At 42.2% G+C, this 55021-nt stretch overlaps 2 protein-coding genes across 3 annotated transcripts; both read right to left on the bottom strand.

Moving 5' to 3' along the window:
* Positions 1-1989: 1989 nt before the first annotated feature.
* Positions 1990-45087, bottom strand: LOC137294423 (dnaJ homolog subfamily C member 4-like). 2 transcript variants are annotated; one of them, XM_067825431.1, is made up of 8 exons: positions 44937-45087; positions 42289-42414; positions 34529-34622; positions 31076-31260; positions 23019-23207; positions 15263-15349; positions 13384-13500; positions 1990-2716 (listed from the first exon to the last, which is right to left on the bottom strand). In XM_067825431.1, the coding sequence occupies exons 2-7, from the start codon at positions 42372-42374 to the stop codon at positions 13392-13394; spliced, it is 750 nt and encodes a 249-aa protein (XP_067681532.1). In that variant the 5' UTR covers positions 42375-42414; positions 44937-45087; the 3' UTR covers positions 1990-2716; positions 13384-13391. The 2 variants fall into 2 exon arrangements, with proteins under 2 accessions (XP_067681532.1, XP_067681533.1); XM_067825432.1 differs by having other exon boundaries at positions 44920-45066.
* A 5794-nt stretch (positions 45088-50881) lies between these two features.
* Positions 50882-51952, bottom strand: LOC137295358 (uncharacterized). Its single transcript, XM_067826672.1, has one exon. It carries the CDS (start codon positions 51950-51952, stop codon positions 50882-50884), a length of 1071 nt encoding a protein of 356 aa, XP_067682773.1.
* Between the last annotated feature and the right edge of the window lie 3069 nt (positions 51953-55021).

The following is a 55021-nucleotide window of genomic DNA, read 5'->3' as shown; positions in this document are numbered from 1 at the left end:
AGTATGATAATCTCTCCATGTTACTACATGAGTAGTATGATAATCTCTCCATGTTACTACATGAGTAGTATGATAATCTCTCCATGTTACTACATGAGTAGTATGATAATCTCTCCATGTTACTACATGAGTAGTATGATAATCTCTCCATGTTACTACATGAGTAGTATGATAATCTCTCCATGTTACTACATGAGTAGTATGATAATCTCTCCATGTTACTACATGAGTAGTATGATAATCTCTCCATGTTACTACATGAGTAGTATGATAATCTCTCCATGTTACTACATGAGTAGTATGATAATCTCTCCATGTTACTACATGAGTAGTATGATAATCTCTCCATGTTACTACATGAGTAGTATGATAATCTCTCCATGTTACTACATGAGTAGTATGATAATCTCTCCATGTTACTACATGAGTAGTATGATAATCTCTCCATGTTACTACATGAGTAGTATGATAATCTCTCCATGTTACTACATGAGTAGTATGATAATCTCTCCATGTTACTACATGAGAGGTGATGTGGTGAGGGATTGGTAAAACAATTGTTCACCAATTTCCAAGGTGCTGAAGTAATCTAACCTGTCTCATAGGGTATGAGAGTACTGGGCTAGTATGATAACCACTGGTGGTTTTGGTGGTGGCCTAGTATGATAACCACTGGTGGTTTTGGTGGTGGCCCAGTATGATAACCACTGGTGGTTTTGGTGGTGGCCTAGTATGATAACCACTGGTGGTTTTGGTGGTGGCCCAGTATGATAACCACTGGTGGTTTTGGTGGTGGCCCAGTATGATAACCACTGGTGGTTTTGGTGGTGGCCCAGTATGATAACCACTGGTGGTTTTGGTGGTGGCCCAGTATGATAACCACTGGTGGTTTTGGTGGTGGCCTAGTATGATAACCACTGGTGGTTTTGGTGGTGGCCCAGTATGATAACCACTGGTGGTTTTGGTGGTGGCCCAGTATGATAACCACTGGTGGTTTTGGTGGTGGCCTAGTATGATAACCACTGGTGGTTTTGGTGGTGGCCCAGTATGATAACCACTGGTGGTTTTGGTGGTGGCCCAGTATGATAACCACTGGTGGTTTTGGTGGTGGCCCAGTATGATAACCACTGGTGGTTTTGGTGGTGGCCCAGTATGATAACCACTGGTGGTTTTGGTGGTGGCCCAGTATGATAACCACTGGTGGTTTTGGTGGTGGCCCAGTATGATAACCACTGGTGGTTTTGGTGGTGGCCTAGTATGATAACCACTGGTGGTTTTGGTGGTGGCCCAGTATGATAACCACTGGTGGTTTTGGTGGTGGCCCAGTATGATAACCACTGGTGGTTTTGGTGGTGGCCCAGTATGATAACCACTGGTGGTTTTGGTGGTGGCCCAGTATGATAACCACTGGTGGTTTTGGTGGTGGCCCAGTATGATAACCACTGGTGGTTTTGGTGGTGGCCCAGTATGATAACCACTGGTGGTTTTGGTGGTGGCCTAGTATGATAACCACTGGTGGTTTTGGTATTTTGGGGTGTCTTAGACTCCTCCAGTGTGGGGCTTCATAAGCACATTTGGTCTTGGTATTTGTCTGGTGTGAAAAGCACTGTTGGTCATAGTTCTGGCCTTGTTGCTGTTACAAAACATCCTTAGTGCTAAGAGTGTCCACAGTCTGCATTATGTTCTGATCACCAGAGTGTTAAGATTGCTTTGTACAACCACACCTGTGTATGACAAGCAATGGTTATGGAATGAGTTATTACTTCTGGCTGATGGATAACAGACTTATACCACGTGGCTTTCACCCAGTATTATAATACCAAGAGGATCACCAAGGCAGAAGAGTAAGTCAGTGAGTTAAGGTTTATGCTGCACTCAGCAATATTACACCAAGGCAGAAGAAGTGTGATAATGAATTCACACTGGTCTCTTCCAAATTTCACACAAAATCATTCATGTACAAAATAAAAATTCTAAAAGACAAAGATATAAATACTATATTTTTATTGCCTACCCTTTACAAAGCAGGATTTTGTTTTGGCTGTACAGCAAGGTTCCTAATTTGGGTTTTGGTGGTTGAAGTATTTTCCACAATAACGATATTTCTGCACAATTTGTCTGGACAGATCTGTTTACAACTGGTTTCCACATCTCCAGATGTGTTTGTATCTGGTTTCAACATCTACAGATGTGTTTGTATCTGGGTTCCACATCTGCAGATGTCTTTGCATCTGGTTTCCACATCTACAGTTGTGTTTGTATCTGGTTTCCACACCTAAAAATGTGTTTGCATCTGGTTTCCACATCTAAAGATGTGTTTGTATCTGGTTTCCACATCTAATAATGTGTTTGTATCTGGTTTCCACATCTAAAGATATGTTTGTATCTCTGGTTTCCATAAGTGTACTTACACACACTCATGATAATTTTCTTGCCTTTTCAGAGTTTATCATGTGTGGCTACTAAACACCTCAATATAGTGACATGTCACTGCCATAACCAAAGTAATCTGATGCAAGTATAACACGCCTATGTGAAAAATACCACACAGTTTTTTTCAAAAGTGAAAAACGGAGATGCCCAATCAAGTCTGACATTAGCTGCCAGTGACTAACAGTGTCCAACGATGTCAGGTACAAAACCAAGTGTACACCACTGTCTGTCAGCATCCATGTTGCCACAGTGTCACAGGAATCATGAAAGGATCCTACAGGCCCTGCAAACAACCGGCATAATTATCACATAATGGTTTTCAACATCATTCTTGGACCTATTAAACATGTACATTGTAAGCATGATGAGTCATTCCATAATGTAAGATAATTTTCTCAAAGTATACACTGTTCGGAGCTTTATGCAAATGCATTCTTTAGGTTGAACATAAATAGTTTGTTCAAAAGCTGTAAGTGCTTTTTAAAAAACAAGTAATTTACAAATTCTTGTTCAATCTGCTGTCTAAAGAGGGTAAAATGAGCCATTTCTCTTGTCTTGAAGTGGAATGTAAAGAAAGTGCATGTGTGCAGGTGTCACATCATCATGTACTGCAACATGGGAATCCAGCCTCTACACATATAAATCATATGTCAATTTGCGTAATCTTTATTTCCTCCCCATTCATCCCCTCAACAATTGCTGACAAATTCTACAGCCCAAAGAGGGTATTCTTGTCATCAAGTGTTGCTACAAAGCTTGCATTCATCACCGTTTGTACGAGTCAGGAGCACCACAGTTTTTCTGTAAAACACACCTTTCATGTAAGAATGTGATATTGTGGGTTGTATCAATATGGTAATTGTGCACAAGTCGGCCGGGACCCAGTGTAAAGGCATAAATCACCCAGACTGTATAGAGGCGCGATGAGGGGGAAAACTGCCCTGTACACCACGCTCAATCGCTTTTCACTTTCGAGATTTGTCTTGCTGAGAGCGGCAGCAGAGGAACAATGAGGTGATCAGTTTACGAGTGCTCCTGGTGGGATCCTACTTCATGCATCACAGGCGTCAGTAATCTCAGTGACTCCCCTCTCCCTCACTCACAAACATACACAACATGGCCACAAAAACAAGTTTTTATTCATGAGTTTGTTTAAATTTCAATAGCTACATTCTTGTATACAATGCAAATAGGGTGCAGTATCAGCAGACACAGGGTACTCACAAAACTGGACACACTAGACAAGAGGATTCATTACACAGGGACTCTCTTACAGGAGTCACAGTAGAAAAGAGGATTTCATAGACAGACGGATTCACTAGACAGGTGATTAGTGGGACTCAATAGTCAGAAGGATCCAGAAGAAAGGAGGATTCCCTGTACAGGGATTGGGGACTCACAAGACAAATGGATTCATTAGACATGATGATTCACTAGACAGGGAACACACCAGATTAGGGGACTCACAAGACAGTGGGATTCATTAGACAGGAGGTTTCACTAGACAGGGAACACACCAGATTAGGGGACTCACAAGACAAATGGATTCATTAGACAGGAGGATTCACTAGACAGGGAACACACCAGATTAGGGGACTCACAAGGCAGTGGGATTCATTAGACAGAAGGATTCACTCGACAGGGAACACACCAGATTAGGGGACTCACAAGACAAATGGATTCATTAGACAGGAGGATTCACTAGACAGGGAACACACCAGATTAGGGGACTCACAAGGCAGTGGGATTCATTAGACAGAAGGATTCACTCGACAGGGAACACATCAGATTAGGGGACTCACAAGACAGTGGGATTCATTAGACAGGAGGTTTCACTCGACAGGGAACACACCAGATTGGGGGACTAACAAGGCAGTGGGATTCATTAGTCTGGAGGGTTCACTAGACAGGAAACACACCAGATTAGGGAACTCACTAGACAGAAGAATTCAAAAGAAAGGAGGGAACTCACTAGACAGGAAGATTCACTACACTAGGGGACTCACTAGACAGGAGGATTCACTATACTAGGGGACTCACTAGACAGGAGGATTCACTATACTAGGGGACTCACTAGACAGGAGGATTCACTATACTAGGGGACTCACTAGACAGGAGGATTCACTAAACTAGGGGACTCATTAGACAGGAGGAATCACTATACTAGGGGACTCACTAGACAGGAGGATTCACTATACTAGGGGACTCACTAGACACAAGGATTCACTATACTAGGGGACTCAATAGATAGGAGGATTCACTATACTAGGGGACTCACTAGACAGGAGGATTCACACTACTAGGGGACTCACTAGACGCAAGGATTCACTATACTAGGGGACTCACTAGATAGGAAGATTCACTATACTAGGGGACTCACTAGACAGGAGGATTCACTACACTAGGGGACTCACTAGACAGGAGGATTCACTATACTAGGGGACTCATTAGACAGGAGGATTCACTACACTAGGGGACTCACTAGACATAAGAATTCAAAATAAAGGAAGATTTACTACACTAGGGGACTCAATAGATAGGAGGATTCACTATACTAGGGGACTCACTAGACAGGAGGATTCACACTACTAGGGGACTCACTAGACGCAAGGATTCACTATACTAGGGGACTCACTAGATAGGAAGATTCACTATACTAGGGGACTCACTAGACAGGAGGATTCACTACACTAGGGGACTCACTAGACAGGAGGATTCACTATACTAGGGGACTCATTAGACAGGAGGATTCACTACACTAGGGGACTCACTAGACATAAGAATTCAAAATAAAGGAAGATTTACTACACTAGGGGACTCACTAGACATAAGAATTCAAAATAAAGGACGATTTACTACACTAGGGGACTCATTAGACAGGAGGATTCACTAAACTAGGGGACTCATTAGACAGGAGGATTCAATATACTAGGGGACTCACTAGACACAAGGATTCACTATACTAGGGGACTCATTAGACACGAGGATTCACTATACTAGGGTACTCACTAGACAGGAGGATTCACTACACTAGGGGACTCATTAGACAGGATTCACTATACTAGGGGACTCACTAGACAGGAGGATTCACTAAACTAGGGGACTCATTAGACACAAGGATTCACTATACTAGGGGACTCACTAGACAGGAGGATTCACTATACTAGGGGACTCACTAGACAGGAGGATTCACTATACTAGGGGACTCACTAGACAGGAGGATTCACTATACTAGGGGACTCACTAGACAGGAGGATTCACTATACTAGGGGACTCACTAGACACAAGGATTCACTATACTAGGGGACTCACTAGACACGAGGATTCACTATACTAGGGGACTCACTAGACATAAGAATTAAAAATAAAGGAGGATTTACTACACTAGGGGACTCACTAGACAGGAGGATTCACTACACTAGGGGACTCACTAGACAGGAGGATTCACTATACTAGGGGACTCATTAGACAGGAGGATTCACTATACTAGGGGACTCATTAGACAGGAGGATTCACTATACTAGGGGACTCACTAGACAGGAGGATTCACTATACTAGGGGACTCACTAGACACAAGGATTCACTATACTAGGGGACTCACTAGACAGGAGGATTCACTACACTAGGGGACACACTAGACATAAGAATTCAAACTAAGGAGGATTTACTACACTAGGGGACTCACTAGAAAGGAGAATTTATTGCACTTGGGGACTCTTGACACAGGAGGATATTCTAAACTAGGGGACTCACTAGACAAGAAGACGCAAAACTAACAGAAGATGTTAAGACCCAAAACTAACTCAAGGTATCAAATGTCATGATAGTTGAAATGGAAAACGTCTGATGAATAACATTAGAAAATACAATACTGACAAACTTCATGGATAAGAAATTCTTTTATTTCATGAGTGCAGTCTTTTGATACGAACTCTTGTATCACTGCCAAGCAGGATGATAACAGTCAAAAATCTATCTGACAGTGGTGGAAGCAAGCAGCTTCAACTTCATTGTCAAACAGTTTCTTACAAGGTATTTCTGTTTGTCTTATATTCTGCAACAGTGCGGCAACAGTGCAACATTCAATTTCTGATCATTTTTAACATACTTGGAACTAAGGACAGTGACCATCTCAGCCGTAAAGGTTCTCGCTCTTGAAAAGATTTTTATCACTTTTGTTTATTACCAGTGATGTCAACCTGGCAGCCATGTTGAAATTCCAATGTTGACATCAGAGACGAGGTAAAAGGGAGGCATGGTTTATGCTGTGGGCCACACACTACTATATAATGGTTGCTACACTAGATATGCATGTAGCCGCACACCTGCCTGCTGATGTCATCATGACCTGGCTGCACACACCATCCATGGCTGCACACTTCAAAAGACACTATCATAAATCAGTAAAAACATTACATATACACAGTGTTTCTAATCATGTTTAGAAACCAAATCCAATAAAACATAATCTACTCACTTGGGCTGATATATCTGCAAAGGGTACAGCAAGTGAAGCTAATGAAAGGCAGAGTCGCAGACTGCCTCGGTTGATGGGACACTTTCATTGTCAGCCATGTGGAAAACTCCCACTACAAGTATCATTCAACACAGTGAAGACCTTCAGACAACCATGTACAGCTAGAAGCATCACTTCACACAGTGAAAACCCTCAGACAACCATGTACCATGTACAGGTAAAAGCATCAGTTAGACAACCATGTACAGCTAGCAGCAAAAAGCGAGTGAAAACCCACAGATAACAATGTACAGCTAGAAGCATCACTTCACACAGTGAAAACCCTCAGACAACCATGTACGCATAAAAGCCTCAATTCACATAGTGAAAACCCTCAGACAACCATGTACATATGGGTGCATCACATCACACAGTGAAGACTTTCAGACAACCATGTACAGCTGGATGCTCCACTTCACATAGTGAAAAACCTCAGACAATCATTAACAGCTAGAAGCATCACTTCACATGGTGAAAGCCCTCAGACAACCATGTACAGGTAAAAGCATCACTTCACATATTGAAAACCCTCAGACTAGAAGCATCACTTCACATAGTGAAAACCCTTAGGCAACCATGTACAGCTAGAAGCATCACTTCACATAGTGAAAACCCTCAGACAACCATGTACAGCTAGAAGCATCACTTCACATAGTGAAAACCCTCAGACAACCATGCACAGCTAGAAGCATCACTTCACATAGTGAAAACCATCAGACAACCATGCACAGCCAGAAGCATCACTTCACATAGTGAAAACCCTTAGGCAACCATGTACAGCTAGAAGCATCACTTCACATAGTGAAAACCCTCAGACAACCATGTACAGCTAGAAGCATCACTTCACATAGTGAAAACCCTCAGACAACCATGCACAGCTAGAAGCATCACTTCACATAGTGAAAACCCTTAGACAACCATGTACAGCTAGAAGCATCACTTCACATAGTGAAAACCCTCAGACAACCATGCACAGCTAGAAGCATCACTTCACATAGTGAAAACCCTTAGACAACCATGTACAGCTAGAAGCATCACTTCACATAGTGAAAACCCTCAGACAACCATGTACAGCTAGATCATCACTTCACATAGTGAAAACCCTCAGATGACCATGTACAGCTAGAAGCATCACTTCACATAGTGAAAACCCTTAGACAACCATGTACAGCTGGATGCTCCACTTCACACAGTGAAAAACCTCAGACAATCATTAACAGCTAGAAGCATCACTTCACATAGTGAAAACCATATACAACTCTGACATAAATGATGACATGAAATATTTTTCCTCTGTCTGATAATGTGTACCACATGAAACAGTTACTGACAAAGTGCAGACCGAACTTGTACACACACCTGTGCCAGCCCACAACTAAATTACACTTAATTGCCTCACTACAACAGGTAACAAGCAGACATTAAACTTGTAGAAAAGACACGACAACAATGTGACCACTGCTAACACCTGTCAGGGTTGAATTTACAGTCTCAGCCTGTCAGCCTCTCGATTCACACTGACAGCTTTGACAACTCTACTCCACTCCAAAATACTCATACCACAGCTGGGGATGGGAATGTAGGCATACACAAGTACCTGTGGTCTATAGTCAGTGGGGATGTAGGCATACACAAGTACCTGTGGTCTATAGTCAGTGGGAATGTATGTATACACAAGTACATGTGGTCTATAGTCAGTGGGGATGTAGGCATACACAAGTACCTGTGGTCTATAGTCAGTGGGGATGTAGGCATACACAAGTACCTGAGGTCTATAGTCATTTGGGATGTATGTATACACAAGTACCTGTGGTCTATAGTCAGTGGGGATGTATGTATACACAAGTACCTGTGGTCTATAGTCAGTGGGGATGTATGTATACACAAGTACCTGTGGTCTATAGTCAGTGGGGATGTATGTATACACAAGTACCTGTGGTCTATAGTCAGTGGGGATGTATGTATACACAAGTACCTGTGGTCTATAGTCAGTGGGGATGTAGGTATACACAAGTACCTGTGGTCTATAGTCAGTGGGGATGTAGGTATACACAAGTACGTGTGGTCTATAGTCAGTGGGAATGTAGGCATACACAAGTACCTGTAGTCTATATTTTCAGTGGGGATGTATGTATACACAAGTACCTGTGGTCTATAGTCAGTGGGGATGTAGGCATACACAAGTACCTGTAGTCTATATTTTCAGTGGGGATGTAGGCATACACAAGTACCTGTGGTTTATAGTCAGTGGGGATGTAGGTATACACAAGTACGTGTGGTCTATAGTCAGTGGGAATGTAGGCATACACAAGTACCTGTAGTCTATATTTTCAGTGGGGATGTATGTATACACAAGTACCTGTGGTCTATAGTCAGTGGGGATGTAGGCATACACAAGTACCTGTGGTCTATAGTCAGTGGGGATGTATGTATACACAAGTACCTGTGGTCTTTAGTCAGTGGGGATGTAGGCATACACAAGTACCTGTGGTCTATAGTCAGTGGGGATGTATGTATACACAAGTACCTGTGGTCTATAGTTAGGAGATAAACATCATATGTTGGCCAATTTCTGGGTGTTATCGAGTATTTGAAGCACAGGAATGCATTTGGAACTGGAGGCCTGTAGTCAGTGGGGATGTATGTGTACACAAGTGCTGGTGGCATGTAGTCAGGGATGTATGTATACACAAATACTGGTGGCATGTAGTCAGGGATGTATGTATACACAAGTGCTGGTGGCATGTAGTCAGAGGGGATGTACGTATACACAAGTGCTGGTGGCATGTAGTCAGGGATTTATGTATGCACAAGTGCTGGGGGCATGTAGTCAGGGATGTATGTATGCACAAATACTGGTGGCATGTAGTCAGGGATCTATGTACACACAAGTGCTGGTGGCATGTAGTCAGAGGGGATGTATGTATACACAAGTGCTGGTGGCATGTAGTCAGGGATGTATGTATACACAAGTGCTGGTGGCATGTAGTCAGGGATTTATGTATGCACAAGTGCTGGGGGCATGTAGTCAGGGATGTATGTATGCACAAATACTGGTGGCATGTAGTCAGGGATCTATGTACACACAAGTGCTGGTGGCATGTAGTCAGAGGGGATGTATGTATACACAAGTGCTGGTAGCATGTAGTCAGGGATGTATGTATACACAAGTGCTGGTGGCATGTAGTCAGGGATTTATGTATGCACAAGTGCCGGTGGCATGTAGTCAGAGATGTATGTATACACAAATACTGGTGGCATGTAGTCAGAGATGTATGTATACACAAATGCTGGTGGTATGTAGTCAGGGATTTATGTATGCACAAATACTGGTGGCATGTAGTCAGGGATGTATGTATACACAAATACTGGTGGCATGTAGTCAGGGATGTATGTATGCACAAGTGCTGGTGGCATGTAGTCAGAGGGGATGTTTTCTGAAGTAGAGACAGATGCATATAGTTGTGGCATTATACAAACATGCTTCACCTGTAATTCCCCTTTATTGCAACAATGTGAACATATTTCTCCAGCACGTCTGGACTGGAGAACCAAGTGCTACAAGTACAGCAGTCTTCCCTGCTGTGATCCCTCGTTGTGAATTCCAGCTGCATCATGTGCACAGACTTACTGAAACTCTCATAAAATCACTTCATCATTCAACACTTGTGACATCCAGGCAGTATAGACTGAGATGTAAAAGGGGAAGTTCACAGGTAAAACAGCACTTATTTCCATATTGTAAACAATAGGATTAGTTAATACATTACGTTTCAAATTATACAATCAAATTTCATGTGTTGAATAAAAAAGTGTTGAGCTAAACAAGTAAGAGTTATCCCCCTTAGTTGATGCACTTTGGTGACAGTTTCTACTGAATGAGGCAGTATGATATGACACCACTGTTAACAATACTACAACAATATGACAGCTGGGGACACCAGAACTGGACTCCACAGAACGTATCCATGTGAGGAACCCAGGTGTTCAGCATAAGAAACTACTGTTATAACCAACAGGCTGCACCCCTACTGTACACAATACCAACAGGACATGGATATATAAATATATCTGCAGGAAACATTAAGCAAAAGATCCACAAATTTTGTATTACAAAAGAAACTTTGAGCAGGAAAATAGACAGAAGGTTCCTCTTTTCATTCAGAACACATCACCTGCAGGAAAGTATCAATTATGTACAACGATGTTGGCACATGACATCACAACTAATGACTGACTTTCCAAAGATACAATGTCCACTGCCCTGAGTATGTTGAATTTAATTTTTTGATTGTACATGAATAAATATGATAAGATAATAACCCCAAATATTCTCACAATATCTGTGTGCATGAATCAGTGAAAGCATCACACTGTACGGACACTTTGCTTGATAGCAAAGATCATTTGACGCTTGCTTGTAATATATATGAGTAATCTTCATGTACTGAAGAGAGAGGGAATTATAGATGATGCAATTAGTATAACACACCCAACATACCAACATGATTTTACAAACACTCCCAAACATGGTGAATGGTGATTTAATATGTCAAAAAGGACAAGATTTAGGCTGTGTTTTGTAACATTGTTGCCTGACAGTGAGTGGTTGATATCACAGAAAACAGAATTTCCCATATAAGTCAAACCAGTGAAGTGCACTTATGTTTGTGATGTATTGGGATATTTTTTACATCAAAATGATGGATAAAGATGGCAGAGGTATATATTTAACAATTTATGAAGTAAACTAGAAAATTTAGAGTGAGTGAGTTTAATTTTACACTGCACTCAGAAATAGCCCAGCAATATGGCATAAGAATGTTTGCAGAAACAGCACCGGACATTTTGGGCACATACATTTTGGATTTGCCAAAAACATATTACTGTAGGAATGGTGACTGACTCAAATTGAAGCATTTACAATTTGGTAACAAGTCCTGGAAAACATGCAAAACATCATAACACAACCAACCACACAGTACACTACAGGCACAAGAACTCTCTGTTATCTGTGTATTATACCTACACATACAGTGCACTAAAGGCACTAGAACTCTGTTATCTGTGTACTATAGCTACACACACACTACACTACAGACACAAAAACTCTCCGTTATCTGTGTATTATACCTACACATACAGTGCACTATAGGCACTAGAACTCTCTGTTATCTGTGTACTATAGCTACACACACAGTACACTACAGGCACAAGAACTCTCTGTTATCTGTGTATTATACCTACACATACAGTGCACTAAAGGCACTAAAACTCTGTTATCTGTGTACTATAGCTACACACACACTACACTACAGACACAAAAACTCTCCGTTATCTGTGTATTATACCTACACATACAGTGCACTATAGGCACTAGAACTCTCTGTTATCTGTGTACTATAGCTACACACACACTACACTACAGGCACAAGAACTCTCTGTTATCTGTGTATTATACCTACACATACAGTGCACTATAGGCACTAGAACTCTCTGTTATCTGTGTACTATAGCTACACACACAGTACACTACCTGCACAAGAACTCTCTGATATCTGTGTACTATAGCTACACACACAGTACACTACCGGCCACAGAACTCTCTGTTATCTGTGTATTATACCTACACATACAGTGCACTAAAGGCACTAGAACACTCTGTTATCTGTGTACTATAGCTACACACACAGTACACTACAGGCACAAGAACTCTCTGTTATCTGTGTATTATACCTACACATACAGTGCACTAAAGGCACTAGAACTCTGTTATCTGTGTACTATAGCTACACACACAGTACACTACAGGCACAAGAACTCTCTGTTATCTGTGTATTATACCTACACATACAGTGCACTATAGGCACTAGAACTCTCTGTTATCTGTGTACTATAGCTACACACACAGTACACTACAGGCACAAGAACTCTCTGTTATCTGTGTATTATACCTACACATACAGTGCACTATAGGCACTAGAACTCTCTGTTATCTGTGTACTATAGCTACACACACAGTACACTACCTGCACAAGAACTCTCTGATATCTGTGTACTATAGCTACACACACAGTACACTACCGGCCACAGAACTCTCTGATATCTGTGTACTATAGCTACAAACACAGTACACTACAGGCACAAGAACACTCTGTTATCTGTGTACTATAGCTACACACACAGTACACTACCGGCCCCTGTGATATCTGTCTACTGTTGCTACACACAGAGTACAATACAGGCCCTACAACCCTGTGATATCTGTGTCTTATGGCTACACATACACTGCATTACAGGTCCTAGAACCCTGTGTTATCTGTGTACTATATCTACACACACAGTACACTACAGGTACTACACAGCACTACACACATTACAGCACCTTAAGCGCTGATTGTTGTGTGTACTAAACACACAAGACATTACAGCACCTGAATTCTTATTTCTTCTTATCCCCGAACGCCTCTATCTCTGCATACTGGACATCTTCAGGTTTCCCACTTAATCTTGCTTTGAGAATCTTTAGTTGAAGTTCATTACCATTGATTCTGCAGACAGCAAGAAGGACACTTGGACTGAGTGAGCAAATACTGTATGCATAATGTAAGTTATAAAATTAACATGAATGTGAAATAAATGTGAAAGATACAAGTGTTGATTGCTCACGGTATTGAAATTCCAGAAAATTTTATATACAATGACAGTAAACATGATGGCATGACTTATGGTAATGGTAACAATTTGTCATTCAAACACTAGAAATTGCATAATGGACATCTATTGAGCTATTGTTGCTGTGGTCTAGAGCATTAAGCATCAAGCATCACTCATTACTCAAGCAAGGCATCACTGACTACTTAAGTAAAGTATAACTGATTACTCAAGCAAGCCATCACTCATTACTCAAGCAAGGCATCACTCATTACTCAAGCAAGGCATCACTGACTACTCAAGCATGGCATCACTGACTACTCAAGTAAAGCATAACTGATTACTCAAGCAAGGCATCACTGACTACTCAAGTAAAGCATAACTGATTACTCAAGCAAGGCATCACTGACTACTCAAGCAAGGCATCACTGACTACTCAAGTAAAGCATAACTGATTGCTCAAGCAAGGCATCACTGACTACTCAAGTAAAGCATAACTGATTACTCAAGCATGGCATCACTGACTACTCAAGTAAAGCATAACTGATTACTCAAGCATGGCATCACTGACTACTTAAGTAAAGCATAACTGATTACTCAAGCAAGGCATCACTGACTACTCAAGTAAAGCATAACTGATTACTCAAGCAAGGCATCACTGACTACTCAAGCAAGGCATCACTGACTACTCAAGTAAAGCATAACTGATTGCTCAAGCAAGGCATCACTGACTACTCAAGTAAAGCATAACTGATTACTCAAGCATGGCATCACTGACTACTTAAGTAAAGCATAACTGATTACTCAAACAAGGCATCACTGACTACTCAAGTAAAGCATAACTGATTACTCAAGCATGGCATCACTGACTACTTAAGTAAAGCATAACTGATTACTCAAGCAAGGCATCACTGACTACTCAAGCAAGGCATCACTGACTAATCAAGTAAAGCATCACTGATTATTCAAGCAAGGCATCACTGACTAATCAAGTAAAGCATCACTCATTATTCAAGCAAGGCATCACTGACTAATCAAGTAAAGCATCACTGATTATTCAAGCAAGGCATCACTGACTAATCAAGTAAAGCATCACTGATTATTCAAGCAAGGCATCACTGACTAATCAAGCAAGGCATCACTGACTAATCAAGTAAAGCATCACTGACTAATCAAGTAATGCATCACTGACTAATCAAGTAAAGCATCACTCATTATTCAAGCAAGGCATCACTGACTAATCAAGTAAAGCATCACTGATTATTCAAGCAAGGCATCACTGAATAATCAAGTAAAGCATCACTGACTACTCAAGCAAGGCATCACTGACTACTCAAGCAAGGCATCACTGACTACTCAAGCAAGTCCAGACTCAGCGGAGTATCTTTGCACTTGTCGATTGTATAACAGGGCAACAAGACTCTGCATATACGGACAGGCAATATCCCAAGATCTACAATCTTCATCTTGTCTGCCCGCAAGGTTGTTGACACCGTCTACGCATACCCATCAGTGAATTACTGTTTCAGTATATTAATTTGAACTTGTCACATTTACACTGAGTTGAATTTTTGGCTGGGATCCAGCAGACACATTAACTTCATGATTTACAGTACATGTCCATGCTTGTGTATTACCATGCCACCAGAGATTACTGACCTGGCCTGCTCTTTGGCTTGAGAGTACATCGCATGAAACTTCATGTCCCTGGCATCCAGATGGTTTTTGTGCAGCGTTGTAGTTTTACTGCAACAGACAATACCAAGACATGTCCTAATCTGTTAGGACCAACCTAGCAGCAGATGATTACAAAACAACATCCATCAGTGTACTGTTACATGTCCACAGCCTAGTGATCTCAGTGTACTGGTAGATGTGAAACTGTTTTCACAAACAAGACACCACACTTCCTACAGCCCAGTGATAACAAATAAGCTGGAAAACGAAACAAAAACGAAAATAATAAACATTTACCGCTGTACAAAGCAGTTTCAACATTATTCTAAGCATACGTTCATGCTATAAGAATGTTGAACTTTTATTGCCCATGTGTTACTGGTGTTATCAGCATGTCTAACTGGTATCAGGAGCATGTGTTTCTTGTATCAGGAGCATGTGTTTCTTGTATCAGGAGCATGTGTTTCTTGTATCAGGAGCATGTGTTTCTTGTATCAGGAGCATGTGTTTCTTTCTTGTATCAGGAGCATGTGTTTCTTGTATCAGGAGCATGTGTTTCTTGTATCATGAACATGTGTTACCTGTATCAGGAGGTTGTGTTTCTTGTATCATGAGCATGTGTTTCTTGTATCAGGAGCATGTGTTTCTTGTATCATGAACATGTGTTTCTTGCATCATGAACATGTTTCTTGTATCATGAACATGTGTTTCTTGTATCATGAACATGTGTTTCTTGTATCATGAACATGTGTATCATGTATCATGAACATGTGTTTCTTGTATCATGAACATGTGTTTCTTGTATCATGAACATGTGTTACCTGTATCAGGAGGTTGTGTTTCTTGTATCATGAGCATGTGTTTCTTGTATCATGAACATGTGTTTCTTGTATCATGAGCATGTGTTTCTTGTATCATGAGCATGTGTTTCTTGTATCATGAGCATGTGTTTCTTGTATCATGAGCATGTGTTTCTTGTATCATGAGCATGTGTTTCTTGTATCATGAGCATGTGTTTCTTGTATCATGAACATGTGTTTCTTGTATCATGAACATGTGTTTCTTGTATCATGAACATGTGTTTCTTGTATCATGAACATGTGTTTCTTGTATCATGAACATGTGTTTCTTGTATCAGGAGCATGTGTTTCTTGTATCATGAACATGTGTTTCTTGTATCATGAACATGTGTTACTTGTATCAGAAGCATGTGTTTCTTCTATCATGAACATGTGTTTCTTGTATCATGAAGATGTTTCTTATATCAAGAACATGGGTTTCTTGTATCATGAACATGTTGCTTATATCATGAGCATGTGTTACTTGTATCATGAACATGTGTGTCTTGAAACAGGAGCATGTATTTCTTGTATCATGAACATGTGTTTCCTGTATCATGAACACGTGTTACTTGTATCATGAACATGTGTTTCTTGTATCAGAAGGACGTGTTCTTGTATCATTAACATGTGTTTCTTGTATCATGAGCATGTGTTTCTTGCATCAGGAGCTTGTGTTTCTTGTATCAGGAGCATGTGTTACTTGTATCAGGAGCATGTGTTTCTTGTATCATGAGCATGTGTTACCTGTATCAGGAGCATGTGTTTCTTGTATCATGAGCATGTGTTACTTGTATCAGGAGCCTGTGTTTCTTGTATCATGAACATGTGTTACTTGCATCATGAGCATGTGTTCTTTTATCATGAGCATGTGTTTATTGTATCATGAACATGTGTTTCTTGTATCATGAGCATGTGTTTATTGTATCATGAGCAAGTGTTACTTGTATCACGAGCAAGTGTTACTTGTATCATGAGCATGTGTTTCTTGTATCATGAGCAAGTGTTACTTGTATCATGAGCAAGTGTTACTTGTATCACGAGCAAGTGTTACCTGTATCATGAGCATGTGTTACTTGTATCATGAGCAAGTGTTACTTGTATCATGAGCATGTGTTTCTTGTATCAGGAGCAAGTGTTACCTGTATCATGAGCAAGTGTTATGTGTATCATGAGCATGTGTTATCTGTATCATGAGCATGTGTTATCTGTATCAGCAGCATGTGTTACCTGTATCAGGAGCATGTGTTACCTGTATCAGGAGTATGTGTTATCTGTATCAGGAGCATGTGGTACTTGTATCATGAACATGTGTTTCTTGTATCAGGAGCATGTGTTTCTTGTATCATGAGCATGTGTTTCTGTTTCTTGTATCAGGAGCATGTGTTTCTTGTATCAGGAGCATGTGTTTCTTGCATCATGAGCATGTGCTACTTGTATCATGAACATGTCTTTCTTGTATCAGGAGCATGTGTTACTTGTATCAGGAGCATGTGTTTCTTGTATCATGAGCATGTGGTACTTGTATCATGAACGTGTTACTTGTATCAGGAACATGTGTTACTTGTATCATGAGCTTGTGTTACCTGTATCATGAGCATGTGTTACTTGTATCATGAACATGTGTTTCTTGTATCAGGAGCATGTGTTTCTTGCATCAGGAGCATGTTTTTCTTGTATCAGGAGCATGTGTTTCTTGTATCATGAACATGTGTTTCTTGTATCAGGAGCATGTGTTTCTTGCATCAGGAGCATGTGTTTCTTGTATCAGGAGCATGTGTTTCTTGTATCATGAGCATGTGTTACCTGTATCAGGAGCATGTGTTATCTGTATAATGAGCATGTGTTACTTGTAGCAGGAGCATGCGTTACATGTAGCAGGAGCATGTGTTATCTGTATCATGAGCATGTGTTGCCTGTAGGAGGAGCATGTGTTATCTGTATCAGGAGCATGTGTTACCTGTAGCAGGAGCATGTGTTACCTGTAGCAGGAGCATGTGTTACTTGTATCATGAGCATGTGTTATCTGTAGCAGGAGCATGTGTTACCTGTAGCAGGAGCATGTGTTACCTGTATCAGGAGCATCTGTTATCTGTATCAGGAGCATGTGTTACTTGTATCTGGAGCATGTGTTATCTGTATCAGGAGCATGTGTTACTTGTAGCAGGAGCATGCGTTACATGTAGCAGGAGCATGTGTTATCTGTATCATGAGCATGTGTTGCCTGTAGGAGGAGCATGTGTTATCTGTATCAGGAGCATGTGTTACCTGTAGCAGGAGCATGTGTTACCTGTAGCAGGAGCATGTGTTACTTGTATCATGAGCATGTGTTATCTGTAGCAGGAGCATGTGTTACCTGTAGCAGGAGCATGTGTTACCTGTAGCAGGAGCATCTGTTATCTGTATCAGGAGCATGTGTTACTTGTATCTGGAGCATGTGTTATCTGTATCAGGAGCATGCGTTACCTGTAGCAGGAGCATGTGTTATCTGTATCAGGAGCATGTGTTACCTGTAGCAGGAGCATGTGTTACCTGTAGCAGGAGCATGTGTTACTTGTAGCAGGAGCATGTGTTATCTGTAGCAGGAGCATGTGTTACCTGTAGCAGGAGCATGTGTTTCTTGTATCAGGAGCATGTGTTACTTGTATCATGAACATGTGTTACCTGTATCAGGAGCATGTGTTTCTTGTATCATGAACATGTGTTACCTGTATCAGGAGCATGTGTTTCTTGTATCATGAGCATGTGTTTCTTGTATCATGAACATGTGTTTCTTGTATCAGGAGCATGTGTTTCTTGTATCATAAGCATGTGTTGCTTGTATCAGGAGCATGTGTTTCTTGTATCATGAGCATGTGTTACTTGTATCATGACCATGTGTTTCTTGTATCAGGAGCATGTGTTTCTTGTATCATAAGCATGTGTTTCTTGTATCAGGAGCATGTGTTTCTTGTATCATGAGCATGTGTTACTTGTATCAGAAGCATGTGTTTCTTCTATCATGAACATGTGTTTCTTGTATCATGAAGATGTTTCTTATATCATGAACATGGGTTTCTTGTATCATGAACATGTTGCTTATATCATGAGCATGTGTTACTTGTATCATGAACATGTGTGTCTTGAAACAGGAGCATGTATTTCTTGTATCATGAACATGTGTTTCCTGTATCATGAACACGTGTTACTTGTATCATGAAAATGTGTTTCTTGTATCAGAAGGACGTGTTCTTGTATCATTAACATGTGTTTCTTGTATCATGAGCATGTGTTTCTTGCATCAGGAGCTTGTGTTTCTTGTATCAGGAGCATGTGTTACTTGTATCAGGAGCATGTGTTTCTTGTATCATGAGCATGTGTTACCTGTATCAGGAGCATGTGTTTCTTGTATCATGAGCATGTGTTACTTGTATCAGGAGCCTGTGTTTCTTGTATCATGAACATGTGTTACTTGCATCATGAGCATGTGTTCTTTTATCATGAGCATGTGTTTACTGTATCATGAACATGTGTTTCTTGTATCATGAGCATGTGTTTATTGTATCATGAGCAAGTGTTACTTGTATCACGAGCAAGTGTTACTTGTATCACGAGCAAGTGTTACTTGTATCATGAGCATGTGTTTCTTGTATCATGAGCAAGTGTTTCTTGTATCATGAGCAAGTGTTACTTGTATCACGAGCAAGTGTTACTTTTATCATGAGCATGTGTTACTTGTATCATGAGCAAGTGTTACTTGTATCATGAGCATGTGTTTCTTGTATCAGGAGCAAGTGTTACTTGTATCATGAGCAAGTGTTATGTGTATCATGAGCATGTGTTATCTGTATCATGAGCATGTGTTATCTGTATCAGCAGCATGTGTTACCTGTATCAGGAGCATGTGTTACCTGTATCAGGAGTATGTGTTATCTGTATCAGGAGCATGTGGTACTTGTATCATGAACATGTGTTTCTTGTATCAGGAGCATGTGTTTCTTGTATCATGAGCATGTGCTACTTGTATCATGAACATGTCTTTCTTGTATCATGAGCATGTGTTATCTGTAGCAGGAGCATGTGTTACCTGTAGCAGGAGCATGTGTTACCTGTATCAGGAGCATCTGTTATCTGTATCAGGAGCATGTGTTACTTGTATCTGGAGCATGTGTTATCTGTATCAGGAGCATGCGTTACCTGTAGCAGGAGCATGTGTTATCTGTATCATGAGCATGTGTTGCCTGTAGGAGGAGCATGTGTTATCTGTATCAGGAGCATGTGTTACCTGTAGCAGGAGCATGTGTTACTTGTATCATGAGCATGTGTTATCTGTAGCAGGAGCATGTGTTACCTGTAGCAGGAGCATGTGTTTCCTGTATCAGGAGCATCTGTTATCTGTATCAGGAGCATGTGTTACTTGTATCTGGAGCATGTGTTATCTGTATCAGGAGCATGCGTTACCTGTAGCAGGAGCATGTGTTATCTGTATCATGAGCATGTGTTGCCTGTAGGAGGAGCATGTGTTATCTGTATCAGGAGCATGTGTTACCTGTAGCAGGAGCATGTGTTACCTGTAGCAGGAGCATGTGTTACTTGTAGCAGGAGCATGTGTTATCTGTATCAGGAGCATGTGTTACCTGTAGCAGGAGCATGTGTTACCTGTAGCAGGAGCATGTGTTACTTGTAGCAGGAGCATGTGTTATCTGTAGCAGGAGCATGTGTTACCTGTAGCAGGAGCATGTGTTACCTGTAGCAGGAGCATGTGTTGCCTGTAGGAGGAGCATGTGTTATCTGTATCAGGAGCATGTGTTACCTGTAGCAGGAGCATGTGTTACCTGTAGCAGGAGCATGTGTTACTTGTATCATGAGCATGTGTTATCTGTAGCAGGAGCATGTGTTACCTGTAGCAGGAGCATGTGTTATCTGTATCAGGAGCATCTGTTATCTGTATCAGGAGCATGTGTTACTTGTATCTGGAGCATGTGTTACCTGTAGCAGGAGCATGTGTTACTTGTAGCAGGAGCATGTGTTATCTGTATCAGGAGCATGTGTTACCTGTAGCAGGAGCATGTGTTACCTGTAGCAGGAGCATGTGTTACTTGTAGCAGGAGCATGTGTTATCTGTAGCAGGAGCATGTGTTACCTGTAGCAGGAGCATGTGTTTCTTGTATCAGGAGCATGTGTTACTTGTATCATGAACATGTGTTACCTGTATCAGGAGCATGTGTTTCTTGTATCATGAACATGTGTTACCTGTATCAGGAGCATGTGTTTCTTGTATCATGAGCATGTGTTTCTTGTATCATGAACATGTGTTTCTTGTATCAGGAGCATGTGTTTCTTGTATCATAAGCATGTGTTGCTTGTATCAGGAGCATGTGTTTCTTGTATCATGAGCATGTGTTACTTGTATCATGACCATGTGTTTCTTGTATCAGGAGCATGTGTTTCTTGTATCATAAGCATGTGTTTCTTGTATCAGGAGCATGTGTTTCTTGTATCATGAGCATGTGTTACTTGTATCATGAACATGTGTTTCTTGTAGCAGGAGCTTGTGTTTCTTGTATCAGGAGCATGTGTTTCTTGTATCAGGAGCATGTGTTACTTGTATCAGGAGCATGTGTTATCTGTATCAGGAGCATGTGTTATCTGTATCAGGAGCATGTGTTTTCTGTATCAGGAGCATGTGTTACTTGTATCAGGAGCATGTGTTACTTGTATCAGGAGCATGTGTTACCTGCATCAGGAGCATGTGTTATCTGTATCAGGAGCATGTGTTACCTGTATCAGGAGCATGTGTTTCTTGTATCAGGAGCATGTGTTACTTGTAGCAGGAGCATGTGTTGCCTGTAGCAGGAGCATGTGTTATCTGTATCAGGAGCATGTGTTACTTGTATCTGGAGCATGTGTTATCTGTATCAGGAGCATGTGTTACTTGTATCTGGAGCATGTGTTATCTGTATCAGGACTATGTGTTACTTGTATCGGGTACAAGTGTTACCCATATCAGCAGAAAGTGTTACTGGCTTGTTATACATCATACTGTATGTAACTGTCATGATGTGCAACTATTTGTTGCACACACTTGTCTAGCTCAGTAAACTATGACAAGAGACATGCAATTACGTCTGTGTGACCTACACAGATTGTTAGTCATTTAGAAGCAGGTAGGAGAGGCAACAGGAGAGGGCCAACAGACTATGAGAAGAACACTTGAAGAAAGGCAAGCCAGGAACAATAAGGTATGACCAGTCAATCCAGCCATTCTACTGCCCTCTACTTTCTCACATGATTGCCTTCACCTGGCAGCCACAGTCAAACTCTGCAGGCTGTGTACAAGCTGCTCATCCTGCCCATACCCCAAGTCATGCAGTGAGAAACACACTGTTTGTACAACACTATGCATCATGTTGTTGCAGAAGGCCATCTTGTATACTGATTTATGAAACTACACATGCTATGTGTGTGTGTGAGTTTAGTTTTACGCTGCTTTTTAGCAATATTCCAGCAATATCACGGAGGGGGACACCAGAAAATGGGCCTCACACATTGTGCCCATGTGGACACATGCTATGAAAACTTGAATCTACCAATAGACCCTCTTGACGAAGATTTCTACACAAAGGCTAGGCTGAAAACATTTGTACAAATAAAAGCAAGTATGCAGTGACATGGAGGACAACAATGTTCCTGTTGGTAGTTTGTGAGAAGCTTGGTGCTACCAAGCTGATACACTCATGGACTGACAGACAGGCAGACAGAAGACTGACAAAGATCAATAACATGACACTGAAGGAAAGAATGTCAAGATGAATTTGAAGCAGGTCAAATCAGAAGATAATGGATTACAATGGAGATGTTCAAAACAGTAGTTCAGAGCCCTATCAGAGCCCCTATCAACATCAAGCCATGGAACTTACACAATGGCAAAGTAGTGAACCACAGCCCCTATCAACATCAGGCCCATGCAGCAGGCAACAATGGAGAAGTTGGACACTTTCTTGATGCCACGGATTCCATAGTAAGACTTGTCTTCATATGTTGCATCCTTGCTGCGGTCTCGCATGTGCCAGATGGTCTCATCCCAGAAGGGCTCCCCAGCAGTGTACCTAAAACACCAAGAAGCTAGACACTGTCAGGATCAAACACTGGTCAGCAATGAAATCAAACATGGCAGTTTTACCACATAGTGTTAAAAATGCATCTAGGCTAAAGTATGCATTGAAATATCTTTTAAATACTTGCACAGTTTGATTCATGAATCTATCAACAACTCAGACACAAGACACCACTCAACATGAGTGCCAATAACCCCATCCTACAGATAGTTGCCAATAACACGTCCTTCCAATAGCTGCCAATAATCCCATCCTACACATAGCTGCCAATAACCCCATCCTACACATAGCTGCCAATAATCCCATCCTACACATAGCTGACAATAACCCCATCCTACAGATAGTTGCCAATAACACGTCCTTCCAATACCTGCCAATAATGCCATCCTACAGATAGCTGCCAATAACCCCATCCTACAGATAGCTGCCAATAACCCCATCCTACACATAGCTGCCAATAACCCCATCCTACAAATAGTTGCCAATAACCCCATCCTACAGATAGTTGCCAATAACATGTCCTTCCAATAGCTGCCAATAATCCCATCCTACAGATAGCTGCCAATAATCCCATCCTACCAATAGCTGCCAATAACCCCATCCTACACATAGCTGCCAATAATCCTATCCTGCACATAGCTGCCAATAATCCCATCCTACAGATAGTTGCCAATAACATGTCCTACCAACAGCTGCCAATAACCCCATCCTACCAATTGCTGCCAATAACCCCATCCTACAGATAGTTGCCAATAGCCGTATCCTACACATAGCTGCCAATAACACGTCCTTCCAATAGCTGCCAATAATCCCATCCTACACATAGCTGCCAATAACCCCATCCTACAGATAGTTGCCAATCGCCGTATCCCACACATAGCTGCCAATAACACGTCCTTCCAATAGCTGCCAATAATCCCATCCTACAGATAGTTGCCAATAACATGTCCTTCCAATAGCTGCCAATAACCCCATCCTACACATAGCTGCCAATAACCCCATCCTACAAATAGTTGCCAATAACACGTCCTTCCAATAGCTGCCAATAATCCCATCCTGCACATAGCTGCCAATAATCCCATCCTACACATAGCTGCCAATAAACCCATCCTACAGATAGTTGCCAATAACACGTCCTTCCAATAGCTGCCAATAATCCCATCCTGCACATAGCTGCAAATAATCCCATCCTACACATAGCTGCCAATAATCCCATCCTACACATAGTTGCCAATAATCCCATCCTGCACATAGCTGCCAATAACCCAATCCTACAGATAGCGGCAAATAACCCCATCCTACAGATAGTTGCCAATAACATGTCCTTCCAATAGTTGCCAATAATCCCATCCTACCGATAGCTGCCAATAACACGTCCTTCCAATAGCTGCCAATAATCCCATCCTGCACATAGCTGCCAATAATCCCATCCTACACATAGCTGCCAATAACCCCATCCTACAGATAGTTGCCAATAACACGTCCTTCCAATAGCTGCCAATAATCCCATCCTGCACATAGCTGCAAATAATCCCATCCTACACATAGCTGCCAATAATCCCATCCTACACATAGTTGCCAATAATCCCATCCTGCACATAGCTGCCAATAACCCCATCCTACAGATAGTTGCCAATAACATGTCCTTCCAATAGTTGCCAATAATCCCATCCTACAGATAGCTGCCAATAACCCCATCCTACACATAGCTGCCAATAACACGTCCTTCCAATAGTTGCCAATAATCCCATCCTACAGATATTTGCCAATAACCCAATCCTACACATAGCTGCCAATAACCCCATCCTACAGATAGCGGGCAATAACCCCATCCTACCAATAGTTGCCAATAACCCCATCCTACAGATAGTTGCCAATAACACGTCCTTCTAATAGCTGCCAATAATCCCATCCTACAGATAGCTGCCAATAATCCCATCCTACAGATAGCTGCCAATAACCCCATCCTACAGAGAGCTGCCAATAACACGTCCTTCCAATAGTTGCCAACAATCCCATCCTGCACATAGCTGCCAATAATCCCATCCTACACATAGCTGCCAATAACCCCATCCTACCAATAGCTGCCAATAACCCCATCCTACCAATAGTTGCCAATAACCCCATCCTACAGATAGTTGACAATAACACGTCCTTCCAATAGCTGCCAATAATCCCATCCTACAGATAGTTGCCAATAACCCCATCCTACAGATAGCTGCCAATAACCCAATCCTACAGATAGCTGCCAATAACCCCATCCTACACATAGCTGCCAATAACCCCATCCCATCCTACAGATAGCTGCCAATAACACGTCCTTCCAATAGCAGCCAATAATCCCATCCTACAGATAGCTGCCAACAACCCCATCCTACAATAACACATCCTTCCAATAGCTGCCAATAACCCCATCCTACCAATAGTTGCCAATAACCCCACCCTACCAATAGTTGCCAATAATCCCATCCTACAGATAGCTGCCAATAATCCCATCCCACAGATAGCTGCCAATAACCCCATCCTACAGATAGCTGCCAATAATCCCATCCTACAGATTGCTGCCAATAACCCCATCCAACACATAGCTGCCAATAACCCTATCCTACAGATAGCTGCCAATAACCCCATCCTACACATAGCTGCCAATAACCCCATCCTACCAATAGTTGCCAATAACCCCATCCTACAGATAGTTGCCAATAACATGTCCTTCCAATAGCTGCCAATAATCCCATCCTACAGATAGCTGCCAATAATCCCATCCTACCAATAGCTGCCAATAACCCCATCCTACACATAGCTGCCAATAATCCCATCCTGCACATAGCTGCCAATAATCCCATCCTACAGATAGTTGCCAATAACATGTCCTACCAATAGCTGCCAATAACCCTATCCTACAGATAGCTGCCAATAACCCCATCCTACACATAGCTGCCAATAACCCTATCCTAGAGATAGCTGCCAATAATCCCATCCTACAGATAGCGGCAAATAACCCCATCCTACACACAGCTGCCAATAACCCAATCCTACAGATAGCGGCAAATAACCCCATCCTACAGATAGTTGCCAATAACATGTCCTTCCAATAGCTGCCAATAATCCCATCCTACAGATAGCGGCCAATAACCCCATCCTACACATAGCTGCCAATAACACGTCCTTCCTATAGTTGCCAATAATCCCATCCTACAGATAGCTGCCAATAACCCCATCCTACAGATAGCGGCAAATAACCCTATCCTACAGATAGCTGCCAATAACCCCATCCTACAGATAGCAGCAAATAACCCCATCCTACACATAGCTGCCAATAATCCCATCCTACACATAGCTGAGAATAACCCCATCCTACAGATAGTTGCCAATAACATGTCCTTCCAATAGCTGCCAATAATCCCATCCTACAGATAGCGGCCAATAACCCCATCCTACAGATAGCGGCAAATAACCCCATCCTACACACAGCTGCCAATAACCCCATCCTACACACAGCTGACAATAATCCCATCCTGCACATAGCTGACAATAATCCCATCCTACAGATAGTTGCCAATTACATGTCCTACCAATAGCTGCCAATAACCCTATCCTACAGATAGCTGCCAATAACCCCATCCTACACATAGCTGCCAATAACCCCATCCTACAGATAGTTGCCAATAACATGTCCTTCCAATAGTTGCCAATAATCCCATCCTACAGATAGCTGCCAATAACCCCATCCTACACATAGCTGCCAATAACCCTATCCTACAGATAGCTGCCAATAACCCAATCCTACCAATAGTTGCCAATAACCCCATCCTACAGATAGTTGCCAATAACCCCATCCTACAGATAGCTGCCAATAACCCCATCCTACACATAGCTGCCAATAACCCCATCCTACCAATAGTTGCCAATAACCCCATCCTACAGATAGTTGCCAATAACATGTCCTTCCAATAGCTGCCAATAATCCCATCCTACAGATAGCTGCCAATAATCCCATCCTACCAATAGCTGCCAATAACCCCATCCTACACATAGCTGCCAATAATCCTATCCTGCACATAGCTGCCAATAATCCCATCCTACAGATAGTTGCCAATAACATGTCCTACCAACAGCTGCCAATAACCCCATCCTACCAATTGCTGCCAATAACCCCATCCTACAGATAGTTGCCAATAGCCGTATCCTACACATAGCTGCCAATAACACGTCCTTCCAATAGCTGCCAATAATCCCATCCTACACATAGCTGCCAATAACCCCATCCTACAGATAGTTGCCAATCGCCGTATCCCACACATAGCTGCCAATAACACGTCCTTCCAATAGCTGCCAATAATCCCATCCTACAGATAGTTGCCAATAACATGTCCTTCCAATAGCTGCCAATAACCCCATCCTACACATAGCTGCCAATAACCCCATCCTACAAATAGTTGCCAATAACACGTCCTTCCAATAGCTGCCAATAATCCCATCCTGCACATAGCTGCCAATAATCCCATCCTACACATAGCTGCCAATAACCCCATCCTACAGATAGTTGCCAATAACACGTCCTTCCAATAGCTGCCAATAATCCCATCCTGCACATAGCTGCAAATAATCCCATCCTACACATAGCTGCCAATAATCCCATCCTACACATAGTTGCCAATAATCCCATCCTGCACATAGCTGCCAATAACCCAATCCTACAGATAGCGGCAAATAACCCCATCCTACAGATAGTTGCCAATAACATGTCCTTCCAATAGTTGCCAATAATCCCATCCTACCGATAGCTGCCAATAACACGTCCTTCCAATAGCTGCCAATAATCCCATCCTGCACATAGCTGCCAATAATCCCATCCTACACATAGCTGCCAATAACCCCATCCTACAGATAGTTGCCAATAACACGTCCTTCCAATAGCTGCCAATAATCCCATCCTGCACATAGCTGCAAATAATCCCATCCTACACATAGCTGCCAATAATCCCATCCTACACATAGTTGCCAATAATCCCATCCTGCACATAGCTGCCAATAACCCCATCCTACCAATAGTTGCCAATAACATGTCCTTCCAATAGTTGCCAATAATCCCATCCTACAGATAGCTGCCAATAACCCCATCCTACACATAGCTGCCAATAACACGTCCTTCCAATAGTTGCCAATAATCCCATCCTACAGATATTTGCCAATAACCCAATCCTACACATAGCTGCCAATAACCCCATCCTACAGATAGCGGGCAATAACCCCATCCTACCAATAGTTGCCAATAACCCCATCCTACAGATAGTTGCCAATAACACGTCCTTCTAATAGCTGCCAATAATCCCATCCTACAGATAGCTGCCAATAATCCCATCCTACAGATAGCTGCCAATAACCCCATCCTACAGAGAGCTGCCAATAACACGTCCTTCCAATAGTTGCCAACAATCCCATCCTGCACATAGCTGCCAATAATCCCATCCTACACATAGCTGCCAATAACCCCATCCTACCAATAGCTGCCAATAACCCCATCCTACCAATAGTTGCCAATAACCCCATCCTACAGATAGTTGACAATAACACGTCCTTCCAATAGCTGCCAATAATCCCATCCTACAGATAGTTGCCAATAACCCCATCCTACAGATAGCTGCCAATAACCCAATCCTACAGATAGCTGCCAATAACCCCATCCTACACATAGCTGCCAATAACCCCATCCCATCCTACAGATAGCTGCCAATAACACGTCCTTCCAATAGCAGCCAATAATCCCATCCTACAGATAGCTGCCAACAACCCCATCCTACAATAACACATCCTTCCAATAGCTGCCAATAACCCCATCCTACCAATAGTTGCCAATAACCCCATCCTACCAATAGTTGCCAATAATCCCATCCTACAGATAGCTGCCAATAATCCCATCCCACAGATAGCTGCCAATAACCCCATCCTACAGATAGCTGCCAATAATCCCATCCTACAGATTGCTGCCAATAACCCCATCCAACACATAGCTGCCAATAACCCTATCCTACAGATAGCTGCCAATAACCCCATCCTACAGATAGCTGCCAATAACCCCATCCTACACATAGCTGCCAATAACCCCATCCTACGAATAGTTGCCAATAACCCCATCCTACAGATAGTTGCCAATAACATGTCCTTCCAATAGCTGCCAATAATCCCATCCTACAGATAGCTGCCAATAATCCCATCCTACCAATAGCTGCCAATAACCCCATCCTACACATAGCTGCCAATAATCCCATCCTGCACATAGCTGCCAATAATCCCATCCTACAGATAGTTGCCAATAACATGTCCTACCAATAGCTGCCAATAACCCGATCCTACCAATAGCTGCCAATAACCCCATCCTACAGATAGTTGCCAATAACCGTATCCTACACATAGTTGCCAATAACACGTCCTTCCAATAGCTGGCAATAATCCCATCCTACAGATAGTTGCCAATAACATGTCCTTCCAATAGCTGCCAATAACCCCATCCTACACATAGTTGCCAATAACCCCATCCTACAGATAGTTGCCAATAACACGTCCTTCCAATAGCTGCCAATAATCCCATCCTGCACATAGCTGCCAATAATCCCATCCTACACATAGCTGCGAATAACCCCATCCTACAGATAGTTGCCAATAACATGTCCTTCCAATAGCTGCCAATAACCCCATCCTACACATAGCTGCCAATAACCCCATCCTACAGATAGTTGCCAATAACACGTCCTTCCAATAGCTGCCAATAATCCCATCCTGCACATAGCTGCAAATAATCCCATCCTACACATAGCTGCCAATAATCCCATCCTACACATAGCTGCCAATAATCCCATCCTGCACATAGCTGCCAATAACCCTATCCTACAGATAGCTGCCAAAAACCCAATCCTACAAATAGGTGCCAATAACCCTATCCTGCACACAGCTGCCAATAAACCTGTCCTCTAGAGACCCATGAAGGTCCGGGGTAGAATAGGCCTTCAGCAACTCAGACGACTATGCTTGTTGTAAGAGGCGACTAACAGGATCGGGTGGTCAGTCATGGCTGACACTTGTCATTGGTTCCCAATTGTGCAGATGGATGCTCATGCTGTTGATCAATGGATTGTCTGGTCCAGACTCGATTATATATAGACCGCAGCAATCTAGCTGGAATATTGCTGAGTGCGACGTAAAACTCAACTCAACCTATCTTCTAGATAGTTGCCAAAACCCATCCTGCAGATAGCTGCCAATAACACATCCTACAGTTAGCTGCCAATAACCACATCCTGTAGATAATAACCCTATCCGACAGGAAGCTACTAATAACCCTATCACTGGAAAGATACCAATAATCTTATCCCATGGGAAGCTGCTAATAACGCCAAGCCATGGGAAGCTAAAGATAATTCTATTCCATGGAAAGCTACCAATAATCCCATACCACGGTAAGGTACCAATAGCCCTTTTGAATGGGAGCTACCAATACCTCTATCACAGAAGGAAGCTATCAATAAACCTATCCCGTGGGAAGCTACAAAAAAGACCTGTCCCTCAGGAAGTTGCCAGTAACCCTATCCCACAGGTAGCTACCAATAATGCTGTCCCACGGGAAGATACCAATAAACTTATGCCACAGAAAGCTACCAAAACTTCAAATAAGGCTATCAAACTGGAAGCTACCAATAACCCTATCCTATGGGAAGCTACCAATAACCCTATCCCACAGGAAGCTACCAATAACCCTACTCCACAGGTAGCAACCAATAACCCTGTCCCATGGATAGCTACAGTGAAGTGATGTCACATGATGTGACCAATGCTACAGGAATTCCCCCTGATGGACTCACCCATTTGGAGATGGGCCATATGGAGGAGCACCAGGACCACCCATATGCTTGTGGTGGAGTTGTGAAGACAAGCTCAGATCATAGTCATGGCGATCAGATGACTTGCTCAGCACAGAATATGCAGCATTTAATTTCACAAACTTTTCGTGAGTCTTAGGATCATTCCTGTTAACATCAGGGTGCAGCTGAAACAAATAAGTATGTCACTTTTTTACTGATATTTTTTATTTCTCCTGAATCACGCTTCTCTCCTTCCTCTATGCAAATGATAATGGAACACTTGCGTCCTCTGTCGTTCCCTTTGAAGAGGACATGAAAGCACACTCACCAACAAGTTGCCTCTCTTGCTTATTTTCCTGCCCAGATCAGTGAAATGATCGACCATGCTTGTCAGTCGCTCTGTAATATTCCCAACACTTGGGTCTGCTAGGAAATCTGAAGTGCTTTCTATTGTAGAGTTTGAGAGGGCTTGACATCATAAGTCAGGATAAGTGCAATATATCAATTTAATCTAAAAAATTACATATTATTCCTTATCTTGACTCATTCTTATTATGCTTCCAGAATCCAACAGAATCTGAGGTGGGTTAGACTACTTCTCAGATTAAACGAATATCCTTAAGAAAAGTCCTGTATCTCCCTTCATGGGATATGTACAACAGCACTGTCAGTACCGTTCTTCCAACGCTCATCTGTTACCTCAAGGAGACCACATCTTGTCAGACTTCTTTAAGACAAGTGAATCCCTAAGATTCATAGGATATTAAGATATACTAGTGCTTCTTACTAGTTACCTATAGCAACTCTTATTCATATGTCTTCATCAAAAGATTTGCGCCTCTTCTTCATGAACATGTATCTTTTATACAAGTACAGGGTCATAATCACATGGACTCTCAACCAGTAGGTTATAGGCAAATCACATGATACAGATAGGATTTCAGCTTAACACCTTTGTGGAACTGTTAGTTGTTGTGCTCCTATTAAGTGGTCCAAACTGACGAATGCTGGCAATGTCTTTGGTGACGATCTCTCTAGGTGGTGGTTGGTAAACATTGTATCTAATTTTCAAAAGCAGCCCTCCCTTATCACTGTAATCAAGCAGTTTACCTACAGAATGATTGCAGATGTCAGAGCTCTAACTTTGTATGGACTGGATCCATGTGACGGATCTAGTCCTGCTGGTTTATAGGCTCTTAGTATGACAGCTCTCATCCAAAATGACATTGTCATTCTTGACAAGGGGCTGAATAAGCCCTTGAATTTTTGTCACCTTGTCTTAGTCCTTTGCGGGCAAGTCTTTAATGCTCTGACTGGACAAAAAAGGATAAGTCTTGCTAATCCTCCAGGATGAGTATCATTGATAGCACTTGGACCTGGAACTGTCCGTCTGGTTGACCAGGAAACTAATTCTTTGCAATAAAGTGCCAGATGTACTACAGCATGGTGCCCCATGTCAAACTGAGTTCATCCAACATCTAGCACATGTATTTCTGATATCAGAGCTGCCGTGGCTAGGGATAGTAGGAACAGAGTTTTATGTGTGAGTAGCTCGAAGGTCATTTGCTCTATAGACTCGTAGGCATCACTGATGAGATGTTATAGACTATCTTGAGATCCCAGGCAGGTGCCTTGAATTTCTACTCATTGCTGCCAGATATGTAGATCGTCTTGTCTGTTGAAGGTGACTTAGGTATTCAGTCACTTGAGGATGAGTTGCTCTCATTACTGTAAAGCCTTTCCGCCCTGCATATTGTTCAAATTTCTGCTACTTGTCAACATACAAGTTACAAGTTAATCTGTGTAGAGCTAAAGTCACTACTTTTGCTGCTCTGGCAGAGTATCGTCTTTTCTTTAAGCAAGTCTTGATACAATCCACATGTGAAGCTGGAATATCGACAGATTTTGGTGAGCTTGCTTTGTGTGTGAGTCTAGTAGTTTTAGGGTTGGACTTCTGAATTCTTGAATGAGATTGGGAATCCAGGCTCTTGCTGGCCAGTAGGGCACAACCAAAATCAATCGTAGTACTTTTGTCTGCTTGATTTTCCTAAGTACTTGAGGTAGTACAACCACATAAGGTGAGAACATGTGTGCATTTAGTCCTTCCCAAGACATGTTCAGTGCGTCTGTTGCCCATGCTTGTGGATCTGCTACTGGTGAGATGAATGTCTGTATCTGTTTGCTGAATCTTGTGGCAAGCACACCTGTGAGCGGAAATCCTAGAGTCTTTACGATGAGCCGAAATGCTTCTGGGTGTAGCATCCAGTCTGTCAGGATGGAAGAGATAGAGTGTCTGCCAAAACATTCTTTGCTCAAGGAATGTGACACACCTTTACCCAGATGTTCAGATTGTCTATTGTGTTGAACAGATGGAATGTCAGCTGTGACAGACATCTACGTAAAGAGGTTCCGCCACTGACAATTGACTTGTGTGTCCACCACAACAGTTATGGCTGTAGATTTTCTGGTGAAGTTATCAGCTGTGTATTATTTGGGTGAGTAGTCAAGAGCCGTTGTTGGGGGCGTAACTGTAGTCTTCCTCTGGGAGTTATATCCTGCACTAAGGTGACCAGACCGAGGAGACATTGCCATGTTTGTAGTGTTAACAGAGAGATGACTGCGATTTCATCAAGTTCACTAGCCATAGTAGCTGTGTGAGCAGTCTCATGGTGAAGTTCAAGTGTAGTTTGAAAACCTCCTCACCTTGTCCTTAATATGTCTGATTCCTTGTAGAACATGTACACACAGTTCATACAGAATACACATGCACTGTTCATGCAGAACATGTACACACAGTTCATACAGAATACACATGCACAGTTCATGCAGAACATGCACACACAGTTCATACAGAATACACATGCACTGTTCATGCAGAACATGTACACACAGTTCATACAGAATACACATGCACTGTTCATGCAGAACATGTACACACAGTTCATACAGAATACACATGTACAGTTCATGCAGAACATGCACACACAGTTCATACAGAATACACATGTACAGTTCATGCAGAACATGCACACACAGTTCATACAGAATACACATGTACAGTTCATGCAGAACATGCACACACAGTTCATACAGAATACACATGCACTGTTCATGCAGAACATGTACACACAGTTCATACAGAATACACATGCACTGTTCATGCAGAACATGTACACACAGTTCATACAGAATACACATGTACAGTTCATGCAGAACATGCACACACAGTTCATACAGAATACACATGTACAGTTCATGCAGAACATGCACACACAGTTCATACAGAATACACATGTACAGTTCATGCAGAACATGCACACACAGTTCATACAGAATACACATGCACAGTTCACGCACAGCATATTCATACAAGTCATACATAACATACACACATGGTAGACATAAACTAAACACATACATTTTTTGTACAGAATATACATAATTATTACATACCTGTTTAGAGAGTTTAAGGAAGGCTTTCCGAATATCTTCTGTGCTGGCCGATTTCTCAACACCGAGGACTTCATAGTGGGTTCGAGACATCAGCCTGGAGCACAATATTTCAACTATCAATTCCCAGGATCCCCGAAAGACAAACTGAAAAATGGAACTTGGAAGTTAATAACTTCTCCATTAAGGCCAGCTCCATTACTACTCCATTACTGTTACAACCATCCACAGCAGTTGGTTACAACCATCCACTGCAGTTGGACTGTTACAGCTACCTCCTTTACAGTTAGCTCTGTTACAACCATCGACTGCAGTTGGCTCTTTTACAACCGTCCACTGCAGTCGGCTCTGTTATAACCATCCACTGCAGTCAGCTCTGTTACAACCATCCACTGCAGTCAGCTCTGTTACAACCAACCACTACAGTCAGCTCTGTTACAACCATTGACTGCAGTCAGCTCTGTTACAACCATCCACTGCAGTCAGCTCTGTTACAACCATCCACTGCAGTCAGCTCTGTTACAACCATCCACTACAGTTGGCTCTGTTACAACCATCCACTGCAGTCAGCTCTGTTACAACCATCCACTGCAGTCAGCTCTGTTACAACCATCCACTGCAGTCAGCTCTGCTACAACCATCCACTACAGTTGGCTCTGTTACAACCATCCACTGCTGTTGGCTCTGCTACAACCATCCACTGCAGTCAGCTCTGTTACAACTATCCACTGCAGTCAGCTCTGTTACAACCATCCACTGTAGTCAGCTCTTTTATAACTACCTCCTTTACAGTCAGCTCTGTTACAACCAGTTTCATTACAGTCAGCTCTCTCACTGTTAGCTCCACCAGTCAGCTCTGTTACAACCAGCTCCAGTATAGTCAGCTGTTACTCACAGCTCCATGACAGCCAGCAAAATCACAGCAGCTATATTACAGCCAGTTCCATTACTACCAGCTCCATCACACTCTGCGTTTACAACCAGCTCTGTTACTATAAACTCCATTACAGCCAGCTCAATTACAGCCAGCTCTGTGACAACCAGTTCTGTTTCAACGCACCTCCATCACAAGCTCCATTACAGTCAGCTCTATTACAACCAGTTCTGATACAACCAACTCCATTACATTCAGCTCCATTACAGTCAGCTCTCTTACAACCAGCTCCAGAGCAACCATCTCCATTACAGTCGGCTCTAAAGCAACCATCTCCATTACAGTCAGCTCCATTACAGTCAGCTCTGTTACAACCAGCTCCAGAGCAACCATCTCCATTACAGTCGGCTCTAAAGCAACCATCTCCATTACAGTCAGCTCCATTACAGTCAGCTCTGTTACAACCAGCTCCAGAACAACCTGCTTCATTACAACCAGCTCCAGAACAACCTGATTCATTACAACCAGCTCCAGAACAACCTGATTCATTACAGTCGGCTCCAGAACAACCATCTCCATTACAGTCAGCTCCAGAACAACCATCTCCATTACAGTCAGCTCCAAAACAACCATCTCCATTACAGTCGGCTCTGTTACAACCAGCACCAGAACAACCTGCTTCATTACAACCAGCACCAGAACAACCTGCTTCATTACAACCAGCTCCAGAACAACCTGATTCATTACAACCAGCTCCAGAACAACCTGATTCATTACAGTCGGCTCCAGAACAATCATCTCCATTACAGTCAGCTCCAGAACAACCATCTCCATTACAGTCAGCTCCAGAACAACCATCTCCATTACAACCAGCTCCAGAACAACCTGATTCATTACAGTCGGCTCCAGAACAATCATCTCCATTACAGTCAGCTCCAAAGCAATCATCTCCATTACAGTCAGCTCCAAAGCAATCATCTCCATTACAGTCAGCTCCAGAACAACCATCTCCATTACAGTCAGCTCCAGAACAACCATCTCCATTACAGTCAGCTCCAAAGCAATCATCTCCATTACAGTCAGCTCCAGAACAACCATCTCCATTACAGTCAGCTCCAAAGCAATCATCTCCATTACAGTCAGCTCCAAAGCAACCATCTCCATTACAGTCAGGTCTGACAAGATGCTTGCATAGTTTACAACAGAAGGGAAGCAGCAAAATAAATCCTTGAGACTCCAAACAAACAGAGGGAAAGATTGTCAATGCCATCAAGTCAGAGGACAGGGGACAATTGTAGAATTGAGAACAATCAATCTGGATGTCCAGGTTCTTTGCAATGAAATCCCATATGACACCCAGGAAGGCCTTGCCATGTTTCTTCTGTTCGAAACATACTTATCTAAAACATGCATCTCCAAATTAAGGGTGGCTAGCAAGATAAGTCAACAAAGTGAAACCTTTCAACTTCTTACAAATGCAGAGATGCTCTGATTACCTGTGCTGAGGCAGATGATTAAATAAAATGCCTTGCAGCTTAAACTAAGCATCAGATCTCTACCACTTATGATCACAAATTGAGTGAGTGAAGGTACAATGATGTAGACTTGATCGCCATAGCGACTCACTAAGGGTATCCTTTGCCTATCAAAGATCTCTGAAGAGAACTAACTCGTAAAGTCTGAGGAGATCAGATGATCCGTATATAGGTGTACCAGGACTTCTTCACTTGGAGGTAGAAACTTCTGCTTGAGACATTTTGCAAGGTTGACAAACAAACTCCTTGCTGGCTAAAGGAGCACAACTAAAAGTAAATGTATCTTCTTGGCTGTCTGCAGTTTGTGTAGCACCCAAGACAGAATGTGGTTGACAAAAGTGTTCTGTCCTTTTCATGATATCACCAGTGTCACTGTCCCAATCAATAGCATGGTGTTGAATCAAGTCACAAAGAGGTCCACCTGGGTATTGAAATAATCCCAGTGTTAGGGGTTTTCAACAATACAAGACAAAAACATACTTTTTATCTTTAATATCATTTTAAAGGTCACATATACTCTAATAGGGTACAAATGCAAAATCACTTGCTGACATCATTATAAATGAAACCCCGTCATTAAAACTGCTCATTTCGATCTTTAATTACCTTAAATCGACCTTTTTGTCAACAGTGCACAATTCTCATCCGCAAACGAAATTTCAAACGATCACAGCGGCACGTCTCCATGACGAAATAGTAGGTACAGAAATGAGGGTCTGTTGATGAATTTATAACAGGTATAATTAGTGGTAACACCACTTATTTTACCCGACAAAGGCCCCCATTTGGCATTTCTTGTATCTGGATCGATCAAAGGATTAACCGATAACACGCTGATTGATTAATTAGTTTTATGAGGATTTAAATGAGGGATTTGTCACATTATGCAATTATGGGGGATTGCACATTATGCAATTAGTTGCTAGGTGTGCTATCTTGAGTGACCAATGAGACTATACAGCAATGTGAAAAACCTGAAATGATACATTTCGTATATTAGATTGTTGAAAGACACATCACTTGAGAAAGCTGCAGATGATTTGTATATCACTCGGGGTTTTTTTTATATTGATGGATACATTCCTCGAACAAGGTAAGAGCCTGACATTGCTCCTATAACTTTAATTTGTTTTAGTTTTCATATTTGCATTTTGTTTTTATTAAGCTGTCGTAACTTTAAACAGAATCATTGTTTTCGTTGTGAAGTTGTAATGATACAGACGACATAATACACTAGGGTGTGCATGCGAATTATGATTCATATAGGCAAACTATGAAATGTCTAGATATTACATTCCTGTTGTACATTCGCAGATTGCTTCTTTCTGTTAAGTTTCAAAATCCATACAAGTATGATTACAATGTAATTAGGATCATGAGACCAAATATAAAGACGTATATTGACAAGTGTCTACATACTGGTGAATGAACGTTTATAAACCAAGTAAATTTAGCAAGTGTAGAAATCTATCGCACAGTATTTTCACTTCCACCCCGACCTCGCTTATGTTACATTATAAGTTGTGTCATGCAAACTCCTTTTGGCCATGATTCAAATACATATTTAACTACTAGTAGAAAGTAGTTTGGATTTTCTAACTTGATGAAAACAAACCTTTATCTCAATAATTCTAACCGACTTTTAGCCCGTGCCATTTTCAAAAATGGCGGTGCCCTGTCTGAAGATAAATGCTACAGTAGAACACGGATATAACGAACTCCAAGGGACCAAGGGATTTAGTTCGCTGTATCCGTTGTTCGTTATTCACGTTTGACCACCATATTGGCTTATCGAGTCACAATTCTTAATAATGGAACTGAGTGCTGATTTCGGAATGCCAAAGTTGAGAGCGATGTTTGTTTTCGATCTTACTCCTGATTCTACAGCCTGGATTATCTGAAGCTTTGTGTCAGAGGTGATAGCTTTACGTTTGCCTGCCATAGCGACGAGAGCGAACTGAAGATCTGTGTATCAGTCAAGCTTTTAAACACGATGTGTTTCTTTTGTTAATTAATTAATGACTATCAAACAATGTTGATTCACCGCCAATGAGGTTAAGCAATGTTGATTCACCGCCCACAAAGGTTGATGTATACCGCTAAGTCGCTGAGTTGACACTGAGCTGACACTGAGTGAGTTCGCTACTCACGTCGTTAATTGGGCTTGGGGTCAGGAAATCAGTTCGCTATAACCGTTAATTCGCTACTCACGAGTTCGTTATTCACGTATAATTTTAATGATACTATAAAGGGACCATTGACGGGACTTTTAAATTTGTTTGCTATATCCGTTTGTTCGCTATATCAGTGTTCACTATATCCATGATCTACTGTATTTAAGTTTCTTTTCACCGACTTACAAAATCAAAATTACTTTTCACTGGTAGTAATATATGTAGTTTATTGATGGATATTAGGATTTTACATGACATTGCATATAACAAAACAATTTCACTCTTCGAGTGAATCGAGGCGGGGGCCGATATAATATTATTTACAATAATATATTGGCACTTCGACCACAACCTCGCGTCCGAGGAAGAAAGCTTTATATTCATGCAAAATCCTTTTGGTCAGCAATGTGTAGTAAGCAGTCTTTATTTTAAAAACTTGTTGAAACTTGAACTCCCATTTCCTATCCTGGAAGCGCGGTAGGGGGCGAACCATCCGATTTAGTATATACCACAGACTTCCACACCCTCGCTTCACACACACAAACAACCAATTTAAGCAGAAACTACGGGGTCTGGTGGAAATCTGTGTATAGTGACACCATCACCTGACCCTAAGGAGCAATAGACGACAACACAACACTTCGGCATGTCTTTGATGACGTCGAGAAATCAGCAAAATGACGAGCTTGCTACACATTTTCCATACAATTAATTGGAAATCGTTCCTTCTATTACGTCACGTCCGGTTCTCTGGCGACAGTGTTATGTAACCATGTCTGTGGTTTCGTTTGCGGGCGAGAGTGAAGCAGACGGCTTTTTAGCAACTTTTAAGCGCTTGGTATTAATTAACCACAAGGTTTTTTTTAAAAACAAATGGTGTTTCATTTATGACTAACCAGAAGTCTTTCATATGCAGTGATAAAAAGAGTACCAAACACTTGAGTTTAGTGGTCCATTAAGTTTTGATTTGCTAACCTTGAGTGATAAAGGCATATTCATCTATTTCACAAAAAAGTATCATGTGTTTCCAACAATAATAGCGTTGATGACATCGTATCGGCGAAACTGTAGCCGCTTGCCACATCCGGGTATTTTGTATGTGCTTTCAACGATGAGCCATACTTTTCCTTCCGCACTGCAAGAGAATGTTTTGATAACGTGGCTTCCTGTTTCATACATAACCTGTCACTAGCAGACAACTGATTTTGTTGAATTTGCTCGCTATTTTTTGTTATACAAACAATTGATTTTGCATAACGATCGAGGGTAAATAATATTCATGTTTATTTGCTCTTTCGTTAACTTAATTTCTTGATTTCAATTGTCAATAAAACGTCTCACGACAGGAACTGGGCATGCGCCCTTCCAATGACACTGTGGGTGTACTCCGATCGTGCACATACTTCCTCGATATAGCACTAGCAGTGCAATCGTCAAAATCTCCAGAACGTCGAATCCAGCTCGCTTTGGGATATCTCTAGACGAAGTCTCCACTGGGTTGGAACAGGCGTCTAGGGGTGACATAATGTCTGCTATAATGTTCTGAACCTCTGGAATAAGCATGGCTCTGGCCTTGACGTGAAGATGAAAGATCTGGCACTTTATTAATCCCTTGCAAATTCATGACATGAATTTGGCCGAACACCAAACTCAAGAGAAGATGCACTCTGAATTTCTGTGATAATGCACTGATAGAGAGATAATGTGTTGGTACAAATGGAGACATTTTGTCCCCACTGAAGGTGTTGATTGAGGAGTGAAGGTAGATAATCTGGGACTGAAGGACTGTGATCTGAAGGTAATGACATAAGAACATGAAGTAGATATAGCGGAGTCAAAACAGCCCATCCCAAGGAACTGGAGTCGTTGGTAGGGACCAAATCAGAGTTGAATGATCCAATGTTGAAGAGCTCTTGGGAAGTTGAAATTTATTCAAGATCCTCATCACACAATGGATGCTACCATCAGATGTGGAGACATCCTCTGGAAGTATTAATCCTGGTTCCAATCAGTTCCTTTTTCTCGTCTTCATTACCAAATGGGCGCAGAAACTTGGTCTTTTGCTTCCATGGCGTGGATCTTAAATCATTCTTCGATCTCCATTCATGAAATGGGTGGTTTTTTCATGCCTGGTTGCATACAAAACTGAGATCGGCATTCTTACTTTGAACACACAATTCAATATCAGGAAAAAATGAAAACCACATACACTAGACATATTCTATGACAAGAAAATCTTTAAAGAGTTGATAATGGCCTTTACAATGGCCTGCAATCTCTTGGACACATTCCTACTCCAGGGTACAATGACTGGTTATAAAATGAAAACAGACAACCAAGTACGAAATACCCACTTATGATGGTAAGCACACATAAAATCTCAAAATCATCATCTTTGACTGATAGTTGGAAGGGGACTGGCAAGACAGGATTGTTCAATGTAGATGTACTGACAATCCAGGATGGAGGTTCAAGCAAATGACACACACAGGACAAACACTTGGAAACCCAAAGGTTGATACAATGCTTGAGGATCCCGGATAGGGAGCTCACTAAGCAAGGTATAGTTGGTTACAAAGGGATTGAGAAACTAAAGACTCAAATGGATGAAGGATCCATTGAATAAAATCCCATCCAGGCATTGCAGATAATAAAACAGAACCAGCAACAGAAGAACAGGTGGGGATACCAAAATGAAGTTACATCGATGATTCAAGACTGCATGGATTAACAAGTGCAGGATGGGCAGGCGAAGATCCCAATGTAGATGGGATAGATGGTCGTACAAAAATGGAACCAGGCAGGATCAAAGATGAAGCAAATGGGATCATTGACTGACAACACTTTCCAAGACTGACAACACATGTCAACACAATCTCTACCTCTGTCCATGTCACCAAATCACTCAAATCAACATCTTGCCCATGTCAGCACAATCACTGCCTCTGTCCACTGTCCATGTCACCAAATAACTCAACTCAACATCTTACCCATGTCAACACAATCACTGTTTCTGATCACAAAGCTACTATTTTTCAACACAAGTCAAGTAATGGATACAAATTAAGTGTCTATGCATGTGCATAAATAAATAATCATCATAACTTTGATCATTTATCTTTGGAATTTTTAGAATTGTTTCAAACACTTTATAAATACAATGATCCCCTGTTTACACACCTGATGCACTCAGTGACTAAGTGCCATCTCAACCGACTGTGGCAGCCAGTCCCAGTGTGTTTTATACGTCCACAGACAGCATGCATCCTCCTTTTCGTAGCTGCACACAATGGTCAAAGAATGTATCTGGAATGAGTGTTATCAAAAGTGAGACGAGGCAATACTGTCAATAAAACGAATCCAATCCAAACAAGCTATACAGTAAGAGAAGCAATACTGTTTAATAATGACCCTTCTGAATAATTTGAACAAGTCAACTGCCATGTTTACCACAAACACAACAAACATGTACTGATAAACTGTGAAATAGTAAAACTTGTATTCTAAAGTGAGATTGAGTTGATTTAAAGGGGCACTGATGCGGAGCGAATAATGTTTCTCGCCAACGGTCTAATTACGAAACCAAACCGCAAATTGGTCAGCGCCCACTCCTTCGACCGTGACGGACAAAGGAACTGGGCTCCTGTCCATATTAGCACAATTTCTTCGCCTAAACAGTCAGGAGGCCGGATGCCCATCATATGCCATTTGTTTAAAAATATCCATGGTATTCCTTGTCTGATCGTAACCAAATATCCCAGCAGTGTAGTTCTTTTCGGATGCTTGGATGGTATAGTTACTGATCCAATTTGATCCTATTTCTGTGTTTTTCACATCAATATTTGATCATGTTACATGAAAATATGATGTCTACAGGCACGTAGCAAGCCATTTGTTTCAGTATGGAAGATTGCAAAGCTTTACATATAGGTAGTTTTGAGTGTTGGTTCAGCTGTGATAGCAAATATCATACGTCAATTTTGGTAGCTATGGTAGCTACAATGGTTTATTATTTATGATAATAAAAACACACGGTTGATTTATTTGAATTCGTAAACAAAAAACGATGACTTTGCCTTTGGTAGAGAAATCTGAAAATTTTCTTACGTAAAAACCCCTTATTTCACCTATTTACCCAAGTACACAGCAAATACCTGTGTGTATTCCTTATTTAACGAAATTCCGTTGGTATCTGCAAAACAGTTTCGGCCCATAAGTGTTTTCAGGCTGCATGCGACACAGAGATTACATCTTCCTTGCTGTAACTCGCGTTTGAACCTACACGTGTTATTTGTCATCCTTCTCTGGATGGTCAATTAACGAATTTATAACAGGTATAATTAGTAGTAACACCACTTCGGTTACTCAACAAAGGTTCCCATGTGGCATTTCTCCTGTCTGGAGTAAATACTCAACATTATAAATTAAGGTCTGTAATTGCAAATGTATTGTATGTTATGTAATATGTGCATGTAAGTGATGCAAGAGGGTTTATCAGCTGAGCTGCAAAAACAAACATCGATCAAAGGATTAACCGATAACACACTGATTGATTAATTACTTTTATCTCCTAGCGGATTTGTCAAAAGGCAGTGTGTGTAGATGACTACACCCTGTCGTAAAGAGTGAGTGCAAAAACAACATCCTCCCTTCAAAGAATTAACCACCCTTGCGCTCATTGATTGATTGTTCATTATTGGTTAACTAAATTACTTAGAATAGTGGACATCATACAATTAGTTGCCAGGTGTGCTATCTTGGGAGACCAATGAGAGGTTTATCTGGTTTTCACTAATGAAAGACGTGAAACGATGTGTTACTTTTTCGCAAACTAGACAGTTGTAAGACACGCGACACAGAGCATGATTATTTACCAGCTGCAGATGAATGGAATACGATTTCTTTTATGTGGATATTGATGGATGCATTCCTGAACAAGGTAGTAGCCTGACATTGTTGCTATAACATCAGTCTGTTTTACATTCATTATTTGCATTTTGTTTTAATTTATTTGTTGTAGCATTCAGCAGAATCTGTATGACAGAAAACACACACTAGATCGCGTATGTGTGTGAAATAGGATCCACATTGACAATGTATAAATGTTGCTGTTATGTTAGAAATTTACTATGAGTATAAGCAGGTCGTGTGTTCTTTTATTAATTTTCAGAATCATACAAATATGACAATAAACTAATCAGGGTTATGAGACAAAATATAGAGACGTACATTGGCTTCGTTATTTTTCCGCCCTAATAGTTTTTTACCATTTCTACCACTGGCAGATGATTAACCTTCAAAGTGTTTCATTTGTTTTCATAATACATTTGTAATGAAGTAAAAATGACTTCACCTAAGTTGATCTGTCTATAATTAAACTATCAGTTGCGCAATGCGCAGCAGAGGTCACGAACCAGTCACGAATTCTGGGATATCATCCGGGTACTCACGGGAGAAAAACAATAACAAACGTTTACACCAGTCCACGGAAATTGCTCCGCATCAGTGCCCCTTTAAATGGTATTGGAGTAGTTTTAGTGGGAGAAAAATGATGTTTGTGGAACTTTTTGCCCGATCATTTCTTAGACTTGTTTCACAGATTCGCATATAACATTAGACCCGAATAAATATTACGTTGTGTATACATTCTGACCCTGCATGGTAAAATCTTACATCCGTTCTGCTGTTCCAGCTGTTGTGCTATTAACAATGTTAAACCAGAGACCATATAATAGATCTATTATATGGTCTCTGGTTAAACCTTGCAGCGTATAACCCTGAACTTAAACATTTTCTTCAAAAATAACTTACACAGTCACATTACTAACCGATTGCTGAATGTTCACACGTGTCTCATGTCATGTTGGCAGGTTTTCTGCGCCAGGATCCAGGGTATTCAGCAGCAGTGCAGACAACAGTGTTTGCTTACACAATCAAAACATGACATGACCCCCACACAAAGGTCATGAACACATAAAACGGGGCGATTCCGGTTCTTTACGACAATCGATACTGCTACAATAAAGAAACCGGAGTTTTTATTTTGTAAATGATGCTATACACTGGGTATTACGTATTTTTGTGGTACGCAAGTACTCAAATAGAACACAGTAACATCGCTACAATAATCGAGTGCGGTGTTTTACGACACTCGCAGGTGCTTGGACCCGGGGGCCTTTCCCGGTCGTCGTGAAAACTGGGTATCGAAACAGGGATTTTACTATCTTGTTTCAATTACAACAGCTATATACTGGTATGTGTGCGGCATTGCAAGGTTATGTGGAAATATTTTGGGAACTGGTACCCGTTCCATGACGATACTGGGGAAGAGTTCCGCCCGTAAAACCCAAGCCTCGTCTTTTTACACAGTAAAAGGGAGTCCTTCCCTGTAGTAATATTCCAACACTGAAATAAGTTCATCGTGTTTATTGTTTGACTTTTATACCTGTTCTAGTTTAATGAATGTATATTTAGGGTGAAGCGTGCATGTTGGTTAATATTTTGGCAAGCAAGCTATCTCTGCCTATATATGTAAGACTCGCACAAACAAACACACACAACGGACAAATTAAGAGGCGAAAAGTTCATATCAGCGAAGCTTCGCGTCGACCTGTTTTATACTCTTCAAAAAAGTAGGGGAACAGTACGTTCAATGTACTATTGTCGAAATTGTGAGATATGTGGGATTGAATCAATATTGATACAATAATAGTGGATGTTTTGAGAATGCATCACCACATGGATTTCAGTCAAAGCAAAGCTATTCGTTCAGTTATCCCACTTGTTAGTAGCTCAGAGGTGTAATGCGGTCCTATACAGTCATGACATGACCCTGCAGGAAATAACCAACCTTGTCAAATGTAGCCTATATACTCTGTATGCAGCAATTCACATATTCACCTTGTTTCAAAGTGTTGTAAATTGTTGTATCATTTGTTTGGTAACGGCGTGAAAAATGTAGGTTGAAGGAAGCACAGTTTTAGAATGTTCCAAAATTACTTCGTGATACGAAAGATGGCAGTAGTGATGAATGGTATTTATCCTTAAAGCCGAAGGTCACATGCAGCCAAAAAATCAAACATAATTAAAACACAATTATCATTTATTCTTCGTAGATAAAATGCACTGTTGATTAAGAAAATACAAATTATAAAAATTTTAAGCATATAGGGGCGGTGGGGTAGACTGGTAGTTAAAGCGTTCGCTCGTCACGCTGAAGGCCCGGATTCGATTCCCCACATGGGTACAATGTGTGAGGCCCATTTTCTGGTGTCCCCCGCCGTGATATCACTGGAATATTGCTAAAAGCGGCGTAAAACCAAACTCACTCACTCACTCTAAGCATATAATCGCAAATCAAAAGTTCAATATTTTATACTTGGGTTTACCTCCCTTGAAATGAAGCAGCTGTGATACTGAACCCAGTCAAAGCCTGTGTGTCTGCACTTAAGTGTAACAAAACCTTTTCATTGGCCTCTGGCTTATTTGCAGATACATTTAACCAGCTCTTTGTTTATGGCTTATAAGCCCGATAGGTGTTAATTTCAAACTGCATGTGGTGAAATGATGGAAGTTGTGCATTTCATGTTGTCATTAGCAGACAGGCAGGCAGGCATTCTCTTCCCACAGAGGTTACTTGTCATATCTTTCTACGAACCTCTGTTCTAATACGACCATAATTCACGGTTTTCATGAAATCCCCTAGCAGCAAAAAATGGCAGCAGATTTATTTCCCTTTTTTCTGTCCAATCTGAACATGTGTTACATCGACCTACATTCAACTTGACAAATGCTAGCAATGTGGAGAAATAAATATGACATGACTGAGTTCTGTCTAGAAGAAACATTTGAGTATTGTGCTCGGGAAGAGGTTCTAGTTTTCACGATGCATATAGAAATTACCGAGATCTTGCGAACGATCACTTTTGAAACAAGATCACTGATTGCACTACTAAATCTGATTGCCTCCAATCACGAGTCTTGAACACTCGCACCATGAAAGGATCGTATTAGAACAGAGGTTACATGGGAAGATATGACAAGTAACCACTGTGGGAAGAGAATGACAGACAGGCAGACATATATAGCTTGGCATGAAATGCATGTGGACCAGTTTGTTTTTTTTTGTAAATAATTCTTCATCCAAAGATCCAATTGATCTCAAACTCTGCAAGTGGATGTTTTGTCAGACAACATGATCACATTGTAAATCACTGATTTTATGCGTTTGTGTGAAAGAATCTATGTAACTGTCAACAAAATAAACAGCATCAAGAGGAGAATAGCCAAAATAAACCTGTAAGTAATGCATAACAATGAACTGAACCCAAGGATCTGAGGACTGTACCTCATTAACCTTCAAATAGAATCAAGATAATAAAGACGGTGCATATTGACCTAGATATCGCTCATGGAGATATGAAAGAATTGTTATCTATCAAAATATCAATAAGCTCCGAATTCTTATGAAGCCTTACAGGCTATAAACATGATGAATATGAATATTCATATTTTGATAACAACATTAATAAACATACCCCTGACTGAAAGTAAGAATACAAGGAAGTTACCAACATAGACCTGTGTCCAGAGTTCAGAGAGGTCCAAGTTGGTGTGAACCCACCATTAGAACTGCCCCTACTAGAATGCTTTGGAATTTATAGGAGTTTAAGACCCGTGAAGGTCCAGGGTAGAATTGGCCTTCAGCAACCCATGCTTGCCATAAAAAATGACTGCTTGTCGTACGAGGTGAATAACGGGATCGGGTGGTCAGGCTCGCTGACTAGGTTAACATGTCATCGGTTCCCAATTGCGCAGATTGATGCTGTTGATCACTGGATTGTCTGGTCCAGACTCGATTATTTCTAGACCTTATAGCTGGAATCTTGCTGAGTGCGGCATAAAACTAACCTCACTGCAGGAGTTTGGCAGACATCGGAGAGGACAACCTCACACTTGACTAAGGAACTGATACTTAAAACTTCGTAACTGATTTTCACAAGTATCAGATTTTAATATATAGCAAAATTAATCTTATGAGTTGAAATCTGAACATGTGGTAGCAGGCGTTACTGGCTACTTTCACATATAATTTTAATTGTTCTAGAGCAACTATTACAGAAGATAAGTTCCAGTAAAAATTTGAAAATTGTCTTCCAGTGAGATTTATAGAAGAAAATACTGCACTCCTCCCAAAATGAACAAGTTTACATAACAATATGGTTTGCAAAAGTCTCATGGGCCCGTTTGAATGATAAAAGATTTAGGTTCAAGTTGTGAGTTGACTTTAAATCTTGACATGAATGTCTGTAACAAACAAACACCATTTTAATTGTACAGAAGTCAACTTAATACAGGATTTTGTCACAGCAGGTGGCTAACAAATGTGGATGGTTTAGTCTGGTTTTGACTGCCTTGGACAGACAACTGATCAGTTGTAACAGTCTTCAGTGTCAGCTGTTTGCTTAATGTTTTCAGCCTTGCATGTGTGTAGTGTTGGAGCCAGTTGGTGGAAGTGCTTACAATACCTGCTTGACGTTGAGCGAGTATCAAGGAATTCCCATGTAACCTTAGGCAAGGAACACCAAGCTGAATGTTCAATGCCTTTTCTTGAATATGCTTTGTACAAGTCCAGTACTCTATATTCAATACCTGTCTCATGTTTTGGTTAACATTTTCACAACAGAGTCTATCATTCAAAATCCTTTGATATTTATTAAAATCTAAATATTTTAGATATTTAAATACTTACCTTACCATAGGTCTTATGCATATTACCTCAAGCTTCGCTAGTAGAGATCAGACAGATGTTGATTCGCCATTCCCTGAATGGCTACCTCGTATAATCTACGGATGTAGTCACGGAAACGCGAGCCATCCCAAAATTCACTTTTACTGGCAGCAGGAAAGAAAGGTCCGAAGAGTACAAAGTGGGGAGGAGCATCCAGCATTGGGAGGGAGTCACCGCCCTATGGTAAGGTAAGTATTTAAATATCTAAAATATTTAGATTTTAATAAATTTTTAACTTACCTTACCATAGGTCTTATGCATATGGCTTCGACAGAGAGGACGGTGGTGTGGACTCCGGAGGACCTTCAACTCTTCAGCAGACCAAGCACATGCTCTGGAGACCCGGGAGACCAATGCCAACGTCACAGGGCAAACCTGGAAACAGGACAAAGGATAACCCAAGGGAACTCCAAAGAGAAACCGACGCACCCAGAGGGTTAGGTTAATCTTAAGACCAAAGGTAATGGGCGGAAGGCCGGGTGAGTTGCTGTGCAACCACCAACGGGCCAAAAGACTGAAGCCCCTCCATGTCGTCGACCGCCAAGTCCCTCAGGTAGTGTGAGGCAAAAACAGTGGGGCCATAGTGGACGCCAGAGCTCTAATTTCATGGGGGTTGTTCGCCGTCGGATGGGGAAGTTTCTTGGCATCGTACACCACCAGGATAGTCGCACGAAGCCACAGAGCAATAGTGTTTCTATTTACTTCCCCCTTGCAAGATGGTGAAAAAGGGATAAACAGTCTTTTTCGGGAATGTCTCTTCAAGGCAGACCTCTGGATGTAACATCTAAGAGCCCTGACTGGACACAGGAACTCCTCCTCCGTATCATGTCGTCCGAGGATGGTCGATAAATGCGAGATGGAGAACCATCTATCTGTTGACCGGGAAGCTGATTCTTGGCAATGAAGTCCCACAGCAAACCCAAGTGGACTCGGCCATGCCCAGCTTGTTCAAAACGCACTTGTGTGACATCCAGGGCATGAATCTCACAAACTCTAGCTGCCGTAGCTAGGGCAAGTAAGAAGACCGTCTTCCTGGACAACAGCTCGAAAGAAGCATCCTCTAGGGGCTCATATGGGGGGCCTCTCAAGTGTTGCAAAACAACATTCAGATCCCAAGCTGGAGGGCGGAACTTGACCTTCTGGTCCTCCAACTTGAACGCCTTCAGCAGGGCAACTAGTTCTGGAACTTTAGAAATCTGACGATCCGTCTTGACCGCCAAGACGGAGTTCAACGCTGACAAGTAGGTACCCATCGTACTCCCTTTGAGATACTTGGAATTACGTAGAAACATCAAAAAATTCGCCACGAACTGTGGGGAGGCTGTCATGGGATCCTGTGATCTCTGAGCACAAAAGCTTTCAAATGAGCGCCACTTGTCATCATAGAGGGATCTAGTGGATGTCCGATGAGCTCGGGCTATGGCATTCGCCACATGCGAAGAATAGCCTTTCGCCCTTAATGCCTTCTGTAAATGGTCCAGCCGTGCAGATGGAATCTCAGCGGATCTGGATGGAGTTGTTGGCTGTGCGGATGACGAAGAAGGTGTGGCCAATCTGGAAGCTGAACCGGATCTCCGCTGACGAGGCATCGCAGATCGGGGAACCACGGTCTGGCTGGCCACCAGGGCGCTACCAAAAGCAGTCTCAGGTTCTATGTCTGCTTGATCTTGCCAATCACTTCCGGGAGAAGAACGGGTGGTGGAAAAGCATACGCGTCTAGACTCTCCCTAGACAGAGATAGAGCGTCGACTGCCCAAGCCTGTGGATCCGGTACGGGAGACACTTAAGTTGGTAGCTGATGGTTGAAGCTGGTGGCGAAGAGGTCCACCAGGGGTCTCCCGTGGCGAAGGCAAATCTGACGAAACACGTCTGGATGAAGCATCCATTCCGTCGGTGAAGGTCTGCCTGGACGCGACAACGTGTCTGCCAGAATGTTCTTGCAGCCGGGTATGTGCCGTACCCTGACTGTGATCCCGTTGCTGTCTAGCAGAGATCTGCTAACATGAACCTCTGGTCTAGGAGTTGCTTGGACCTGGTCGTGCCCTGATTCTGGATAACCCAGACGACTGTGGAGTTGTCCGACGCCACCAGGAGCTTGGTGTTGGACAAAATCGGTAGCCAGTGGCGAACTGCTAGAATGACAGCTTGCAATTCCAGGTTGTTGATGTGCCACAACCTTTCGGCGTCGGACCACAGCCCTGAGGTCGTCCGGGGGCCAGATGGGCGCCCCACCCTAGCAGGGACGAATCCACGAACAACTCGTGGTCGTGACTGGAGTCTTCCAAACAGACGCCGACGCAGACATTCGATTCTACCATCCACCACCGGAGATAATGATGTAGATGTGGAGGTAGAAGAACCTGTGACTTGAGGTCGTTCATCTGGATGAATGGTGACAGAAACCTCTGTAAGGGCCGTAGCATAAGGCGCCCTCTGAGAGTAAGATCCTGCGCCGATGTCAAAAGACCCAACAGAGACTGCCACTCTTTGAGGGTCATGGGTTGAGAGAGACCTCGATCCGCTAACGCCAGAATCTTCTGCCACCGATCTGGAGGGACCCTGACAAGATTGTCCTTCGTTAAAAATAATCCCCCGATGAAGGTCTTGAGTTGGTTCCAGATGTGACTTGTTGGTGTTGACCATCCAACCCAGTTGATGCAGCGGGCGGGTGGAGAAGTCCAACTGTTTGCGTAGCAGTAGAGGACTGCCGTGGTTGAGAAGGCAGTCATCTATGTATGGATCGAAGTCCACTCCCCTTAGATGTAGAAACCTGGTAACCAGAAGCGTGATGCATGTGAAAAGCCACGGGGCCGTAGAAATTCCAAACGGAAGCACCCTCCACTGGTAATGTATTCCGTTGAAGACGAACCTCAGGTACTTCCTGTGACGCGGATGTATGGGAACATGTAGGTACGCGTCCTGTAGGTCCAAACTGGCTAGCCAAGCCCCAGGAGACAATTTGGCTTGAATCTGCTCTAGGGACGTCATCCGGAAATGAGGAGGGTCGGCCAGATACTGTCTGTTGAAGACCGCCATGTTGTGAATCATGCGCATCTTGTCGGAATCTTTCTTTGGCACCAGGAAGATGGGTGATTAGAACCCCGGGGAGCGGTGGGGTTCCAGCACTGTCTCTATGGCTCTCTTGGATAACAGGATGTCGATATTGGACTCTAGGAGAGCTAGCTGGGGTTGAGGATATATCCGCGACTGGGGAGTAGATGTCAGCGGTGGAGTCTCGACCAATGGCAGTTTGTAGCCGGACTTCAGAATCTTGCTTACAAACAGATCCTCTAGGAATGACCAGTTGGGCCAGAAGATCCCTAGTCTCCCACCTACTGGAGTCGGATGGACAGGTATGACTGGGGGTGGGAGGTCCCAGTCGTAGACATCCACAGCTTCAGCGACCAGAGTAGGGGCGCTTGCCTCTGCCTCGCCCTGGCGTCGAGGGGGTGTCCCGGCTGCGCTCCTGGGGTTTCCACTGAGCGTCATTATCCTTGGTGCGGCCACGTCCCCTCCCAAAGAAGGAGCGGATGGATTCCCTCCTGGGAATATAGCGCTTCTTCCCACTTCCTCCACGAAAGGCAGAACCAAGCGCCTCAAAGGTAGACAGCGCGACTTCAGTGTTCGTTAATTCTGCGTGCAACTTGTAAACATCTGGAATCATGTGGGCGAACAGAAACTTGGAAGTGAAGGGAGCCCAAAGTAATTGGTGCTTAAATTCCTCCTGCCAATTACACGCATCCAGGAAGCCGGAGCGGCGAACTGAAGTAGTCATAGCCAACGCTGTACGTAAGTGACCCAGTAAGTCATGAAGAACTTTGCCCTGCCACTGGAAGATTGTCGTGAGATGATCCACCCTGGAGGCGTTGTCCTCTGATAGGTCTGCTGCAGCCACTGAAGTAGTCGAGGCTAACGCCGAAATAGGTTTAAGCATGCGCTTGAGTTCCGTGTCAATAGCTGCTAATTTGGAGTCCTGCACTTTATAAGCTGAGAGTGAAGAACTTGACAAGCGCTTGAGTGAGTTGTCCTGAGCCGCACCATTATCTGTGAAGTCTAGGCCGTGGATCTTGTAATCTGACTTCCTTGACTTAGACGCCTTGATCTCAGGATTCAGAGACAGCTTGGCAAAATCCTCATCCAGGAGAGACACTGCATCCGCCACCATAGGATGAGGTGGAATGAGTAGTTCCAGGGACAAACGGATGGACGCCGGGTTATTAGGATCGACTGACGGAGAAGGACAGTCAGGTAGCCTGTCAGCAATCCACTCAAACACTGCCGATAGTGGCAGATAGGTGCCATCATCCTCGCCTACACCTGCCTCTTCTTCATAGTCAGGGCAAAAGTGTTGCTCCTCCCCTTGCAGATAGTACAAAACTGCCGAGTCATACACAGTTAACTGTTGAACGACAACTTTATTCAACACAATAGGAAAACTCTGAGCGAAACAAACACGTCTGATCAGACGAACGCTAGAAGTAAAAGTGAATTTTGGGATGGCTCGCGTTCCCGCGAGTAGGGAGATCATGTCACTTGCGTGACTACATCCGTAGATTATACGAGGTAGCCATTCAGGGAATGGCGAATCAACGTCTGTCTGATCTCTACTAGCGAAGCTTGAGGTAATATGCATAAGACCTATGGTAAGGTAAGTTAAAAATTAACTTATGCCGCAGAAGGGACCCATTTGTCTGTGTTTCAAGGTCATATAAAATATTATGGCATACAGTGGATAGAGTTTTCAGTATTATAAGACCAGTGGATATTTTTGGTATCTGTTGGGGTAAGATACAGAAATCAATTCAAATTAGAGATGTAATATGCAATTTTAGGGGTTTCTTTCACAGTGTAGACAAACATAATATCACTCCCATCAAGTGGCAGCCAAGCCATGTTTGATCCAAGAAAATTAATGTGGAATAATGATAGATGTAGTGGATAAACATGCCACCATTCCCCAGGTTTAATGTTTATTCCTAATTCCTAACCATCCCCAAAACACACGTGAGAACCAATAGAGGTGGCACAATCTTCAACTGAAAATCAGATCTTCAAAATAACATAGTTTCACAAACTGGACAGTGGTAACATGGCCTCTCTGTTCATTAAACATGGAAGTAAAACACAAATGATTGTTTGAGTTGAGAACAAGTCATCATTCAAAAGGTTACACCGCAGACAGTAATTATTATGTGGGTTATAGTGGGTTGGATGTACTGTGATTCCGCGTGGATCAATGACTGGGATTGACATATTGTGACTCCCAACATACATCAAGGAGTGGGTTGGATGTACTGTGATTCTTTACATGGATCAATGACTGGGTTTGACATTGTGACTCCCAACATCCATCAGGGAGTGGGTTGGATGTACTGTGATTACGCGAGGACCAATGACTGGGTTTGACATATTGTGACTCCCAACATACATCAAGGAGTGGGTTGGATGTACTGTGATTACGCGTGGACCAATGACTGGGTTTGACATATTGTGACTCCCAACATACATCAAGGAGTGGGTTGGATGTACTGTGATTCTTTACATGGATCAATGACTGGGTTTGACATTGTGACTCCCAACATCCATCAGGGAGTGGGTTGGATGTACTGTGATTCTTTACATGGATCAATGACTGGGTTTGACATTGTGACTCCCAACATCCATCAGGGAGTGGGTTGGATGTACTGTGATTACGCGAGGACCAATGACTGGGTTTGACATAATGTGACTCCCAACATACATCAAGGAGTGGGTTGGATGTACTGTGAATCTTTACATGGATCAATGACTGGGTTTGACATTGTGACTCCCAACATCCATCAGGGAGTGGGTTGGATGTACTGTGATTACGCGAGGACCAATGACTGGGTTTGACATATTGTGACTCCCAACATACATCAAGGAGTGGGTTGGATGTACTGTGATTACGCGTGGACCAATGACTGGGTTTGACATATTGTGACTCCCAACATACATCAAGGAGTGGGTTGGATGTACTGTGATTCCACGTGGATCAATGACTGGGTTTGACATATTGTGACTCCCAACATACATCAAGGAGTGGGTTGGATGTACTGTGATTACGCGAGGACCAATGACTGGGTTTGACATATTGTGACTTAC

This window comes from Haliotis asinina, chromosome 8 (assembly GCF_037392515.1).
Source record: "Haliotis asinina isolate JCU_RB_2024 chromosome 8, JCU_Hal_asi_v2, whole genome shotgun sequence".
In the NCBI taxonomy this organism is placed as follows: Eukaryota; Metazoa; Mollusca; class Gastropoda; order Lepetellida; family Haliotidae; genus Haliotis; species Haliotis asinina.
The sequence above is the reverse complement of the archived record's forward strand: the minus strand, read 5'-3'. Positions and strand labels throughout refer to the sequence as shown.

Coding starts and splice junctions, on each gene's coding strand:
- LOC137294423 (XM_067825431.1), bottom strand. CDS start 42,374: ATGCATGCTGTCTGTGGACGTATAAAACACACTGGGACTGGCTGCCAC. Junction 34,623..42,288: donor TTAGTCACTGAGTGCATCAG/GTGTGTAAACAG, acceptor ATTGTGCTCCAG/GCTGATGTCTCGAACCCACT. Junction 15,350..23,018: donor GTTCACTACTTTGCCATTGT/GTAAGTTCCATG, acceptor TGTCTGTTGCAG/TAAAACTACAACGCTGCACA.
- LOC137295358 (XM_067826672.1), bottom strand. CDS start 51,952: ATGCGCATGATTCACAACATGGCGGTCTTCAACAGACAGTATCTGGCC.